Source organism: Phyllobates terribilis, unplaced genomic scaffold (genome assembly GCF_046119375.1).
Source record: "Phyllobates terribilis strain yellow unplaced genomic scaffold, ASM4611937v1 Scaffold_25__1_contigs__length_18738178, whole genome shotgun sequence".
Taxonomy (NCBI): Eukaryota; Metazoa; Chordata; class Amphibia; order Anura; family Dendrobatidae; genus Phyllobates; species Phyllobates terribilis.
Genome location: NW_027362785.1, coordinates 12,394,793 through 12,466,259, shown reverse-complemented (window position 1 = coordinate 12,466,259; position 71,467 = coordinate 12,394,793). Strand labels below are relative to the sequence as shown.

Genomic DNA, 71,467 nt, shown 5'->3' with positions numbered 1-71,467 from the left:
TGTGACTGGTCTCTGAGGTAACATGAAAGCTGAGCGCTGACTGGTTGCTATGGTAACATGAAAGCTGAGCTCTGACTGGTCGCTGAGGTAACATGAAAGCTGAGCTGTGACTGGTCGCTGGGGTAACATGAAAGCTGAGCTCTGACTGGTCGCTGAGGTAATATGAAAGCTGAAATCTGACTGGTCGCTGAGGTAACATGAAAGCTGAGCTCTGACTGGTCGCTGAAGTAACATGAAAGCTGAGCTCTGACTGGTCGCTGAAGTAACATGAAAGCTGAGCTCTGACTGGTCGCTGAGGTAACATGAAAGCTGAGCTCTGACTGGTCGCTGAGGTAATATGAAAGCTGAGATCTGACTGGTCGCTGAGGTAACATGAAAGCTGAGCTCTGACTGGTCGCTGAGGTAATATGAAAGCTGAGCTCTGACTGGTCGCTGACGTAATATGAAAGCTGAGCTCTGACTGGTCTCTGAGGTAACATGAAAGCTGAGCTCTGACTGGTCGCTGAGGTAACATGAAAGCTGAGCTCTGACTGGTCTCTGAGGTAACATGAAAGCTGAGCTGTGACTGGTCGCTGAGGTACCATGAAAGCTGAGCTCTGACTGGTCGCTGAGGTAACTTGAAAGCTGAGCTCTGACTGGTCGCTGAGGTAACATGAAAACTGAGCTCTGACTGGTCGCTGAGGTAACATGAAAGCTGAGCTCTGACTGGTCGCTGAGGTAACATGAAAGCTGAGCTCTGACTGGTCTCTGAGGTAACATGAAAGCTGAGCTCTGACTGGTCTCTGAAGTAACATGAAAGCTGAGCTCTGAATGGTCGCTGAGGTAACATGAAAGCTGAGAACTGACTGGTCGCTGAGGTAACATGAAAGCTGAGATCTGACTGGTCGCTGAGGTAACATGAAAGCTGAGCTCTGACTGGTCGCTGACGTAATATGAAAGCTGAGATCTGACTGGTCGCTGGGGTAACATGAAAGCTCAGCTCTGACTGGTCGATGACGTAATATGAAAGCTGAGATCTGACTGGTCGCTGAGGTACCATGAAAGCTGAGCTCTGACTGGTCGCTGACGTAATATGAAAGCTGAGATCTGACTGGTCGCTGGGGTACCATGAAAGCTGAGCTCTGACTGGTTGCTGAGGTAACATGAAAGCTGAGCTCTGACTTGTCGCTGAGGTAACATAAAAGCTGAGATCTGACTGGTCGCTGTGGTAATATGAAAGCTGAGATCTGACTGGTCGCTGAGGTAACATGAAAGCTGAGCTGTGACTGGTCGCTGAGGTAATATGAAAGCTGAGATCTGACTGGTCGCTGAGGTAACATGAAGCTCTGACTGGTCGCTGAGGTAACATAAAAGCTGAACTCTGACTGGTCGCTGAGGTAATATGAAAGCTGAGATCTGACTGGTCGCTGAGGTAACATGAAAGCTGAGCTCTGGTCGCTGAGGTAATATGAAAGCTGAGCTCTGACTGGTCTCTGAGGTAACATGAAAGCTGAGCTCTGACTGGTCTCTGAGGTAACATGAAAGCTGAGCTGTGACTGGTCGCTGAGGTACCATGAAAGCTGAGCTCTGACTGGTCGCTGAGGTAACATGAAGGCTGAGCTCTGACTGGTCGCTGAGGTAACGTGAAAACTGAGCTCTGACTGGTCGCTGAGGTAACATGAAAGCTGAGCTCTGACTGGTCGCTGAGGTAACATGAAAGCTGAGCTCTGACTGGTCTCTGAGGTAACATGAAAGCTGAGCTCTGACTGGTCTCTGAAGTAACATGAAAGCTGAGCTCTGACTGGTCGCTGAGGTAACATGAAATCTGAGATCTGACTGGTCGCTGAGGTAACATGAAAGCTGAGCTGTGACTGGTCTCTGAGGTAACATAAAAGCTGAGCTCTGACTGGTCGCTGAGGTAACATGAAAGTTGAGCTGTGACTGGTCGCTGGGATAACATGAAAGCTGAGCTGTGACTGGTCGCTGAGGTAACATGAAAGCTTAGCTGTGACTGGTCTCTGAGGTAACATGAAAGCTGAGCGCTGACTGGTTGCTATGGTAACATGAAAGCTGAGCTCTGACTGGTCGCTGAGGTAACATGAAAGCTAAGCTGTGACTGGTCGCTGGGGTAACATGAAAGCTGAGCTCTGACTGGTCGCTGAGGTAATATGAAAGCTGAGCTCTGACTGGTCGCTGAGGTAACATGAAAGCTGAGCTCTGACTGGTCGCTGAGGTAGCAAGAAAGCTGAGCTCTGACTGGTCGCTGAGGTAACATGAAAGCTGAGCTCTGACTGGTCGCTGAGGTAACATGAAAGCTGAGCTCTGACTGGTCGCTGAGGTAACATGAAAGCTGAGCTCTGACTGGTCGCTGAGGTAGCGTGAAAGCTGAGCTCTGACTGGTCGCTGAGGTAACGTGAAAGCTGAACTCTGACTGGTCGCTGAGGTAACGTGAAAGCTGAACTCTGACTGGTGGCTGAGGTAACGTGAAAGCTGAGCTCTAACTGGTCGCTGAGGTAACGTGAAAGCTGAGCTCTGACTGGTCACTGAGGTAATATGAAAGCTGAGATCTGACTGGTCGCTGAGGTAACATGAAAGCTGAGCTGTGACTGGTCGCTGAGGTAATATGAAAGCTGAGATCTGACTGGTCGCTGAGGTAACATGAAAGCTGAGCTCTGACTGGTCGCTGAGGTAACATAAAAGCTGAGCTCTGACTGTTCGCTGAGGTAATATGAAAGCTGAGATCTGACTGGTCGCTGAGGTAACATGAAAGCTGAGCTCTGGTCGCTGAGGTAATATGAAAGCTGAGCTCTGACTGGTCGCTGACGTAATATGAAAGCTGAGCTCTGACTGGTCTCTGAGGTAACATGAAAGCTGAGCTCTGACTGGTCTCTGAGGTAACATGAAAGCTGAGCTGTGACTGGTCGCTGAGGTACCATGAAAGCTGAGCTCTGACTGGTCGCTGAGGTAACATGAAGGCTGAGCTCTGACTGGTCGCTGAGGTAACGTGAAAACTGAGCTCTGACTGGTCGCTGAGGTAACATGAAAGCTGAGCTCTGACTGGTCGCTGAGGTAACATGAAAGCTGAGCTCTGACTGGTCTCTGAGGTAACATGAAAGCTGAGCTCTGACTGGTCTCTGAAGTAACATGAAAGCTGAGCTCTGACTGGTCGCTGAGGTAACATGAAAGCTGAGATCTGACTGGTCGCTGAGGTAACATGAAAGCTGAGCTGTGACTGGTCTCTGAGGTAACATAAAAGCTGAGCTCTGACTGGTCGCTGAGGTAACATGAAAGTTGAGCTGTGACTGGTCGCTGGGATAACATGAAAGCTGAGCTGTGACTGGTCGCTGAGGTAACATGAAAGGTCAGCTGTGACTGGTCTCTGAGGTAACATGAAAGCTGAGCGCTGACTGGTTGCTATGGTAACATGAAAGCTGAGCTCTGACTGGTCGCTGAGGTAACATGAAAGCTGAGCTGTGACTGGTCGCTGGGGTAACATGAAAGCTGAGCTCTGACTGTTCGCTGAGGTAATATGAAAGCTGAGCTCTGACTGGTCGCTGAGGTAACATGAAAGCTGAGCTCTGACTGGTCGCTGAGGTAGCATGAAAGCTGAGCTCTGACTGGTCGCTGAGGTAACATGAAAGCTGAGCTCTGACTGGTCGCTGAGGTAACATGAAAGCTGAGCTCTGACTGGTCGCTGAGGTAACATGAAAGCTGAGCTCTGACTGGTCGCTGAGGTAGCGTGAAAGCTGAGCTCTGACTGGTCGCTGAGGTAACGTGAAAGCTGAACTCTGACTGGTCGCTGAGGTAACGTGAAAGCTGAACTCTGACTGGTGGCTGAGGTAACGTGAAAGCTGAGCTCTGACTGGTCGCTGAGGTAACGTGAAAGCTGAGCTCTGACTGGTCGCTGAGGTATCGTGAAAGCTGAGCTCTGACTGGTCGCTGAGGTAACGTGAAAGCTGAGCTCTGACTGGTCGCTGAGGTAACGTGAAAGCTGAACTCTGACTGGTCGCTGAGGTAACGTGAAAGCTGATCTCTGACTGGTCGCTGAGGTAACGTGAAAGCTGATCTCTGACTGGTCGCTGAGGTAACGTGAAAGCTGAGCTCTGACTGGTCGCTGAGGTAACGTGAAAGCTGAGCTCAGACTGGTCGCTGAGGTAACGTGAAAGCTGAGCTGTGACTGGTCGCTGAGGTAACGTGAAAGCTGAGCTGTGACTGGTCGCTGAGGTAACGTGAAAGCTGAGCTCTGACTGGTCGCTGAGGTAACGTGAAAGCTATGCTCTGACTGGTCGCTGAGGTAACGTGAAAGCTGAGTTCTGAATGGTCGCTGAGGTAACGTGAAAGCTGAGCTGTGACTCGTCGCGGAGGTAACGTGAAAGCTGAGCTCTGACTGGTCGCTGAGGTAACGTGAAAGCTGAGCTCTGACTGGTCGCTGAGGTAACGTGAAAGCTGAGCTCTGACTGGTGGCTGAGGTAACGTGAAAGCTGAGCTCTGACTGGTCGCTGAGGTAATATGAAAGCTGAGCTCTGACTGGTCGCTGAGGTAATATGAAAGCTGAGGTAACCTGAAAGCTGAGCTGTGACTGGTCACTGGGGTAACATGAAAGCTGAGCTCTGACTGGTCGCTGAGGAAACAAGAAAGCTGAGCTCTGACTGGTCGCTGAGGTAACATGAAAGCTGAGCTGTGACTGGTCGCTGAGGTAACATGAAAGCTGAGCACTGACTGGTCGCTGAGGTAACATGAAAGCTGAGCTCTGACTGGTCGCTGAGGTAAGATGAAAGCTGAGCTCTGACTGGTCGCTGTGGTAACATGAAAGCTGAGCTCTGACTGGTCACTGAGGTAACAGGAAAGCTGAGCTCTGACTGGTCGCTGAGGTAAGATGAAAGCTGAGCTCTGACTGGTCGCTGAGGTAACGTGAAAGCTGAGCTCTGACTGTTCGCTGAGGTAACAGGAAAGCTGAGCTCTGACTGGTCGCTGAGGTAACATGAAAGCTGAGCTGTGACTGGTCGCTGAGGTAACAGGAAAGCTGAGCTCTGACTGGTCGCTGAGGTAACGTGAAAGCTGAGCTGTGACTGGTCGCTGAGGTAACGTGAAAGCTGAGCTCTGACTGGTCGCTGAGGTAACAGGAAAGCTGAGCTCTGACTGGTCGCTAAGGTAACATGAAAGCTGATCTCTGACTGGTCGCTGAGGTAACATGAAAGCTGAGCTCTGACTGGTCGCTGAGGTAACATGAAAGCTGAGCTCTGACTGGTCGCTGAGGTAACATGAAAGCTGAGCTCTGACTGGTCGCTGAGGTAGCGTGAAAGCTGAGCTCTGACTGATCGCTGAGGTAACGTGAAAGCTGAACTCTGACTGGTGGCTGAGGTAACGTGAAAGCTGAGCTCTGACTGGTCGCTGAGGTAACAGGAAAGCTGAGCTCTGACTGGTCGCTGAGGTAACATGAAAGCTGATCTCTGACTGGTCGCTGAGGTAACATGAAAGCTGAGCTCTGACTGGTCGCTGAGGTAACATGAAAGCTGAGCTCTGACTGGTCGCTGAGGTAACATGAAAGCTGAGCTCTGACTGGTCGCTGAGGTAGCGTGAAAGCTGAGCTCTGACTGGTCGCTGAGGTAACGTGAAAGCTGAACTCTGACTGGTGGCTGAGGTAACGTGAAAGCTGAACTCTGACTGGTGGCTGAGGTAACGTGAAAGCTCAGCTATGACTGGTCGCTGAGGTAACGTGAAAGCTGAGCTCTGACTGGTCGCTGAGGTAACGTGAAAGCTGAGCTCTGACTGGTCGCTGAGGTAGCGTGAAAGCTGAGCTCTGACTGGTCGCTGAGGTAACGTGAAAGCTGAACTCTGACTGGTGGCTGAGGTAACGTGAAAGCTGAGCTCTGACTGGTCGCTGAGGTAACAGGAAAGCTGAGCTCTGACTGGTCGCTGAGGTAACATGAAAGCTGATCTCTGACTGGTCGCTGAGGTAACATGAAAGCTGAGCTCTGACTGGTCGCTGAGGTAACATGAAAGCTGAGCTCTGACTGGTCGCTGAGGTAACATGAAAGCTGAGCTCTGACTGGTCGCTGAGGTAGCGTGAAAGCTGAGCTCTGACTGGTCGCTGAGGTAACGTGAAAGCTGAACTCTGACTGGTGGCTGAGGTAACGTGAAAGCTGAACTCTGAGTGGTGGCTGAGGTAACGTGAAAGCTGAGCTTTGACTGGTCGCTGAGGTAACGTGAAAGCTGAGCTCTGACTGGTTGCTGAGGTAACGTGAAAGCTGAGCTCTGACTGGTCGCTGAGGTAACGTGAAAGCTGAACTCTGACTGGTCGCTGAGGTAACGTGAAAGCTGATCTCTGACTGGTCGCTGAGGTAACGTGAAAGCTGATCTCTGACTGGTCGCTGAGGTAACGTGAAAGCTGAGCTCTGACTGGTCGCTGAGGTAACGTGAAAGCTGAGCTCAGACTGGTCGCTGAGGTAACGTGAAAGCTGAGCTGTGACTGGTCGCTGAGGTAACGTGAAAGCTGAGCTCTGACTGGTCGCTGAGGTAACGTGAAAGCTGAGCTCTGACTGGTCGCTGAGGTATCGTGAAAGCTGAGCTCTGACTGGTCGCTGAGGTAACGTGAAAGCTGAGTTCTGACTGGTCGCTGAGGTAACGTGAAAGCTGAGCTGTGACTGGTCGCTGAGGTAACGTGAAAGCTGAGCTCGGACTGGTCGCTGAGGTAGCGTGAAAGCTGAGCTCGGACTGGTCGCTGAGGTAACGTGAAAGCTGAGCTCTGACTGGTGGCTGAGGTAACATGAAAGCTGAGCTCTGACTGGTCGCTGAGGTAACATGAAAGCTGAGGTCTGACTGGTCGCTGATGTAATATGAAAGCTGAGGTAACCTGAAAGCTGAGCTGTGACTGGTCACTGGGGTAACATGAAAGCTGAGCTCTGACTGGTCGCTGAGGAAACAAGAAAGCTGAGCTCTGACTGGTCGCTGAAGTAACATGAAAGCTGAGCTGTGACTAGTCGCTGAGGTAACATGAAAGCTGAGCACTGACTGGTCGCTGAGGTAACATGAAAGCTGAGCTCTGACTGGTCGCTGAGGTAAGATGAAAGCTGAGCTCTGACTGGTCGCTGTGGTAACATGAAAGCTGAGCTCTGACTGGTCGCTGAGGTAACAGGAAAGCTGAGCTCTGACTGGTCGCTGAGGTAACATGAAAGCTGAGCTGTGACTGGTCGCTGAGGTAACAGGAAAGCTAAGCTCTGACTGGTCGCTGAGGTAACGTGAAAGCTGAGCTGTGACTGGTCGCTGAGGTAACGTGAAAGCTGAGCTCTGACTGGTCGCTGACATAATATGAAAGCTGAGCTCTGACTGGTCGCTGAGGTAACATGAAAGCTGAGCTCTGACTGGTCGCTGAGGTAGCGTGAAAGCTGAGCTCTGACTGGTCGCTGAGGTAACGTGAAAGCTGAACTCTGACTGGTGGCTGAGGTAACGTGAAAGCTGAACTCTGACTGGTGGCTGAGGTAACGTGAAAGCTCAGCTATGACTGGTCGCTGAGGTAACGTGAAAGCTGAGCTCTGACTGGTCGCTGAGGTAACGTGAAAGCTGAGCTCTGACTGGTCGCTGAGGTAGCGTGAAAGCTGAGCTCTGACTGGTCGCTGAGGTAACGTGAAAGCTGAACTCTGACTGGTGGCTGAGGTAACGTGAAAGCTGAGCTCTGACTGGTCGCTGAGGTAACAGGAAAGCTGAGCTCTGACTGGTCGCTGAGGTAACATGAAAGCTGATCTCTGACTGGTCGCTGAGGTAACATGAAAGCTGAGCTCTGACTGGTCGCTGAGGTAACATGAAAGCTGAGCTCTGACTGGTCGCTGAGGTAACATGAAAGCTGAGCTCTGACTGGTCGCTGAGGTAGCGTGAAAGCTGAGCTCTGACTGGTCGCTGAGGTAACGTGAAAGCTGAACTCTGACTGGTGGCTGAGGTAACGTGAAAGCTGAACTCTGAGTGGTGGCTGAGGTAACGTGAAAGCTGAGCTTTGACTGGTCGCTGAGGTAACGTGAAAGCTGAGCTCTGACTGGTTGCTGAGGTAACGTGAAAGCTGAGCTCTGACTGGTCGCTGAGGTAACGTGAAAGCTGAACTCTGACTGGTCGCTGAGGTAACGTGAAAGCTGATCTCTGACTGGTCGCTGAGGTAACGTGAAAGCTGATCTCTGACTGGTCGCTGAGGTAACGTGAAAGCTGAGCTCTGACTGGTCGCTGAGGTAACGTGAAAGCTGAGCTCAGACTGGTCGCTGAGGTAACGTGAAAGCTGAGCTGTGACTGGTCGCTGAGGTAACGTGAAAGCTGAGCTCTGACTGGTCGCTGAGGTAACGTGAAAGCTGAGCTCTGACTGGTCGCTGAGGTATCGTGAAAGCTGAGCTCGGACTGGTCGCTGAGGTAACGTGAAAGCTGAGCTCTGACTGGTGGCTGAGGTAACATGAAAGCTGAGCTCTGACTGGTCGCTGAGGTAACATGAAAGCTGAGGTCTGACTGGTCGCTGATGTAATATGAAAGCTGAGGTAACCTGAAAGCTGAGCTGTGACTGGTCACTGGGGTAACATGAAAGCTGAGCTCTGACTGGTCGCTGAGGAAACAAGAAAGCTGAGCTCTGACTGGTCGCTGAAGTAACATGAAAGCTGAGCTGTGACTAGTCGCTGAGGTAACATGAAAGCTGAGCACTGACTGGTCGCTGAGGTAACATGAAAGCTGAGCTCTGACTGGTCGCTGAGGTAAGATGAAAGCTGAGCTCTGACTGGTCGCTGTGGTAACATGAAAGCTGAGCTCTGACTGGTCGCTGAGGTAACAGGAAAGCTGAGCTCTGACTGGTCGCTGAGGTAACATGAAAGCTGAGCTGTGACTGGTCGCTGAGGTAACAGGAAAGCTAAGCTCTGACTGGTCGCTGAGGTAACGTGAAAGCTGAGCTGTGACTGGTCGCTGAGGTAACGTGAAAGCTGAGCTCTGACTGGTCGCTGACATAATATGAAAGCTGAGCTCTGACTGGTCTCTGAGGTAACATGAAAGCTGAGCTCTGACTGGTCGCTGAGGTAACATGAAAGCTGAGCTCTGACTGGTCTCTGAGGTAACATGAAAGCTGAGCTGTGACTGGTCGCTGAGGTACCATGAAAGCTGAGCTCTGACTGGTCGCTGAGGTAACTTGAAAGCTGAGCTCTGACTGGTCGCTGAGGTAACATGAAAACTGAGCTCTGACTGGTCGCTGAGGTAACGTGAAAGCTGAGCTCTGACTGGTCGCTGAGGTAACATGAAAGCTGAGCTCTGACTGGTCTCTGAGTTAACATGAAAGCTGAGCTCTGACTGGTCTCTGAAGTAACATGAAAGCTGAGCTCTGAATGGTCGCTGAGGTAACATGAAAGCTGAGAACTGACTGGTCGCTGAGGTAACATGAAAGCTGAGATCTGACTGGTCGCTGAGGTAACATGAAAGCTGAGCTCTGACTGGTCGCTGACGTAATATGAAAGCTGAGATCTGACTGGTCGCTGGGGTAACATGAAAGCTCAGCTCTGACTGGTCGATGACGTAATATGAAAGCTGAGATCTGACTGGTCGCTGAGGTACCATGAAAGCTGAGCTCTGACTGGTCGCTGACGTAATATGAAAGCTGAGATCTGACTGGTCGCTGGGGTACCATGAAAGCTGAGCTCTGACTGGTTGCTGAGGTAACATGAAAGCTGAGCTCTGACTTGTCGCTGAGGTAACATAAAAGCTGAGATCTGACTGGTCGCTAAGGTAATATGAAAGCTGAGATCTGACTGGTCGCTGAGGTAACATGAAAGCTGAGCTGTGACTGGTCGCTGAGGTAATATGAAAGCTGAGATCTGACTGGTTGCTGAGGTAACATGAAAGCTGAGCTCTGACTGGTCGCTGAGGTAACATGAAAGCTGAGCTCTGACTGGTCGCTGAGGTAACATGAAAGCTGAGCTCTGACTGGTCGCTGAGGTAGCGTGAAAGCTGAGCTCTGACTGGTCGCTGAGGTAACGTGAAAGCTGAACTCTGACTGGTGGCTGAGGTAACGTGAAAGCTGAACTCTGACTGGTGGCTGAGGTAACGTGAAAGCTGAGCTTTGACTGGTCGCTGAGGTAACGTGAAAGCTGAGCTCTGACTGGTGTAACATACCTGGCGGCGTCCTTGCATGGTGGTCCATCTCCCACTGTGCAAGAGGGCGCACTTGATCTCCTGTCCAGAATGTCTCTCTGGCTTCCCTCCATGCTGTCTGTTTGTGTCTGTTTCTGCTGCTTAAGGGCGGCGCCCGATCACTTCCTGCCTTTTGTACCTGCTGTGGGTCACACCCCTTGTGCGTCCTCAGCCTATTGCTGTCTGTCACTTGGTATATAGCTCAGCAGCTCCCTTCTATCCCTGCCTGAGCATAGTGTTTCCTTCAGTGTGTGCTTGCACTCTGAAGGTGCCAGGTCCCGTTCTTTGTTTCCTTGTCTGCCTTTCCTGGAGGCTGTATTTCCAGGCCTGTCTGAACTGAGTCCTGTATGTCTTCTGCTTTGCGGTATCAGCTCCCGTGTCTGAACTGAGTCCTGTATGTCTCCTGCTTTGCGGTATCAGCTCCCGTGTCTGAACTGAGTCCTGTATGTCTCCTGCTTTTCGGTATTAGTTCCCGTGTCTGAACTGAGTCCTTTCTGTGTTCTCTTGTCTGTCCTGTCTGAACACGCTCCTAGCCTGTTCCTCCTGCCTTCTAGGGGCCGATTACCTAGACCCGTTCCTGTATCTTGTCTGACCTGTCTGAACACGCTCCTAGCCTGTTCCTCTCGCCTTCTAGTGGCCGATTTCCTAGACCCGCTCCTGTGTCTGGTCTGTCCTGTCTGAACACGCTCCTTGCCTGTTCGCTCCGCCTTCTAGTGGCCGATTTCCTAGACCCGCTCCTGTGTCTGGTCTGTCCTGTCTGAACACGCTCCTTGCCTGTTCGTTCCGCCTCTCTGGGGGCCGTATTCCCAGACCCGCTCCTGTATCCCTCTGCAGTGTCGGTCTCCTCCGTACACTCAGTTCCAGTCTGAACTCTCTCCTGTCCTTTACCTGTTCTGCCTGTATTGTTCCTTAGTCCCGGTGTGTACTGGGTCCTATCCCGCCTGTGTTCCTACCTGCTAGTGCCTCCCTGTCTGCACTCTAGCTGTGCTTGCCTTTACCCCCCTGCCTGCATACCCGCCTGCCTGCATACCAGTCGTGCCTGCCTATACCCACCAGTCTGTGTGCCAGCCTACCAGCCTGTTCCTGTATTCCCCTGTGTGGGTCAACAGCCGTGTCCGGGGTCTGTCCTGGAGTAGCACCTGGTCCCTCTGCTCGGTTCCTCCTTGGTGCACTGGCGTCGTATGCCGTCGTGCGACCCTGGTCGGATCGGGTGAATACCTAGTCACGCCCCTCCAGGCATTCACTCTCCGGCACGGTCCAGTGGAATCACTACCAATCACACGCACACGCCGCTTAGCCCGGGCGTGTGCATAACAGCATGCTCAGGCCATGGTTCCCGTTGAGCCCCACGGCCTTCGCTCTTTGAGAAGTTTTTCCAGCGAATACATGCATTAAAATAAATAAATAAATTTTTTTCCCCCTTTAGCTGAGTTCCAGGCGAATTACGCACCCGTCCAGATGGATCTATCAGCTCTCGTTCCTGCGGATCCGCCACGTTACTATGGGGATCCAAGACAGTGTCGTGCATTTGTGGAGCAATGCATGCTACACTTTAAGGCCTACCCTCTCTATTTTCCTTCCGATTGGGCTAAAGTGGCCTTTATGATTGACTACCTAGCGGGTGATGCCTTGAAATGGGTCACCCCCCTATGGGAAGCATGGGATCCTGTCATCCTTGACCTGCAGGCCTTCCTGGTGGCCTTTCGTATGGTCTTCGAGGACCCTAACTCTGAAGCCCCTGCTGAAGCTTCACTTCCCAATATCCCGGAGCAGCCCCGACGGGTAATGTGTGTGGGTAGCGCAATAGTCCTCCAGCCCAATGAGACTACTGCCCACCCAGAATCCTCACAGGGTGACTACGCTTTCCGGAATACTTCTCTCAACCTCAAGAGGCAGTCCAGACGTGCTAGACTTAGAGGCAAGCCGTCACGCCAGGGTCTGTCCTCCCTGAGACCTCCTGACCCCAACCTTGAAGTCCCTACTGAAGCTTCATCTCCCTGTATCCCGGAGAAACCCCAATGGGTAATGTGCGTGGGTAGTGCACCAGTTCTCCTGGCTGAAGAGACTTCTGCCCATCCAGACTCCACACAGGAGAACTTCCTGCACCCGGCATCAGATGCTTCTCTCTCTTTAACCGGTGTGCATGTCCAAGGATGCTCCAAAGCTGTGGTTACCTCAGAGTCTGTGCACCTCTACTACCTGGCGGAGGATCCCCTGTTGCCTCCTGAACCCTCCGGGATACCACTCGATGACAAATGGAGAGAGACTTCTCTACACCCGGTACACAATACTTTGTCCGCTTCGTCCTGTGAGCCTGACAATGGGTACCCCAAAGTGGTAGTTACCTCCGAGTCTCTACACCCCTCCGACCAGGCGGAGGATCTCCAGTTGTCTCCTGAACCCTTCGGGGTGCTACCTGGTAGCGAAAGGACAGAGACTCTCCTATACTCTGTACCTGATACCTCGCTCGCTTCGTCCAGTGAGTCCAACCTAGTGTACTCCGAAGCAGAGGTTACTCCTGAGTCTCTACACCCCTCCGACCAGGCGGAGGACCTCCAGTTGTGTTCAGAATCCTTCGGGGTGCCACCTGGTGGTGAATGGACAGAGACTTTCCTATACTCTGTACCTGATACCTCGCTCGCTTCGTCCAGTGAGTCCAACCTAGTGTACTCCGAAGCAGAGGTTACTCCTGAGTCTCTACACCCCTCCGACCAGGCGGAGGACCTCCAGTTGTGTTCAGAATCCTTCGGGGTGCCACCTGGTGGTGAATGGACAGAGACTTTCCTATATCCTGTACCTGATACCTCGCTCGCTTCGTCCAGTGAGTCCGACCTAGTGTACTCCGAAGCAGAGGTTACTCCCGAGTCTCTACACCCCTCCGACCAGGCGGAGGACCTCCAGTTGTGTTCAGAACCCTTCGGGGTGCCACCTGGTGGTGAATGGACAGAGACTTTCCTATACTCGGTACCCGATACCTCGCCTGCTTCCTCCAGTGAGTCTGACCTAGTGTACTCTGAAGCAGTTGTTTTCTCTGAGCCTCTGCACTCTTCTGACCCGGCGGAGGACCTCCAGTTGTTTCCTGAATCCTCCGGGATACCACCAGATAACAAAGAGACAGTGACTTTTCCTCATTATGTACCTGATAACCCGTCTATTTTTTCCTGTGAGCTTGACAAGATGTACCTCGAAGCAGAGATTACCCTCAAGTCTCTGTCCCCCTCCAACCCAGTGAACGACTGGTCCTCGAATTCCCTGCGGAAGATTCTGGCAGGCCTGAAGAAGAGGGGGCGTAAGGGGGGAGGTACTGTAACATACCTGGCGGCGTCCTTGCATGGTGGTCCATCTCCCACTGTGCAAGAGGGCGCACTTGATCTCCTGTCCAGAATGTCTCTCTGGCTTCCCTCCATGCTGTCTGTTTGTGTCTGTTTCTGCTGCTTAAGGGCGGCGCCCGATCACTTCCTGCCTTTTGTACCTGCTGTGGGTCACACCCCTTGTGCGTCCTCAGCCTATTGCTGTCTGTCACTTGGTATATAGCTCAGCAGCTCCCTTCTATCCCTGCCTGAGCATAGTGTTTCCTTCAGTGTGTGCTTGCACTCTGAAGGTGCCAGGTCCCGTTCTTTGTTTCCTTGTCTGCCTTTCCTGGAGGCTGTATTTCCAGGCCTGTCTGAACTGAGTCCTGTATGTCTTCTGCTTTGCGGTATCAGCTCCCGTGTCTGAACTGAGTCCTGTATGTCTCCTGCTTTGCGGTATCAGCTCCCGTGTCTGAACTGAGTCCTGTATGTCTCCTGCTTTTCGGTATTAGTTCCCGTGTCTGAACTGAGTCCTTTCTGTGTTCTCTTGTCTGTCCTGTCTGAACACGCTCCTAGCCTGTTCCTCCTGCCTTCTAGGGGCCGATTACCTAGACCCGTTCCTGTATCTTGTCTGACCTGTCTGAACACGCTCCTAGCCTGTTCCTCTCGCCTTCTAGTGGCCGATTTCCTAGACCCGCTCCTGTGTCTGGTCTGTCCTGTCTGAACACGCTCCTTGCCTGTTCGCTCCGCCTTCTAGTGGCCGATTTCCTAGACCCGCTCCTGTGTCTGGTCTGTCCTGTCTGAACACGCTCCTTGCCTGTTCGTTCCGCCTCTCTGGGGGCCGTATTCCCAGACCCGCTCCTGTATCCCTCTGCAGTGTCGGTCTCCTCCGTACACTCAGTTCCAGTCTGAACTCTCTCCTGTCCTTTACCTGTTCTGCCTGTATTGTTCCTTAGTCCCGGTGTGTACTGGGTCCTATCCCGCCTGTGTTCCTACCTGCTAGTGCCTCCCTGTCTGCACTCTAGCTGTGCTTGCCTTTACCCCCCTGCCTGCATACCCGCCTGCCTGCATACCAGTCGTGCCTGCCTATACCCACCAGTCTGTGTGCCAGCCTACCAGCCTGTTCCTGTATTCCCCTGTGTGGGTCAACAGCCGTGTCCGGGGTCTGTCCTGGAGTAGCACCTGGTCCCTCTGCTCGGTTCCTCCTTGGTGCACTGGCGTCGTATGCCGTCGTGCGACCCTGGTCGGATCGGGTGAATACCTAGTCACGCCCCTCCAGGCATTCACTCTCCGGCACGGTCCAGTGGAATCACTACCAATCACACGCACACGCCGCTTAGCCCGGGCGTGTGCATAACAACTGGTCGCTGAGGTAACGTGAAAGCTGCGCTCTGACTGGTCGCTGAGGTAGCGTGAAAGCTGAGCTCTGACTGGTCGCTGAGGTAACGTGACAGCTGAACTCTGACTGGTGGCTGAGGTAACGTGAAAGCTGAGCTCTGACTGGTCGCTGAGGTAACAGGAAAGCTGAGCTCTGACTGGTCGCTGAGGTAACATGAAAGCTGATCTCTGACTGGTCGCTGAGGTAACATGAAAGCTGAGCTCTGACTGGTCGCTGAGGTAACATGAAAGCTGAGCTCTGACTGGTCGCTGAGGTAACATGAAAGCTGAGCTCTGACTGGTCGCTGAGGTAGCGTGAAAGCTGAGCTCTGACAGGTCGCTGAGGTAACGTGAAAGCTGAACTCTGACTGGTGGCTGAGGTAACGTGAAAGCTGAACTCTGACTGGTGGCTGAGGTAACGTGAAAGCTGAGCTTTGACTGGTCGCTGAGGTAACGTGAAAGCTGAGCTCTGACTGGTCGCTGAGGTAACGTGAAAGCTGAGCTCTGACTGGTCGCTGAGGTAACGTGAAAGCTGAACTCTGACTGGTCGCTGAGGTAACATGAAAGCTGAGCTCTGACTGGTCTCTGAGGTAACATGAAAGCTGAGCTGTGACTGGTCGCTGAGGTACCATGAAAGCTGAGCTCTGACTGGTCGCTGAGGTAACTTGAAAGCTGAGCTCTGACTGGTCACTGAGGTAACATGAAAACTGAGCTCTGACTGGTCGCTGAGGTAACGTGAAAGCTGAGCTCTGACTGGTCGCTGAGGTAACATGAAAGCTGAGCTCTGACTGGTCTCTGAGGTAACATGAAAGCTGAGCTCTGACTGGTCTCTGAAGTAACATGAAAGCTGAGCTCTGAATGGTCGCTGAGGTAACATGAAAGCTGAGAACTGACTGGTCGCTGAGGTAACATGAAAGCTGAGATCTACCTGGTCGCTGAGGTAACATGAAAGCTGAGCTCTGACTGGTCGCTGACGTAATATGAAAGCTGAGATCTGACTGGTCGCTGGGGTAACATGAAAGCTCAGCTCTGACTGGTCGATGACGTAATATGAAAGCTGAGATCTGACTGGTCGCTGAGGTACCATGAAAGCTGAGCTCTGACTGGTCGCTGACGTAATATGAAAGCTGAGATCTGACTGGTCGCTGGGGTACCATGAAAGCTGAGCTCTGACTGGTTGCTGAGGTAACATGAAAGCTGAGCTCTGACTTGTCGCTGAGGTAACATAAAAGCTGAGATCTGACTGGTCGCTGAGGTAATATGAAAGCTGAGATCTGACTGGTCGCTGAGGTAACATGAAAGCTGAGCTGTGACTGGTCGCTGAGGTAATATGAAAGCTGAGATCTGACTGGTCGCTGAGGTAACATGAAAGCTGAGCTCTGACTGGTCGCTGAGGTAATATAAAAGCTGAGCTCTGACTGGTCGCTGAGGTAATATGAAAGCTGAGATCTGACTGGTTGCTGAGGTAACATGAAAGCTGAGCTCTGGTCGCTGAGGTAATATGAAAGCTGAGCTCTGACTGGTCGCTGACGTAATATGAAAGCTGAGCTCTGACTGGTCTCTGAGGTAACATGAAAGCTGAGCTCTGACTGGTCTCTGAGGTAACATGAAAGCTGAGCTGTGACTGGTCGCTGAGGTACCATGAAAGCTGAGCTCTGACTGGTCGCTGAGGTAACATGAAGGCTGAGCTCTGACTGGTCGCTGAGGTAACGTGAAAACTGAGCTCTGACTGGTCGCTGAGGTAACATGAAAGCTGAGCTCTGACTGGTCGCTGAGGTAACATGAAAGCTGAGCTCTGACTGGTCTCTGAGGTAACATGAAAGCTGAGCTCTGACTGGTCTCTGAAGTAACATGAAAGCTGAGCTCTGACTGGTCGCTGAGGTAACATGAAAGCTGAGATCTGACTGGTCGCTGAGGTAACATGAAAGCTGAGCTGTGACTGGTCTCTGAGGTAACATAAAAGCTGAGCTCTGAGTGGTCGCTGAGGTAACATGAAAGTTGAGCTGTGACTGGTCGCTGGGATAACATGAAAGCTGAGCTGTGACTGGTCGCTGAGGTAACATGAAAGCTCAGCTGTGACTGGTCTCTGAGGTAACATGAAAGCTGAGCGCTGACTGGTTGCTATGGTAACATGAAAGCTGAGCTCTGACTGGTCGCTGAGGTAACATGAAAGCTGAGCTGTGACTGGTCGCTGGGGTAACATGAAAGCTGAGCTCTGACTGGTCGCTGAGGTAATATGAAAGCTGAGCTCTGACTGGTCGCTGAGGTAACATGAAAGCTGAGCTCTGACTGGTCGCTGAGGTAACATGAAAGCTGAGCTCTGACTGGTCTCTGATGTAATATGAAAGCTGAGGTAACAGGAAAGCTGAGCTGACTGGTCGCTGAGGTAACAGGAAAGCTGAGCTGACTGATCGCTGAGGTAACATGAAAGCTGTGCTCTGACTGGTCGCTGAGGTAACATGAAAGCTGAGCTCTGACTGGTCGCTGAGGTAACATGAAAACTGAGCTCTGACTGGTCGCTGAGGTAACATGAAAGCTGAGCTGTGACTGTTCACTGAAGTAACATGAAAGCTGAGCTGTGACTGGTCGCTGAGGTAACATGAAAGCTGAGCTGTGACTGGTCGCTGAGGTAAAGTGAAAGTTGAGCTCTGACTGGACGCTGAGGTAACGTGAAAGCTGAGCTCTGACTGGTGGCTGAGGTAACGTGAAAGCTGAGCTCTGACTGGTCGCTGAGGTAACATGAAAGCTGAGCTGTGACTGGTCACTTAAGTAACATGAAAGCTGAGCTGTGACTGGTCGCTGAGGTAACGTGAAAGTTGAGCTCTGACTGGACGCTGAGGTAACGTGAAAGCTGAGCTCTGACTGGTGGCTGAGGTAACGTGAAAGTTGAGCTCTGACTGGACGCTGAGGTAACGTGAAAGCTGAGCTCTGACTGGTGGCTGAGGTAACAGGAAAGCTGAGGTAACAGGAAAGCTGAGCTGGCTGGTCGCTGAGGTAATATGAAAGCTGAGCTCTGACTGGTCGCTGAGGTAACATGACAGCTGAGCTCTGAATGGTCGCTGAGGTAACATGAAAGCTGAGCTCTGACTGGTCGCTGAGGTAACGTGAAAGCTGAGCTCTGACTGGTCGCTGAGGTAACGTGAAAGCTGAGCTCTGACTGGTCGCTGAGGTAACATGAAAGCTGAGCTCTGACTGGTCGCTGAGGTAACATGAAAGCTGAGCTCTGACTGGTCGCTGAGGTAACAGGAAAGCTGAGGTAATATGAAAGCTGAGCTCTGACTGGTCGCTGAGGTAACATGAAAGCTGAGCTCTAACTGGTCGCTGAGGTAACATGAAAGCTGAGCTCTGACTGGTCGCTGAGGTAACGTGAAAGCTGAGCTGTGACTGGTCGCTGAGGTAACGTGAAAGCTGAGCTCTGACTGGTCGCTGAGGTAACGTGAAAGCTGAGCTCTGACTGGTCGCTGAGGTAACAGGAAAGCTGAGCTCTGACTGGTCGCTGAGGTAACATGAAAGCTGAGCTCTGACTGGTCGCTGAGGTAACATGAAAGCTGAGCTGACTGGTCGCTGAGGTAATATGAAAGCTGAGCTGACTGGTCGCTGAGGTAACATGAAAGCTGAGCTGACTGGTCGCTGAGGTAACATGAAAGCTGAGCTCTGACTGGTCGCTGAGGTAACATGACAGCTGAGCTCTGAATGGTCGCTGAGGTAACATGAAAGCTGAGCTCTGACTGGTCGCTGAGGTAACGTGAAAGCTGAGCTCTGACTGGTCGCTGAGGTAACGTGAAAGCTGAGCTCTGACTGGTCGCTGATGTAACATGAAAGCTGAGCTCTGACTGGTCGCTGAGGTAACATGAAAGCTGAGCTCTGACTGGTCGCTGACGTAACAGGAAAGCTGAGCTCTGGCTGGTCGCTGAGGTAACGTGAAAGCTGAGCTTTGACTGGTGGCTTAGGTAACGTGAAAGCTGAGCTCTGACTGGTGGCTGAGGTAACGTGAAAGCTAAGATCTGACTGGTCGCTGAGGTAACGTGAAAGCTGAGCTCTGACTGGTCGCTGAGGTAACATGAAAGCTGAGCTCTGACTGGTCGCTGAGGTAACAGGAAATCTGAGCTCTGACTGGTCGCTGAGGTAACGTGAAAGCTGAGCTCTGACTGGTCGCTGAGGTAAAAGGAAAGCTGAGCTCTGACTGGTCGCTGAGGTAACATGAAAGCTGAGCTCTGACTGGTCGCTGAGGTAACATGAAAGCTGAGCTCTGACTAGTCGCTGACGTAACAGGGAAGCTGAGCTCTGACTGGTCGCTGAGGTAATGTGAAAGCTGAGCTCTGACTGGTCACTGCGGTAACGTCAAAGCTGAGCTCTGACTGGTAGCTGAGGTAACGTGAAAGCTGAGCTCTGACTGTTCGCTGAGGTAACATGAAAGCTGAGCTCTGACTGGTCGCTGAGGTAGCATGAAAGCTGAGCTCTTACTGATCGCTGAGGTAACATGAAAGCTGAGCTCTGACTGGTCGCTGAGGTAACATGAAAGCTGAACTCTGACTGGTCGCTGAGGTAACAGGAAAGCTGAGGTAACATGAAAGCTGAGCTGTGACTGGTCACTGAAGTAACATGAAAGCTGAGCTGTGACTGGTCGCTGAGGTAACGTGAAAGTTGAGCTCTGACTGGACGATGAGGTAACGTGAAAGCTGAGCTCTGACTGGTGGCTGAGGTAACATGAAAGCTGAGCTCTGACTGGTCGCTGAGGTAACATGAAAGCTGAGCTCTGACTGGTCTCTGATGTAATATGAAAGCTGAGGTAACAGGAAAGCTGAGCTGACTGGTCGCTGAGGTAACAGGAAAGCTGAGCTGACTGATCGCTGAGGTAACATGAAAGCTGTGCTCTGACTGGTCGCTGAGGTAACATGAAAGCTGAGCTCTGACTGGTCGCTGAGGTAACATGAAAGCTGAGCTCTGACTGGTCGCTGAGGTAACATGAAAACTGAGCTCTGACTGGTCGCTGAGGTAACATGAAAGCTGAGCTGTGACTGGTCACTGAAGTAACATGAAAGCTGAGCTGTGACTGGTCGCTGAGGTAACATGAAAGCTGAGCTGTGACTGGTCGCTGAGGTAACGTGAAAGTTGAGCTCTGACTGGACGCTGAGGTAACGTGAAAGCTGAGCTCTGACTGGTGGCTGAGGTAACGTGAAAGCTGAGCTCTGACTGGTCGCTGAGGTAACATGAAAGCTGAGCTGTGACTGGTCACTTAAGTAACATGAAAGCTGAGCTGTGACTGGTCGCTGAGGTAACGTGAAAGTTGAGCTCTGACTGGACGCTGAGGTAACGTGAAAGCTGAGCTCTGACTGGTGGCTGAGGTAACGTGAAAGTTGAGCTCTGACTGGACGCTGAGGTAACGTGAAAGCTGAGCTCTGACTGGTGGCTGAGGTAACAGGAAAGCTGAGGTAACAGGAAAGTTGAGCTGGCTGGTCGCTGAGGTAATATGAAAGCTGAGCTCTGACTGGTCGCTGAGGTAACATGACAGCTGAGCTCTGAATGGTCGCTGAGGTAACATGAAAGCTGAGCTCTGACTGGTCGCTGAGGTAACGTGAAAGCTGAGCTCTGACTGGTCGCTGAGGTAACGTGAAAGCTGAGCTCTGACTGGTCGCTGAGGTAACATGAAAGCTGAGCTCTGACTGGTCGCTGAGGTAACATGAAAGCTGAGCTCTGACTGGTCGCTGAGGTAACAGGAAAGCTGAGGTAATATGAAAGCTGAGCTCTGACTGGTCGCTGAGGTAACATGAAAGCTGAGCTCTGACTGGTCGCTGAGGTAACGTGAAAGCTGAGCTCTGACTGGTCGCTGAGGTAACGTGAAAGCTGAGCTCTGACTGGTCGCTGAGGTAACGTGAAAGCTGAGCTCTGACTGGTCGCTGAGGTAACGTGAAAGCTGAGCTCTGACTGGTCGCTGAGGTAACAGGAAAGCTGAGCTCTGACTGGTCGCTGAGGTAACATGAAAGCTGAGCTCTGACTGGTCGCTGAGGTAACATGAAAGCTGAGCTGACTGGTCGCTGAGGTAATATGAAAGCTGAGCTGACTGGTCGCTGAGGTAACATGAAAGCTGAGCTGACTGGTCGCTGAGGTAATATGAAAGCTGAGCTCTGACTGGTCGCTGAGGTAACAGGAAATCTGAGCTCTGACTGGTCGCTGAGGTAACGTGAAAGCTGAGCTCTGACTGGTCGCTGAGGTAAAAGGAAAGCTGAGCTCTGACTGGTCGCTGAGGTAACATGAAAGCTGAGCTCTGACTGGTCGCTGAGGTAACATGAAAGCTGATCTCTGACTGGTCGCTGAGGTAACATGAAAGCTGAGCTCTGACTAGTCGCTGACGTAACAGGGAAGCTGAGCTCTGACTGGTCGCTGAGGTAATGTGAAAGCTGAGCTCTGACTGGTCACTGCGGTAACGTGAAAGCTGAGCTCTGACTGGTAGCTGAGGTAACGTGAAAGCTGAGCTCTGACTGTTCGCTGAGGTAACATGAAAGCTGAGCTCTGACTGGTCGCTGAGGTAGCATGAAAGCTGAGCTCTTACTGATCGCTGAGGTAACATGAAAGCTGAGCTCTGACTGGTCGCTGAGGTAACATGAAAGCTGAGCTCTGACTGGTCGCTGAGGTAACGTGAAAGCTGAGCTCTGACTGGTCGCTGAGGTAACGTGAAAGCTGATCTCTGACTGGTCGCTGAGGTAACGTGAAAGCTGATCTCTGACTGGTCGCTGAGGTAACGTGAAAGCTGAGCTCTTACTGGTCGCTGAGGTAACGTGAAAGCTGAGCTCAGACTGGTCGCTGAGGTAACGTGAAAGCTGAGCTGTGACTGGTCGCTGAGGTAACGTGAAAGCTGAGCTCTGACTGGTCGCTGAGGGAACGTGAAAGCTGAGCTCTGACTGGTCGCTGAGGTAACGTGAAAGCTGAGCTCTGACTGATCTCTGAGGTAACGTGAAAGCTGAGGTAACCTGAAAGCTGAGCTGTGACTGGTCGCTGAGGTAAGATGAAAGCTGAGCTCTGACTGGTCGCTGTGGTAACATGAAAGCTGAGCTCTGACTGGTCGCTGTGGTAACATGAAAGCTGAGCTCTGACTGGTCGCTGAGGTAACAGGAAAGCTGAGCTCCGACTGGTCGCTGAGGTAAGATGAAAGCTGAGCTCTGACTGGTCGCTGAGGTAACGTGAAAGCTGAGCTCTGACTGGTCGCTGAGGTAACGTGAAAGCTGAGCTCTGACTGGTCGCTGAGGTAACGTGAAAGCTGAGCTCTGACTGGTCGCTGAGGTAACGTGAAAGCTGAGCTGTGACTGGTCGCTGAGGTAACGTGAAAGCTGAGCTCTGACTGGTCGCTGAGGTAACATGAAAGCTGATCTCTGACTGGTCGCTGAGGTAACGTGAAAGCTGAGCTCTGACTGGTCGCTGAGGTAACGTGAAAGCTGAGCTCTGACTGGTCGCTGAGGTTACGTGAAAGCTGAGCTCTGACTGGTCGCTGAGGTAACGTGAAAGCTGAGCTCTGACTGGTCGCTGAGGTAACAGGAAAGCTGAGCTCTGACTGGTCGCTGAGGTAACATGAAAGCTGAGCTCTGACTGGTCGCTGAGGTAACATGAAAGCTGAGCTGACTGGTCGCTGAGGTAATATGAAAGCTGAGCTGACTGGTCGCTGAGCTAACATGAAAGCTGAGCTGACTGGTCACTGAGGTAATATGAAAGCTGAGCTCTGACTGGTCGCTGAGGTAACATGACAGCTGAGCTCTGAATGGTCGCTGAGGTAACATGAAAGCTGAGTTCTGACTGGTCGCTGAGGTAACGTGAAAGCTGAGCTCTGACTGGTCGCTGAGGTAACGTGAAAGCTGAGCTCTGACTGGTCGCTGAGGTAACGTGAAAGCTGAGCTCTGACTGGTCGCTGAGGTAACGTGAAAGCTGAGCTCTGACTGGTCGCTGATGTAACATGAAAGCTGAGCTCTGACTGGTCGCTGAGGTAACATGAAAGCTGAGCTCTGACTGGTCGCTGAGGTAACAGGAAAGCTGAGCTCTGACTGGTCGCTGAGGTAACGTGAAAGCTGAGCTCTGACTGGTGGCTGAGGTAACGTGAAAGCTGAGCTCTGACTGGTGGCTGGGGTAACGTGAAAGCTAAGATCTGACTGGTCGCTGAGGTAACATGAAAGCTGAGCTCTGACTGGTCGCTGAGGTAACATGAAAGCTGAGCTCTGACTGGTCGCTGAGGTAACAGGAAATCTGAGCTCTGACTGGTCGCTGAGGTAACGTGAAAGCTGAGCTCTGACTGGTCGCTGAGGTAAAAGGAAAGCTGAGCTCTGACTGGTCGCTGAGGTAACATGAAAGCTGAGCTCTGACTGGTCGCTGAGGTAACATGAAAGCTGATCTCTGACTGGTCGCTGAGGTAACATGAAAGCTGAGCTCTGACTAGTCGCTGACGTAACAGGGAAGCTGAGCTCTGACTGGTCGCTGAGGTAATGTGAAAGCTGAGCTCTGACTGGTCACTGCGGTAACGTGAAAGCTGAGCTCTGACTGGTAGCTGAGGTAACGTGAAAGCTGAGCTCTGACTGTTCGCTGAGGTAACATGAAAGCTGAGCTCTGACTGGTCGCTGAGGTAGTATGAAAGCTGAGCTCTTACTGATCGCTGAGGTAACATGAAAGCTGAGCTCTGACTGGTCGCTGAGGTAACATGAAAGCTGAGCTCTGACTGGTCGCTGAGGTAACGTGAAAGCTGAGCTCTGACTGGTCGCTGAGGTAACGTGAAAGCTGATCTCTGACTTGTCGCTGAGGTAACGTGAAAGCTGATCTCTGACTGGTCGCTGAGGTTACGTGAAAGCTGAGCTCTGACTGGTCGCTGAGGTAACGTGAAAGCTGAGCTCAGACTGGTCGCTGAGGTAACGTGAAAGCTGAGCTGTGACTGGTCGCTGAGGTAACGTGAAAGCTGAGCTCTGACTGGTCGCTGAGGTAACGTGAAAGCTGAGCTCTGACTGGTCTCTGAGGTAACGTGAAAGCTGAGCTCTGACTGGTCGCTGAGGTAACGTGAAAGCTGAGTTCTGACTGGTCGCTGAGGTAACGTGAAAGCTGAGCTGTGACTGGTCGCTGAGGTAACGTGAAAGCTGAGCTCTGACTGGTCGCTGAGGTAACGTGAAAGCTGATCTCTGACTGGTCGCTGATGTAATATGAAAGCTGAGGTAACCTGAAAGCTGAGCTGTGACTGGTCGCTGAGGTAAGATGAAAGCTGAGCTCTGACTGGTCGCTGAGGTAAGATGAAAGCTGAGCTCTGACTGGTCGCTGTGGTAACATGAAAGCTGAGCTCTGACTGGTCGCTGTGGTAACATGAAAGCTGAGCTCTGACTGGTCGCTGAGGTAACAGGAAAGCTGAGCTCCGACTGGTCGCTGAGGTAAGATGAAAGCTGAGCTCTGACTGGTGGCTGAGGTAACATGAAAGCTGAGCTCTGACTGGTCTCTGATGTAATATGAAAGCTGAGGTAACAGGAAAGCTGAGCTGACTGGTCGCTGAGGTAACAGGAAAGCTGAGCTGACTGGTCGCTGAGGTAACATGAAAGCTGAGCTCTGACTGGTCGCTGAGGTAACATGAAAGGTGAGCTGACTGGTCGCTGAGGTAACATGAAAGGTGAGCTCTGACTGGTCGCTGAGGTAACATGAAAGCTGAGCTCTGACTGGTCGCTGAGGTAACATGAAAGCTGAGCTCTGACTGGTCGCTGAGGTAACATGAAAGCTGAGCTGTGACTGGTCGCTGAGGTAACAGGAAATCTGAGCTCTGACTGGTCGCTGAGGTAACGTGAAAGCTGAGCTCTGACTGGTCGCTGAGGTAACGTGAAAGCTGAGCTCTGACTGGTCGCTGAGGTTACGTGAAAGCTCAGCTCTGACTGGTCGCTGAGGTAACGTGAAAGCTGAGCTCTGACTGGTGGCTGAGGTAACATGAAAGCTGAGCTATGACTGGTCGCTGAAGTAATATGAAAGCTGAGGTAACCTGAAAGCTGAGCTGCGACTGGTCGCTGAGGTAACATGAAAGCTGAACTCTGACTGGTCGCTGAGGTAAGATGAAAGCTGAGCTCTGACTGGTCGCTGTGGTAACATGAAAGCTGAGCTCTGACTGGTCGCTGAGGTAACAGCAAAGCTGAGCTCTGACTGGTCGCTGAGGTAAGATGAAAGCTGAGCTCTGACTGGTCGCTGAGGTAACGTGAAAGCTGAGCTCTGACTGGTCGCTGAGGTAACGTGAAAGCTGAGCTGTGACTGGTCGCTGAGGTAACGTGAAAGCTGTGCTCTGACTGGTCGCTGAGGTAACAGGAAAGCTGAGCTCTGACTGGTCGCTGAGGTAACGTGAAAGCTGAGCTCTGACTGGTCGCTGAGGTAACGTGAAAGCTGAGCTGTGACTGGTCGCTGAGGTAACAGGAAATCTGAGCTCTGACTGGTCGCTGAGGTAACGTGAAAGCTGACCTCTGACTGGTCGCTGAGGTAACGTGAAAGCTGACCTCTGACTGGTCGCTGAGGTAACGTGAAAGCTGAGCTCTGACTGGTGGCTGAGGTAACATGAAAGCTGAGCTCTGACTGGTCGCTGAGGTAACATGAAAGCTGAGCTGTGACTGGTCACCGAGGTAACATGAAAGCTGAACTCTGACTGGTCGCTGAGGTAACATGAAAGCTGAGCTGTGACTGGTCACTGAAGTAACATGAAAGCTGAGCTGTGACTGGTCGCTGAGGTAACATGAAAGCTGAGCTGTGACTGGTCGCTGAGGTAACGTGAAAGCTGAGCTCTGACTGGTGGCTGAGGTAACATGAAAGCTGAGCTCTGACTGGTCTCTGATGTAATATGAAAGCTGAGGTAACAGGAAAGCTGAGCTGACTGGTCGCTGAGGTAACAGGAAAGCTGAGCTGACTGGTCGCTGAGGTAACATGAAAGCTGAGCTCTGACTGGTCGCTGAGGTAACATGAAAGGTGAGCTGACTGGTCGCTGAGGTAACATGAAAGGTGAGCTCTGACTGGTCGCTGAGGTAACATGAAAGCTGAGCTCTGACTGGTCGCTGAGGTAACATGAAAGCTGAGCTCTGACTGGTCGCTGAGGTAACAGGAAATCTGAGCTCTGACTGGTCGTTGAGGTAACGTGAAAGCTGAGCTCTGACTGGTCGCTGAGGTAACGTGAAAGCTGAGCTCTGACTGGTCGCTGAGGTAACATGAAAGCTGAGCTCTGACTGGTCGCTGAGGTAACATGAAAGCTGAGCTCTGACTGGTCGCTGAGGTAACATGAAAGCTGAGCTGTGACTGGTTGCTGAGGTAACAGGAAATCTGAGCTCTGACTGGTCGCTGAGGTAACATGAAAGCTGAGCTGTGACTGGTTGCTGAGGTAACAGGAAAGCTGAGGTAACATGAAAGCTGAGCTGTGACTGGTCACTGAAGTAACATGAAAGCTGAGCTGTGACTGGTCGCTGAGGTAACATGAAAGCTGAGCTCTGACTGGTCGCTGAGGTAACATGAAAGCTGATCTCTGACTGGTCGGTGAGGTAACATGAAAGCTGAGCTCTGACTGGTCGCTGAGGTAACATGAAAGCTGAGCTCTGACTGGTCACTGAGGTAACAGGAAATCTGAGCTCTGACTGGTCGCTGAGGTAACGTGAAAGCTGAGCTCTGACTGGTCGCTGAGGTAACAGGAAAGCTGAGGTAACATGAAAGCTGAGCTGTGACTGGTCACTGAGGTAACATGAAAGCTGAACTCTGACTGGTCGCTGAGGTAACAGGAAAGCTGAGGTAACATGAAAGCTGAGCTGTGACTGGTCACTGAAGTAACATGAAAGCTGAGCTGTGACTGGTCGCTGAGGTAACGTGAAAGTTGAGCTCTGACTGGACGCTGAGATAACGTGAAAGCTGAGCTCTGACTGGTGGCTGAGGTAACATGAAAGCTGAGCTCTGACTGGTCGCTGAGGTAACATGAAAGCTGAGCTCTGACTGGTCTCTGATGTAATATGAAAGCTGAGGTAACAGGAAAGCTGAGCTGACTGGTCGCAGAGGTAACAGGAAAGCTGAGCTGACTGATCGCTGAGGTAACATGAAAGCTGTGCTCTGACTGGTCGCTGAGGTAACATGAAAGCTGAGCTCTGACTGGTCGCTGAGGTAACATGAAAACTGAGCTCTGACTGGTCGCTGAGGTAACATGAAAGCTGAGCTGTGACTGTTCACTGAAGTAACATGAAAGCTGAGCTGTGACTGGTCGCTGAGGTAACATGAAAGCTGAGCTGTGACTGGTCGCTGAGGTAACGTGAAAGTTGAGCTCTGACTGGACGCTGAGGTAACGTGAAAGCTGAGCTCTGACTGGTGGCTGAGGTAACGTGAAAGCTGAGCTCTGACTGGTCGCTGAGGTAACATGAAAGCTGAGCTGTGACTGGTCACTTAAGTAACATGAAAGCTGAGCTGTGACTGGTCGCTGAGGTAACGTGAAAGTTGAGCTCTGACTGGACGCTGAGGTAACGTGAAAGCTGAGCTCTGACTGGTGGCTGAGGTAACGTGAAAGTTGAGCTCTGACTGGACGCTGAGGTAACGTGAAAGCTGAGCTCTGACTGGTGGCTGAGGTAACAGGAAAGCTGAGCTGGCTGGTCGCTGAGGTAATATGAAAGCTGAGCTCTGACTGCTCGCTGAGGTAACATGACAGCTGAGCTCTGAATGGTCGCTGAGGTAACATGAAAGCTGAGCTCTGACTGGTCGCTGAGGTAACGTGAAAGCTGAGCTCTGACTGGTCGCTGAGGTAACGTGAAAGCTGAGCTCTGACTGGTCGCTGAGGTAACATGAAAGCTGAGCTCTGAGTGGTCGCTGAGGTAACATGAAAGCTGAGCTCTGACTGGTCGCTGAGGTAACAGGAAAGCTGAGGTAATATGAAAGCTGAGCTCTGACTGGTCGCTGAGGTAACATGAAAGCTGAGCTCTAACTGGTCGCTGAGGTAACATGAAAGCTGAGCTCTGACTGGTCGCTGAGGTAACGTGAAAGCTGAGCTGTGACTGGTCGCTGAGGTAACGTGAAAGATGAGCTCTGACTGGTCGCTGAGGTAACAGGAAAGCTGAGCTCTGACTGGTCGCTGAGGTAACATGAAAGCTGAGCTCTGACTGGTCGCTGAGGTAACATGAAAGTTGAGCTGACTGGTCGCTGAGGTAATATGAAAGCTGAGCTCACTGGTCGCTGAGGTAACATGAAAGCTGAGCTGACTGGTCGCTGAGGTAACATGAAAGCTGAGCTCTGACTGGTCGCTGAGGTAACATGACAGCTGAGCTCTGAATGGTCGCTGAGGTAACATGAAAGCTGAGCTCTGACTGGTCGCTGAGGTAACGTGAAAGCTGAGCTCTGACTGGTCGCTGAGGTAACGTGAAAGCTGAGCTCTGACTGGTCGCTGATGTAACATGAAAGCTGAGCTCTGACTGGTCGCTGAGGTAACATGAAAGCTGAGCTCTGACTGGTCGCTGACGTAACAGGAAAGCTGAGCTCTGACTGGTCGCTGAGGTAACGTGAAAGCTGAGCTTTGACTGGTGGCTGAGGTAACGTGAAAGCTGAGCTCTGACTGGTGGCTGAGGTAACGTGAAAGCTAAGATCTGACTGGTCGCTGAGGTAACATGAAAGCTGAGCTCTGACTGGTCGCTGAGGTAACATGAAAGCTGAGCTCTGACTGGTCGCTGAGGTAACAGGAAATCTGAGCGCTGACTGGTCGCTGAGGTAACGTGAAAGCTGAGCTCTGACTGGTCGCTGAAGTAACATGAAAGCTGAGCTCTGACTGGTCGCTGAGGTAACATGAAAGCTGATCTCTGACTGGTCGCTGAGGTAACATGAAAGCTGAGCTCTGACTAGTCGCTGACGTAACAGGGAAGCTGAGCTCTGACTGGTCGCTGAGGTAATGTGAAAGCTGAGCTCTGACTGGTCACTGCGGTAACGTGAAAGCTGAGCTCTGACTGGTAGCTGAGGTAACGTGAAAGCTGAGCTCTGACTGTTCGCTGAGGTAACATGAAAGCTGAGCTCTGACTGGTCGCTGAGGTAGCATGAAAGCTGAGCTCTTACTGATCGCTGAGGTAACATGAAAGCTGAGCTCTGACTGGTCGCTGAGGTAACATGAAAGCTGAACTCTGACTGGTCGCTGAGGTACCAGGAAAGCTGAGGTAACATGAAAGCTGAGCTGTGACTGGTCGCTGAGGTAACGTGAAAGTTGAGCTCTGACTGGACGCTGAGGTAACGTGAAAGCTGAGCTCTGACTGGTGGCTGAGGTAACATGAAAGCTGAGCTCTGACTGGTCGCTGAGGTAACATGAAAGCTGAGCTCTGACTGGTCTCTGATGTAATATGAAAGCTGAGGTAACAGGAAAGCTGAGCTGACTGGTCGCTGAGGTAACAGGAAAGCTGAGCTGACTGATCGCTGAGGTAACATGAAAGCTGTGCTCTGACTGGTCGCTGAGGTAACATGAAAGCTGAGCTCTGACTGGTCGCTGAGGTAACATGAAAGCTGAGCTCTGACTGGTCGCTGAGGTAACATGAAAACTGAGCTCTGACTGGTCGCTGAGGTAACATGAAAGCTGAGCTGTGACTGGTCACTGAAGTAACATGAAAGCTGAGCTGTGACTGGTCGCTGAGGTAACATGAAAGCTGAGCTGTGACTGGTCGCTGAGGTAACGTGAAAGTTGAGCTCTGACTGGACGCTGAGGTAACGTGAAAGCTGAGCTCTGACTGGTGGCTGAGGTAACGTGAAAGCTGAGCTCTGACTGGTCGCTGAGGTAACATGAAAGCTGAGCTGTGACTGGTCACTTAAGTAACATGAAAGCTGAGCTGTGACTGGTCGCTGAGGTAACGTGAAAGTTGAGCTCTGACTGGACGCTGAGGTAACGTGAAAGCTGAGCTCTGACTGGTGGCTGAGGTAACGTGAAAGTTGAGCTCTGACTGGACGCTGAGGTAACGTGAAAGCTGAGCTCTGACTGGTGGCTGAGGTAACAGGAAAGTTGAGCTGGCTGGTCGCTGAGGTAATATGAAAGCTGAGCTCTGACTGGTCGCTGAGGTAACATGACAGCTGAGCTCTGAATGGTCGCTGAGGTAACATGAAAGCTGAGCTCTGACTGGTCGCTGAGGTAACGTGAAAGCTGAGGTCTGACTGGTCGCTGAGGTAACGTGAAAGCTGAGCTCTGACTGGTCGCTGAGGTAACATGAAAGCTGAGCTCTGACTGGTCGCTGAGGTAACATGAAAGCTGAGCTCTGACTGGTCGCTGAGGTAACAGGAAAGCTGAAGTAATATGAAAGCTGAGCTCTGACTGGTCGCTGAGGTAACATGAAAGCTGAGCTCTGACTGGTCGCTGAGGTAACATGAAAGCTGAGCTCTGACTGGTCGCTGAGGTAACGTGAAAGCTGAGCTCTGACTGGTCGCTGAGGTAACGTGAAAGCTGAGCTCTGACTGGTCGCTGAGGTAACGTGAAAGCTGAGCTCTGACTGGTCGCTGAGGTAACAGGAAAGCTGAGCTCTGACTGGTCGCTGAGGTAACATGAAAGCTGAGCTCTGACTGGTCGCTGAGGTAACATGAAAGCTGAGCTGACTGGTCGCTGAGGTAATATGAAAGCTGAGCTGACTGGTCGCTGAGGTAACATGAAAGCTGAGCTGACTGGTCGCTGAGGTAATATGAAAGCTGAGCTCTGACTGGTCGCTGAGGTAACATGACAGCTGAGCTCTGAATGGTCGCTGAGGTAACATGAAAGCTGAGCTCTGACTGGTCGCTGAGGTAACGTGAAAGCTGAGCTCTGACTGGTCGCTGAGGTAACGTGAAAGCTGAGCTCTGACTGGTCGCTGAGGTAACGTGAAAGCTGAGCTCTGACTGGTCGCTGAGGTAACGTGAAAGCTGAGCTCTGACTGGTCGCTGATGTAACATGAAAGCTGAGCTCTGACTGGTCGCTGAGGTAACATGAAAGCTGAGCTCTGACTGGTCGCTGAGGTAACAGGAAAGCTGAGCTCTGACTGGTCGCTGAGGTAACGTGAAAGCTGAGCTCTGACTGGTGGCTGAGGTAACGTGAAAGCTGAGCTCTGACTGGTGGCTGAGGTAACGTGAAAGCTAAGATCTGACTGGTCGCTGAGGTAACATGAAAGCTGAGCTCTGACTGGTCGCTGAGGTAACATGAAAGCTGAGCTCTGACTGGTCGCTGAGGTAACAGGAAATCTGAGCTCTGACTGGTCGCTGAGGTAACGTGAAAGCTGAGCTCTGACTGGTCGCTGAGGTAAAAGGAAAGCTGAGCTCTGACTGGTCGCTGAGGTAACATGAAAGCTGAGCTCTGACTGGTCGCTGAGGTAACATGAAAGCTGATCTCTGACTGGTCGCTGAGGTAACATGAAAGCTGAGCTCTGACTAGTCGCTGACGTAACAGGGAAGCTGAGCTCTGACTGGTCGCTGAGGTAATGTAAAAGCTGAGCTCTGACTGGTCACTGCGGTAACGTGAAAGCTGAGCTCTGACTGGTAGCTGAGGTAACGTGAAAGCTGAGCTCTGACTGTTCGCTGAGGTAACATGAAAGCTGAGCTCTGACTGGTCGCTGAGGTAGCATGAAAGCTGAGCTCTTACTGATCGCTGAGGTAACATGAAAGCTGAGCTCTGACTGGTCGCTGAGGTAACATGAAAGCTGAGCTCTGACTGGTCGCTGAGGTAACGTGAAAGCTGAGCTCTGACTGGTCGCTGAGGTAACGTGAAAGCTGATCTCTGACTGGTCGCTGAGGTAACGTGAAAGCTGATCTCTGACTGGTCGCTGAGGTAACGTGAAAGCTGAGCTCTGACTGGTCGCTGAGGTAACGTGAAAGCTGAGCTCAGACTGGTCGCTGAGGTAACGTGAAAGCTGAGCTGTGACTGGTCGCTGAGGTAACGTGAAAGCTGAGCTCTGACTGGTCGCTGAGGTAACGTGAAAGCTGAGCTCTGACTGGTCTCTGAGGTAACGTGAAAGCTGAGCTCTGACTGGTCTCTGAGGTAACGTGAAAGCTGAGCTCTGACTGTTCGCTGAGGTAACGTGAAAGCTGAGTTCTGACTGGTCGCTGAGGTAACGTGAAAGCTGAGCTGTGACTGGTCGCTGAGGTAACGTGAAAGCTGAGCTCTGACTGGTCGCTGAGGGAACGTGAAAGCTGAGCTCTGACTGGTCGCTGAGGTAACGTGAAAGCTGATCTCTGACTGGTCGCTGATGTAATATGAAAGCTGAGGTAACCTGAAAGCTGAGCTGTGACTGGTCGCTGAGGTAAGATGAAAGCTGAGCTCTGACTGGTCGCTGAGGTAAGATGAAAGCTGAGCTCTGACTGGTCGCTGTGGTAACATGAAAGCTGAGCTCTGACTGGTCGCTGTGGTAACATGAAAGCTGAGCTCTGACTGGTCGCTGAGGTAACAGGAAAGCTGAGCTCCGACTGGTCGCTGAGGTAAGATGAAAGCTGAGCTCTGACTGGTCGCTGAGGTAACGTGAAAGCTGAGCTCTGACTGGTCGCTGAGGTAACGTGAAAGCTGATCTCTGACTGGTCGCTGAGGTAACGTGAAAGCTGATCTCTGACTGGTCGCTGAGGTAACGTGAAAGCTGAGCTGTGACTGGTCGCTGAGGTAACGTGAAAGCTGATCTCTGACTGGTCGCTGAGGTAACGTGAAAGCTGAGCTGTGACTGGTCGCTGAGGTAACGTGAAAGCTGAGCTCTGACTGGTCGCTGAGGTAACAGGAAAGCTGAGCTCTAAATGGTCGCTGAGGTAACGTGAAAGCTGAGCTGTGACTGGTCGCTGAGGTAACGTGAAAGCTGAGCTCTGACTGGTCGCTGAGGTAACAGGAAAGCTGAGCTCTGACTGGTCGCTGAGGTAACAGGAAAGCTGAGCTCTGACTAGTCGCTGAGGTAACGTGAAAGCTGAGCTCTGACTGGTCGCTGAGGTAATGTGAAAGCTGAGCTCTGACTGGTCGCTGAGGTAACGTGAAAGCTGAGCTCTGACTGGTCGCTGAGGTAACGTGAAAGCTGAGCTCTGACTGGTCGCTGAGGTAACATGAAAGCTGAGCTGTGACTGGTCGCTGAGGTAACAGGAAATCTGAGCTCTGACTGGTCGCTGAGGTAACGTGAAAGCTGAGCTCTGACTGGTCGCTGAGGTAACGTGAAAGCTGAGCTCTGACTGGTCGCTGAGGTAACGTGAAAGCTGAGCTCTGACTGGTGGTTGAGGTAACATGAAAGCTGAGCTCTGACTAGTCGCTGAGGTAACAGGAAAGCTGAGGTAACATGAAAGCTGAGCTGTGACTGGTCACTGAGGTAACATGAAAGCTGAACTCTGACTGGTCGCTGAGGTAACATGAAAGCTGAGCTGTGACTGGTCACTGAAGTAACATGAAAGCTGAGCTGTGACTGGTCGCTGAGGTAACATGAAAGCTGAGCTGTGACTGGTCGCTGAGGTAACGTGAAAGCTGAGCTCTGACTGGTCGCTGAGGTAACATGAAAGCTGAGCTCTGACTGGTGGCTGAGGTAACAGGAAAGCTAAGCTGACGGGTCGCTGAGGTAACAGGAAAGCTGAGCTGGCTGGTCACTGAGGTAATATGAAAGCTGAGCTCTGACTGGTCGCTGAGGTAACATGACAGCTGAGCTCTGAATGGTCGCTGAGGTAACATGAAAGCTGAGCTCTGACTGGTCGCTGAGGTAACATGAAAGCTGAGCTCTGACTGGTCGCTGAGGTAACATGAAAGCTGAGCTCTGACTGGTCGCTGAGGTAACGTGAAAACTGAGCTCTGACTGGTCGCTGAGGTAACATGAAAGGTGAGCTCTGACTGGTCGCTGAGGTAACATGAAAGCTGAGCTCTGACTGGTCGCTGAGGTAACGTGAAAGCTGAGCCCTGACTGGTCGCTGAGGTAACATGAAAGCTGAGCTCTGACTGGTCGCTGAGGTAACATGAAAGCTGAGCTCTGACTGGTCGCTGAGGTAACATGAAAGCTGAGCTCTGACTGGTCGCTGAGGTAACAGGAAATCTGAGCTCTGACTGGTCGCTGAGGTAACGTGAAAGCTGAGCTCTGACTGGTCGCTGAGGTAACGTGAAAGCTGAGCTCTGACTGGTCGCTGAGGTAACTTGAAAGCTGAGCTCTGACTGGTGGCTGAGATAACATGAAAGCTGAGCTATGACTGGTCGCTGATGTAATATGAAAGCTGAGGTAACATGAAAGCTGAGCTCTGACTGGTCGCTGAGGTAACAAGAAAGCTGAGCTCTGACTGGTCGCTGAGGTAACAGGAAAGCTGAGCTCTGACTGGTCGCTGAGGTAGCAAGAAAGCTGAGCTCTGACTGGTCGCTGAGGTAACAGGAAAGCTGAGCTCTAAATGGTCGCTGAGGTAACGTGAAAGCTGAGCTGTGACTGGTCGCTGAGGTAACGTGAAAGCTGAGCTCTGACTGGTCGCTGAGGTAACAGGAAAGCTGAGCTCTGACTGGTCGCTGAGGTAACAGGAAAGCTGAGCTCTGACTGGTCGCTGAGGTAACGTGAAAGCTGAGCTCTGACTAGTCGCTGAGGTAACGTGAAAGCTGAGCTCTGACTGGTCGCTGAGGTAACGTGAAAGCTGAGCTCTGACTGGTCGCTGAGGTAACGTGAAAGCTGAGCTCTGACTGGTCGCTGAGGTAACGTGAAAGCTGAGCTCTGACTGGTCGCTGAGGTAACGTGAAAGCTGAGCTGTGACTGGTCGCTGAGGTAACAGGAAATCTGAGCTCTGACTGGTCGCTGAGGTAACGTGAAAGCTGAGCTCTGACTGGTCGCTGAGGTAACGTGAAAGCTGAGCTCTGACTGGTGGTTGAGGTAACATGAAAGCTGAGCTCTGACTAGTCGCTGAGGTAACAGGAAAGCTGAGGTAACATGAAAGCTGAGCTGTGACTGGTCACTGAGGTAACATGAAAGCTGAACTCTGACTGGTCGCTGAGGTAACATGAAAGCTGAGCTGTGACTGGTCACTGAAGTAACATGAAAGCTGAGCTGTGACTGGTCGCTGAGGTAACATGAAAGCTGAGCTGTGACTGGTCGCTGAGGTAACGTGAAAGTTGAGCTCTGACTGGACGCTGAGGTAACGTGAAAGCTGAGCTCTGACTGGTCGCTGAGGTAACATGAAAGCTGAGCTCTGACTGGTCGCTGAGGTAACGTGAAAGCTGAGCTCTGACTGGTCGCTGAGGTAACATGAAAGCTGAGCTCTGACTGGTCGCTGAGGTAACGTGAAAACTGAGCTCTGACTGGTCGCTGAGGTAACATGAAAGGTGAGCTCTGACTGGTCGCTGAGGTAACATGAAAGCTGAGCTCTGACTGGTCGCTGAGGTAACGTGAAAGCTGAGCCCTGACTGGTCGCTGAGGTAACATGAAAGCTGAGCTCTGACTGGTCGCTGAGGTAACATGAAAGCTGAGCTCTGACTGGTCGCTGAGGTAACATGAAAGCTGAGCTCTGACTGGTCGCTGAGGTAACAGGAAAGCTGAGGTAATATGAAAGCTGAGCTCTGACTGGTCGCTGAGGTAACGTGAAAGCTGAGCTCTGACTGGTCGCTGAGGTAACATGAAAGCTGAGGTAACATGAAAGCTGAGCTCTGACTGGTCGCTGAGGTAACATGAAAGCTGAGCTCTGACTGGTCGCTGAGGTAACATGAAAGCTGAGCTCTGACTGGTCGCTGAGGTAACGTGAAAGCTGAGCTGTGACTGGTCGCTGAGGTAACATGAAAGCTGAGGTAACATGAAAGCTGAGCTCTGACTGGTGGCTGAGGTAACATGAAAGCTGAGCTCTGACTGGTCGCTGAGGTAACATGAAAGCTGAGCTCTGACTGGTCGCTGAGGTAACATGAAAGCTGAGCTCTGACTGGTCGCTGAGGTAACGTGAAAGCTGAGCTCTGACTGGTCGCTGAGGTAACAGGAAAGCTGAGCTCTGACTGGTCGCTGAGGTAACAGGAAAGCTGAGCTCTGACTGGTCGCTGAGGTAACATGAAAGCTGAGCTCTGACTGGTCGCTGAGGTAACATGAAAGCTGAGCTCTGACTGGTCGCTGAGGTAACGTGAAAGCTGAGCTCTGACTGGTCGCTGAGGTAACAGGAAATCTGAGCTCTGACTGGTCGCTGAGGTAACGTGAAAGCTGAGCTCTGACTGGTCGCTGAAGTAACGTGAAAGCTGAGCTCTGACTGGTGGCTGAGGTAACGTGAAAGCTGAGCTCTGACTGGTCGCTGAGGTAACGTGAAAGCTGAGATCTGATTGGTCACTGAGGTAACATGAAAGCTGAGCTGTGATTTGTTGCTGAGGTAACATGGAAGCTGAGCTCTGACTGGTCGCTGAGGTAACATGAAAGCTGAGCTCTGACTGGTCGCTGAGGTAACATGAAAGCTGAGCTCTGACTGGTCGCTGAGGTAACGTGAAAGCTGAGCTCTGACTGGTCGCTGAGATAACAGGAAATCTGAGCTCTGACTGGTCGCTGAGGTAACGTGAAAGCTGAGCTCTGACTGGTCGCTGAGGTAACGTGAAAGCTGAGCTCTGACTGGTGGCTGAGGTAACGTGAAAGCTGAGCTCTGACTGGTCGCTGAGGTAACGTGAAAGCTGAGATCTGATTGGTCACTGAGGTAACATGAAAGCTGAGCTGTGATTTGTTGCTGAGGTAACATGAATCTGAGCTCTGGTTGCTGAGGTAACTTTACTGTAAGTTGTTATCCTGTACAAATCCCACAGGTGGATGTGTGCGAGGAAGCGGGTGGTCATCATGTCAGTCCCTCTAGAAGGTTGGACCTGATTGGTTATTTAGAATAACCTTGTCCACAAAGTTCGATCTATCAAAATATAACGTTATTTAACTGGTGCGGAAAACGCCAAAAAGAAATGAAAGATCAGGTGTCAGAATGGTGTCCTTCACTCTCCTCCCTGTAACGTGCGATAGAAGGTGATGGAGGCGACGGGCGATCGCCATGTAATACAACGAGTCCTCACATCACTGATAAACCAAAAAATGGATTTTTTGAGATTGTTTTTTTAACATTTTTTTTTTTCACTGAGTAAATAGGAAAAGAAGTTTGTCGTCACCATAATCGCAGTGACCAGAAGAATCGCATCTCGGGGTCATTGTCACCGCACGACGAGCGCCATATATACAAAACACAAAAAACTAGGTCAGAATTACTTTCTTCATGCAGTCGCCATTCCCCCGTTATTTATTACTTTCTATGGTAAAATAATGGTGTCATTAAAATCTACAAGTCGTCCCACAAAAGACAAACCCCAATACGGCGATGTGGGCCGGAAAGTAAAAAAATAACGGCGAAGGGGGAAAAACAAAAGGGAAAATTGGTTGTGGGAAGGGTTAATGTCCTGCATCATTTCTGTACCAAAAGGTCCTGTCCTGTGCCTGACCCCAGTAGGTCCTGCCCAGGGGTGTAACTATTGCGGTCGCAGAGGTCGCCACTGGGCCCGGTGGGTGAGTGGCCCATCGATGCCAGCAAATACTTCAACTGGATGTGTGACCCATCAAGTCCGTGTGCAGCAATGCACGCTACTGGCCAATCTTCGGTCACTTCACCTGTGAGAGACAGAATCTAAGAATAATCCAGAAAATCACATTGTATGATCTTTACATACTTAAATACATACTCTTTTTCTTTAAGAAGCTCTCCTACTCTGCACTCATTACCTGTATTAATTGCACCTGTTTGAACTCGTTACCTGTATAAAAGACACCTGTCCGCACACTCCATCACACTCCAACCTCTCCACCATGTCCAAGACCAAAGAGCTGTCTAAGGACACCAGGGACAAAATTGTAGACCTGCACAAGGCTGGATGGGCTACAGGACAATAGGCAAGCAGCTTGGTGAGAAGGCTACAACTGTTGGCACAATTATTAGAAAATGGAACAAACACAAGATGGCTGTCAATCTTCCTCGGTCTGGGGCTCCATGCAGGATCTCGCGCCGTGGGGTAAGGATGATTCTGAGAAAGGTCAGGAATCTGCCCAGAACTACACGGGAGGACCTGGTCAATGACATGAAGAGATCTGGGACCACAGTCTCAAACATTACCGTTAGTAACACACTACGCCATCATGGATTAAAATCCTTCAGGGCACGCAAGTTCCCCATGCTCACGCCAGCACATGTCTAGGTCCATCTGAAGTTCGCCAATGACCATCTGGACGATCCAGAGGAGGCATGGCAGAAGGTCATGAGGTCAGATGAGACCAAAATAGAACTTTTTGGTATCAACTCCACTCGCTGTGTTTGGAAGAAGAGGAAAGATCAGTACAACCCCAAGGATACCATCCCAACCGTGAAGCATGGTGGGGGAAACATAATACTTTTGGGGTGCTTTTCTGCAAAGGGAACGGGACGACTGCACCATATTGAAGGAAGGAAGGAGGGGGTCATGTATCGCAAGATTTTGGCCAACAATCTCCTTCTCTCTGTAATAGCACTGAAGATGGGTCGTGACTGGGTCTTCCAGCATGATAGTGACCCAAAACACACAGGAGTGGCTCCATAAGAAGCATTTCAAGGTCTTGAACCCAATAGAAAATCTTTGGAGGGAGCTGAAACTCAATGTTGCCCAGCGTCAGCCCCGAAACCTGAAAGATCTGGAGAAGATCTGTATGGAGGAGGGGGCCAAAATCCCTGCTGCAGTGTGTGCAAACCTGGTGAAAATCTGTATGGAGGAGGGGGCCAAAATCCCTGCTGCAGTGTGTGCAAACCTGGTCAAGAGCTACAGGAAACGTCTGACCTTTGGAATTGTAACAAAGGTTTCGGGACCAAATATTAAGTTCTGTTTTTCAATTGTATCAAATACTTATTTCATGCAATAAAATGCAAATTAATTATCTAAAAATCCTACAATGTGATTTTCTGGATTTATTTTTAGATTCTGTCTATACGATGTGACCCACAATACAAATTACCGACCTCTCCATTCTGTGTAGGTGGAAAACTTGGAAAATCGTCAGTGTATCAAATACTTATTTAGCCCACTGTAGGAGCCCATCTCTCTGCCTAACCGCTTGGATGTTGCCATTGTTCACTGTGGCATCTAAGAGGTTATCAACACGAGGCAAGAAAATCCGGCATCTGCAGCAATATAAGCATTTAGGGAGCAAGCACTAAAGTCCCTCTGCTCTTGGATCGGAGACCCCGCGCCGTCAGCACGGGGGTGACCCAATGTCGTCACCAGGTACCAGCAAGTTAATTTGATCATGTGCAGTGCATGATCAAAGTAACTGTGTCTGCAGCACTGACAGGTTATAATGTATAGTGGTGATCCTGCACTGCTAGGCATTATAACTGCGATCAGACAGCAGAAAGTGGAAGTCCCATAGTGGAACTAAGTAAAAAAAGTTAAAAAAAAAAGTTAAAAAAAGTAGTAAAAATATAAAAAAAAAATAATAATAATAATAAAAAATATATATATTGTGCCCATAAATAAATATTATTACACATATTTGGTATCGCCGCGTCTGGAACAACCTGACCTATAAAACTGTCCTATTAGTTAACCCCTTTAGTGAACCCCGTAATAAAGCACCGTTTTTTGCCTTTTTTTTTATCATCCTACCGCTGAACAAAAAGTGGAATAAAACGCAATCAAAAAGACGAATGCAAATAAAAATGGTACCGCTGAAAACGTCATCTTGTTCTGCAAAAAACAAGCCGCCATACAGCTCCAACGGCCGAAAAATAAAAAAGTTACAGCTCTCAGAATAAAGCGATGCCAAAAAATTATTTTTTCTATAAAATAGCTTTTATTGTGTAAAAGCGGCAAAGTATAAAAAAAATATATAAATATTGTACCGCTGTAAATGTACTGATCCGAAGAATAAAGCTGCCTTATCAATTTTACCACACGCGGAATGACATTAAAAAAAAAAAAAAAAAAAACAATTCCTGAATTGTTGGTTTTTGTTCATTCTGCCTCGCAAAAATCAGAATAGAAAGCGTTCAAAAAATGTTACGTGCCCGACAATGGTACCAAGAAAAACGTCAACTCGTCCCAGAAAAAAACAAGTCGTGACATGACTCTGTTGGCCGAAATATGGAAAAATTATAGCTCTCAAAATATGGCAATGCAGAAACTAGCCTTTAAAAAAAAGTTTTTTTTTTAGTGTGTGACAGCTGTCAATCATAAAAACCCGATATGAATCTGGTATCGGTGTAATCGCACCGACCCAAAGAATAAAGTCGTCTAATCACTTATACCGCGCGAGGAACGGCGTAAAAAATAAATAAAACCAATTCTTCACCTGCTGCTGATTTGTTCATTTTGCCTCCCAAAGATCGCAGTAGGGCTCAGCGCACATTTATCCTGCGCTCTGCGCTGAGCGCTTACACCGGGGTTTCCGTGTAAATCTCTGAAATACGTGATTCAGGCAGAACCCCCGGCGGAAGATTCCCTATAATGAGGCTGGAGGAGACACGGTGAACGCCATCTTGCCTGTGATCCCACGGCCAGGGTAACTCTGCTGCCTCTTTATATTGAATGGATCCCTCGGGATAGGGATTGGGTTGTGTTGGGGTTACGGTTAGGATTAGGGTTAGGGTTGGGATTAGGGTTGTGTTAGGTTTGTGTTAGAATTAGGGTTACGGTTAGGATTAGGGTTGTGTTAGGGTTAGGGTTGTGTTAGAATTAGGGTTACGGTTAGGATTAGGGTTGTGTTAGGGTTAGGGTTGTGTTAGAATTAGGGTTACGGTTAGGATTAGGGTTGTGTTGGGGTTGTATTATGGTTAGGGTTGGGATTTTTTCAAAAGTAAAGGAAAAAAAATTAAGACAATATGGTGACTAGTGTTGAGCGCTACTTGAGTTTGCATCAGGTGCTCAGGTATGCACCGAGTATCACAGATGTTCAAGTGACATGCTCGAGTCCCCGCCCCATGTTTTGCAGTTGTTATACAGCCAAAAACACGCAGGTATTTCCTGCCATACACGAGTAATCGCCGTATGGTTTTTTTTTTTGGGTGTCTAACAACCGTGAAGCATGCAGGGTGGGGACTCGAGCATGTCACTAGAGCACCCGCGATACATGGAGCATATCCGAGCACCCGATGCAAACTCAAGTAGCGAGCACTTGCGCTCAAGACTAATGACAACTTATTCAATATGATGACCTAATGTTATCAAATTCTGTCATACCTCTGGGTTCAAAATGTTCACTATACCCCATGATAAAATCATTGAGGGGTCTAGTTTCCAAAATGGGGTTACTTGTGGGGGGTTTCCACTGTTTAGGCACATCAGGGGCTTTACAAACGCAACATGGCGTCCAGTAATTATTCAAGCAAATTTTACATTCAAAAAGTCAAGTGGCTCCTTTCCTTCCGAGCCCTGCCGCGCGCCCAAACAGTGGTTTTTCCCGACGTATGGGGTATCTGCGTGGTCCATTTTTTCCTGTTACCCCTGCGAAAATAAAAAAAAAATTGTGTCTAAAGTAACATTTTTGAGAAAAAAAAGTAAAATGTTCATTGTTTTCTTCCACATTCCAAAAATTCCTGTGAAGAACCTGAAGGGTTAATAAAGTTCTTGAATGTGGTTTTGAGCACCTTGAGGGGTGCAGTTTTTAGAATGGTGTCATTTTTGGGTATTTTCTGTCATAAAAACTCCTCAAAGTGACTTCAAATGTGATTTGGACCCTAGAAAAAATAGTTCAGTAAATTTTGTTGGAAAAATGAGAAATCGCTGGTCAACTTTTAACCCTTATAGCTCCCTAATAAACGAAAAAATGTGTTAGTAAAACTTAGCTTTTATTTAGCCTTTAAAACATAATACTCCACCATATAGTATGTTGGCATTAGTGCACAATAAGAGTTATGACCTACACGTTATGACATTAGTCTTAATCATGGTCTGGCTATCCAGGATAACCCCTCGTAGACAGTCCGTCACATACTTTTGATGATTCTCGAGTATATGCATCAATGTCAGTACAGTTACGTCTTGTCCTAATCAATTCGCCATAAGGGATATTGTTAATTATGTGGGGTGGATGGCAGGATTTAGCCTGCAGTATAGAATTGCTGGCTGTTGGTTTCCTATATGGAAATACATTAACCATGGTATCCTTTGTGCTAGCCACCAATTGTATGTCAAGAAAATTGATGTGTCGATCATGAAAGCTATATGTGAATTTCAGATTAAAGAACCATGGTATCTTTTGTGCGATCCACCCCACACCAGGAGTAATCGTCTACGAATCTACCGTAATTACTATACTGGAGCTGAATCTATTATTATCTCCATAAAGAAATAATTCCTCCCACCTGGACATCACAATCTTAGCTAATAATGGTGAAAACTTACTCCCCAAACTGACTCCACTTTGCTGTAAAAAAAAAAATGATTATCAAAACTAAAATAGTTGTGTTTCAAAAGGAATCTGCCATAATCAGAAACTCCTTGATCTCCATAGTATACGTACTGAACTTATCCAAATAGGACTTAGACAATCCATCTCCAACAATTTCAGCTGCGATAGTCCTTGTTGTTCCCGAAAGGATCTCGTAGAATCCATGAATTGAACTGGGATTAGTGGTAGCGGTTATTATTTGATCTCTGTCCACATCTCCAAAATGACACTTGATGGTGAGGTTACGTGCTGACCTATTTATGTCCAATATGGTTTTTAAAAACATCAAATTCATTTGTAGGTGAACAACTGAGCCTCTTGGCCAGTAATGACCATTCGGCCTCCGACAATGTATAGCTGGATAGATTCCATATTGGTAGTCCTAGTAGTGGCGATTCTTGCTCCTGGTTCCATACCTGTTTCCACCTGGGCCTGTGTTTTCTTCCTGCCCTCTTCCAGCATTTTTTTGAATAGTTTTGGGCATTGCATCCCTGTTGTATGGTACTTGAAGTACTTCACCTACTGAACTGACCGAGGAATCTGAAAGATCATCAGAGGTTGTAAAAAAGGAAACATCTGTAGTATTGTCCACATTTTTGAAGCTGACTTTGCCATATTTAGATGACCGACGATGAAAAAGTTTTTTTCAGGATGGAAGCTGGTATCCTACTCCAATTGTATACTTTGTCCTGGGAGTAATCATCGCAGTCCCGCATCAACACGTTCATAAACTGCAACACTACATACGTGGCAGAATGTAAATCATGTGCTAAACAATATGTCGGCTGCATCACCCGCATGTTAAAAGTCAGGTTAGCGGACCTTGTTTATGATGTCAGGTCTTGTGAGGAGCTGCCCACTTACTAAAGACTATGAGACTTTACCATCACGGAGCACCGTTTCCGTTGATATTATTATTGTGTTTTATTAGTGATTTACTTGTTATATTTTATATAGTTCTGCTTGCTCGTCAATATGTGCACTAGATTCACTTATAAAGTGTCCAGCATTCCACTAATCTCATCTGTATCTCAGGAGTCTCTAACCAGTGTTCCAACAGGGAATAATCTCATTGTGTAAGTGTTGATTGTAGACACAGTGGAGCCGTCACCACAGGGGGTCTTACATGCAGTCTCAGATGAAGGCTCCTGGAAGATTCTTCATTGTTTCAGTTAAAGTAAATGCTTAAGGGGGAGGGTGTCATCACATCTGACCTTGGAGGCGGCTGAGCCCAGAGAGGGAGAAGGGACATGTTGAGTGAGAGTTGATGAAAGGACACCGGAGGGATAGGATCTATGGCTGTGGACGTGGAGCTGATTGATGGATTACGGAGCATTGGAGAAGAGTTATTAACTAAGCTGGATAAACATGCTACAGTTGTGGATCTGTCGTTTGGGTTTAAACTTTCTTAAGGACGGTTGCTGCTGGATACCTGTGCTTCCATCGTTTTATCTGTCGTCTGGAGGAGCGTGGACTGTGACTGGAGATACGAAATCTGTGGGCCAACCAAAAGGTGGGAGACAGTGAGTATCGCCTGGTACGAGGACAGTGGAGCTACCTCCCAAGGTTGGGACCTTGAGGACTGAGAGAACTGTATTTTGTCCATTTACCTGGAATAGCTGTATTACCATGGATGTGAGGAATAAAATATTGTTGCATCGTTAACCTGCCGAGGTGATTACTTACAACCCACAATCTCAGATTCTTACAGGTATCTCCAGACATTTTCCGAATATACATCAGGGCAATACAGCTTCTCTTACAGTTACCGGTATTGAGAGAGTTAATCGGCCCCTAGGCACATTGGACTTTAAAACTAGACACGAGACATCCTAGAGGCCTTAAATATAAAACTGAGTTATTGTACCTATATTAGCCTTTCGTCTATGACGTTTTATTTGTTTATAGGCAATTGTCCAGCATGCCTGTTTTTCTTGGGTCTCATATTGGGTTTTTTTTTCTTTTGCTATGTGGCATCTGACTTTGTGGGACAGACATCTAAGTACTCATTAATTGTATTATTCATGGCCTGTGTCTAATTATGTCTGAAGTCTCATTTGGACACACACACTGTCAGGACTAAGGGAGTCTGAGCCCAAAACGCGTAGACCTGTGTCCCCCCCTCGTTTTCCTTTCCTTCCTCCCCCTCTTGCCGGTCTGGAGTCCGTGCACCACTCTGCTGATCGAGGTTACATCTTTTACGCACTTGGTGAGCCGATTTTCCTCTCCCTTCCCCTCCTCCCAATATTTTTGATCTAAGAGATTATACTGTGAGCGATCGGAGGTCTCACACAGGTCTGGCAGGAGCCCGGGTATACACCACATTCAAAATTATTCTGCAGGTTGAATGTCATAAAGATGTGATTTTTTTGTTTTTCCCATAACCTCATGGATGGCCTGTGTCTTGGGGTCTATGGATCACTGACATCAATCTCAGACCCTGTGATAATTAGTTCCCAGGTGCCCAATTACAGGAAAACTACTTAAGTATGTTCCACATTATTAAGCAGCCACAGGTTTTACGCAATATGGGAAAGACAAAGGATCTCTGCTGCCGAAAAGCATCACATAGTTCAATGCATTGGACTAGGTATGAAAACATTAGATATTTCACAGAAAAGTAAGTTCGATCATCGTACTGTGAAGAGATTTGTGGCTGATACAGAGCACAGACGGGTTCCTGCAGATAAAGGCAGAATGAGGAAGGTTTCTGCAGATAAAGGCATAAAGAGGAAGCTTCCTGCAGATAAAGGCAGAATGAGGAAGGTTCCTGCAGATAAAGGCATAAAGAGAAAGGTTTCTGCCAGACACATTCATTGAATTAAGCTGCTAAAATCCCATTACAAAGCAGCAAACTGGTATGTGAAGCTGCTGGAGCCTCAGGAGTCTGCGAACCTCGAGGTATAGGATCCTCCAGGGGCTGCAGTTGTGCATAAACCTACCATTCAGCCTCCTCTAAACAGCACTCAGAAGCAGAGATGGCTACACAGTGGCCCCGACATACATGAAGACTCATTGTAAACCAGCCATGTTTACTGACGATGCCGTGCAACCCTGGATGGTTCAGGTGGATGGCTACCATGTTCCCAGATAGCTGCGACATCAGCATGGAAGAGACAGACTCGCAATGTCTGCAGCAAAATCATCTTCGTGCTGACAATGCCCCATCTCATGCCACAAAGAAACTCCCGAGTCATCGGCTGCTATGGGCGTAAAAGGAGAGAAACTCATGGGGTGGACATCACCCTCCCCTGGCCTCAGCCCTACTGAGAACCTTTGGAGTGTTCTCCGCAGAAGATCTATGAGGGTGGGAGGCTGATCACATCAGATCAGCATCTCTGGGGGCGATTCTGACACCCGGCAAAGAAATTCAAGCAGAAACTCTCCAAAATCTCCCAAGATCAATGGAGGAGAATTGTGGAGGAGACATCCCAGAAGCTCCGATGTTACGTGGACCTCGGCCTGTTCGGAGGTTTCTGATGTCAGTGAATGTGACGTCTTAATGCCGCCGATCCCACAAATCACCGTTCTCAGATCTTTACAACCTGGAAAATGTCTGGACTCTTGTTCTGCAGAAGAATTTGCTGATTCTGAGGTCTTTTTAGTTTTGGATAAAATCCTGATCTCATTAGATTTGTCCAAAAATTGTGATTTATCCTCTAACGGCCGATGATTGGACATTGTACGACTCGTCTGCATCCAGGAGAATAACAGCGTTCGTGTGATAATTTGGAAAGCGGTGCATGTATCAGCACACAGGTCCAGTGGCCATACATGACTTGTACGTACTCATCATGGAGCACCATCTTCACCATGTTGGACATATACGTTGTGTAGTGTCTTCTGTCTGCTCTTTTGGAACCGTGCTATGACGGCCCGTCCTGCCCCTTGTAAACTTGTCTGCTACTTATTTGCATCTTTTACTGGGACTTTACAACCATCACTTCTCGGCAGCACGTCACTAGGTGCCAGGATGGGATAAGAGAGCTGGACAGGATAGATAACGGTCTGGGCCGGGTGGAGGATGTGGGAATGTTTCAACTTCACAAAATCTTATACCAGATGATTAATCCAGAAGGTATCCTACACTGGAGGGGGCTAGAGGTAGAACTAGCAGGCCGGATATAGCAACCTACTGTACAAGAAGGAAGGAAGTCAGGGCGTGGATGGCAACCATATAAACATGAGTAGAAGGGGTAGAGTCCAGGACCAGCCCTCTCTCCTCTTATATTACAGGAGCGAAACGAAACTAGAGGGGAGAGAAGCCTTCAGAGGAGAAGAGCAGTGTCCCGAGAGCTGATTATCCTCGCTGACTGCAGGAGTGAGCGGTGAGTGCCACAGACTGACCACATACAGAGACCTCTGCACTGTCCACATCCTCTGTGCGCACATTGACGCTGTGCACTGACCCTGCAGTACACGTTGCCGCTCCCATTCACCAGTCATCTTTGGCCGGTGTCTGTACAGTTTACCTCAATAGGGAGGAGCAGTAGACTGCACTGTCCTATACAGGGAGCCACTTCAGTTCTTACAATGGGTCCCTGTGGTGGACGAGTGCCGAGACAACCAGCCGGACTGTGGCCATAAGCACGGTGTGTCACCTCGAGACGTATAAGGGTTCCTGACCATCTTCAGTCTCATTACCCAGGACTGTCCAAGACACGGCTAAGGAAACACAGGGCTTCAGGAGACCACATAGGGCAGGACAATCTCAAGATGGCAGAGAACTGAGCCTAGTATGACGGCATAGGAGCTGCATACACAAAACGGCAGGAGATTACAGCAAAAGCATTTGCAAAGAATAAATAAAATGTCCTTGAAAATGTTCCGTATTCTTCCCCGTAAGAGAAGGACTCGAGCATGTAGGATATAGGTGAAATCATGGAGACTGTCCTAGAAAACACAAGAACACAAGCAGCAAACTGCACCCGATTCACCAGTATTTCTAGTAGATGAGGGTGGGATCCCCCGGGATGAATTCATCGTCACAGTCACTGCAAACCCTACTGCAGACTGGGGGGGTTGGAGAATTCTCTGCAGTATAATGCCTATGTAGTGACTTTTATAGAATCGCTGCTTCCAACAGGTGGCACTACAGCGTTCAAGTCCTCTTCCTCTCTGAAGAGGCAATTTGCATATGTACATACAAGTGCATCTCAATAAATTAGAATATCATCAAAAAGTGAATCTATTTCAGTTCTTCAATACATAAAGTGAACCTCCTATATTATATAGAGTCATTACACACAGAGTGACATCTTCCAGCATAGGGGCAGAGATTGAAGGAAAGAGGAAATAGTTTGTTTAGGCTTCAACAATCACCAGCCACAAACTGCAGGATCTTCGGAGCCGAAACAAAATATGGAATAACTAAAGTTCCAAGTTCCATACGTCCGATAATAACGGGACCTATATCTTTAGTGGCAGGGTCAGCCAGGGAACAATATGCTTATTTTTCCATAGCTGTGAGCACCTCCGGGGAGCGGTAATGCCAAAATACCAGAATAACGGATCGCAGCTATGCCATGCATGGTCTCTGAAGAAAGGTAAATTCATAACGGAAAATATGGCATCGCTTGCAAGCTTCTGCGATCAACCAGGGATAAGTTATCGCAGAAGTTAGATATTTTAATAAAAACACGAAGGATGGAGCCCGAGCCCACATGATGTCATCACAGGGTGTGTGTGGGCCGGTCTCCCCTCTCGGCATAAAAGAGCCAACTGAAGAATGATCCACATTATTTTCCAGGGGGGTATAGATACTATAAGCAACGGATCGCGTTCGATAACGCTCAAATCAAATCGGGGAGCCCCTCCTCCAGCTATACTGATTCATCTCTGCGAAGTCTATAGTAAGTTTCTTCTGTAATCCTGTTTATTTTATGTAACTGTCTATTCTGTATTGTAAATGTCCATTCGTAAAATCTTTGTAGATTATTCATAAACCCTTCCTCCCTTTTGGATTAAACATAAAATTGAATAGTTCTGTTTCTTTTGTCCTGTAATTGTTCCCTCCCCTGGAGCCTTATATCAGAACGCAGGCGTCCGACAAGGCCTGTATTATATTTCAAATCTGGACAGTGGTGGCAGCGAATAATAATAATTGGGCTATCGTGAAGCTGACTGACCGTACGGGGCGTATACACATATTCCAAGCGTTGGAATCCGGAGGTGTGACGCCATACGCTCACTGGTCGCTTGCCGATACCTAAGTAGTGAGTAATCTCGATCGTGTGCTCGCCAATCCCTGACGAAATCCTGACCACGTGACGGCAACGGCGAGATACGTGATCTCCCCACTGTCATCCTTGTGAAACCCTGACACTTTTGTTTTTAAACCAGGTATTGGTACTTTTGGCAGTGTGGACAGGTGCCAAGTCTTGCTGGAGAATGAAATTTCCATCTCCAAAAAGCTTGTCGGCAGAGGGAAGCATGAAGTGCTCTAAACTGTCCTGGTACACGGCTGCGCTAACTTTGGTCTTGATAAAACACAATGGACCTCCACCAGCAGATGACATGGCTCCCCAAACCATCACTGATTGTGGAAACTTCACACTAGACCTCCAGCAGCTTGGATTGTGGCCTCTCTTCTAATTTAGTGAGATGCACCTGTATATACATATATAAGTTTCAGCAGTATATTGCTGTACACTGTAATATGGATGATATATACGTACCCCGCAGACTGTGTAGGCAGCAGTGGACCTGTTAGTAATATCGTCCTATAATCTTTTTCTTCCTAGGTTGTATCCAGCAGGAGAGGGCATTTTGAGGGGAGATAATGGGTAAGTAAATCTCGTCTACTCTCAGGATAACACTATTAACCATTAAGTTTTGGCCAATAGTAAACGACAAAAAAGTATCTCCAAAAACCCCTCCAAAATTACCATGAGTGACAGGTCGCCCACCTGGTCCAATCCCACAGAAGAGCGTCAGTTCCCATAAGTATTGAGAGATGTACATCTGGCTATGCTATAAAGGTGACAACAGGCAGAACATCGCAGCTATGACAGAAAGAGTCCTGCCACTTGGCCAGGAATTTGATCTCCATCGTAGGTACCAGTACCCGATCCCCAGGGTTGAAGTGTCTCACCCTCGCCGATCTATTGTACACCCTCGACTGTGCCTCTTGTTCTTTGAGGAGGTGTTCTTTCACAATGGGCATCACCTCTGCAATCCTCTCTTACATCTGGGCCAGGTGTTCAATTACACTCCTGTAGGGTGTAGCCTCCGCCTCCCAGGTCTCCTTTGCTACGTCCAGGAGTCCGCGGGGGTGTTGGCCATATAATAGCTCAAACGGGGAGAATCCAGTAGAGGCCTGTGGAACTTCTCTAATGGAGAACAGAAGGTACGGCAGTAGACAGTCTCAGTCCCGGCCATCTTTCTCTACGACCTTCTTCAACATGGCCTTCAAGGTTTAATTAAACCTCTCCACCAAGCCATCTGTCTGTGGGTGGTAGACTGAGGTCCTGAGTTCTGTGATTTGCAGGGTTTTGCAGAACTCCCTAATCACCCTTGACATAAATGGAGTCCCTTGGTCTGTTAGGATTTCCTTAGGCAACCCCATTCTCGAAAAGATGTGGACCAGCTTCCGGTCTATGCACTTGGGAGAGGCGTTTCGTAGTGGCACAGCCTCCAGGTATTGACCAGGGGCCCCACTAGATCCATGGCGATGAGATCGAATGGGACCTCAATCATGGGTAGTGCCACTAAGGGGCTACGGAAGTGAGCCACAGGGGAGGTCAGCTGACAAGTGGGACAGGACCTACAATAATTCATGATTTCTTGGTGACAAAGGGGCCAGTAGAACCTCTGGAGCATCCTTTCCTGGGTTTTTTCTACCCCCAGATGCCCACCTAAGACGAGTATGGGCGATATCTAACACCCTGCGTCTGTATGGCCCTGGCACTAGTACACACGTGGTCAAAATTGTTGGTACCCCCTGTTTAACCCCTTCATAGCCTAGGGCGTATTAGTACGCCATAGGCCACCACGCTTGGTTCAGCATGACAGCTCTTACAGCTGACATGTGCCCGCAACAGCCGCAGGTGGAATCGCAATCCACCCGCGGCTGTTAACCAGTTAAGCACCACTGTCAATCTCTGACAGCGGCATTTAACAGCGCCGCGCCGGGGGCGCGGCCTTAGCCCCGCCCATCAGTGACCCCGTCACGTGATCGCGGGTCACTGATGGGTAGGCATGGCAACCCGGGGTCTGCAGCTATGAGCGCCACCTAGTGGTCGGCACTCATAGCACAGGAGCATTTCTCCTGCATACAGGCGATCTGCTTGTCGCCTGTATGCAGTAGAAGCGATCAGGAAACTGCAGCTTCTAGTCTCCTATGTAGACTATTGAAGCAAACAGAAAGTGTAAAAAAATGGTTTTAAAAATATAAAAAATATATAAAAGTTTAAATCACCCCCCTTTCGCCCCATTCAAAATAAAATAATAAAAAAAATTCCCACATACACATATTTGGTGTCGCCGCGTTCAGAATCGCCCGATCTATCAATACAAAAAATCCGATCGGTAAACGGCATAACGAGAAAAAAATTCTAAACTCCACAATTACATTTTTTTGGTCGTCGCAACATTGCAATAAATTGGATTTATCCCAAAATGGTGTCAATAAAAACATCAGCTCGGCGTGCAAAAAATAAGCCCTCATCCAACCCCAGATCACAAAAAATGGAGACGCTACGGGTCTCGGAAAATGCCTTTTTTTTTTTTTTTTTTTTTAGCAAACTTGGGATTTTTTTTTCACTACTTAAATAAAAAATAACCTATACATGTTTGGAGTCTACGAAATCGAAATGACCTGGAGAATAATAATGGCAGCTCAGTTTTAGCATTCAGTGAACGTGGTAAAAAAAACAAAACAAAAAAACAACTATGGAATTGTATTTTTTTTTTTGCAATTTCACCTCACTTGGATTTTTTTTCCCGTTTTCCAGTACACGATATGGTAAAACCAGTGATGGCGTTTAAAAGTACAACTCATCCCGCAAAAAATAAGCCCTGACATGGTGGCCATATTGACCAAAAAATAAAAAGGCTATGGCTCTGGGAAGAAGGGGAGCAAAAAACGAAAACGCAAAAACACAAGGTCCTTAAAGGGTTAATGAAAGAAAAACCCACAATGGTCACAGAAATAACTTGAATCTGACAAAAGTAATAATAAATTAAAAAAAGGGATATGTTTAATCAAGTTGTGTCCACTAATTAGCACCACAGGTGTCTACAATCTTGTAATCAGTCAGGGGGCCTGTATATAAGGCTACAGATACTCACTGTGCTGTTGGGTGACATGGTGTGTACCACACTCTACATGGACCAGAGGAAGCAAAGGAAAGAGTTGTCTCAGGAGATTAGAAAGGAAATTATAGACAAGCATGTTAAAGGTGAAGGTTATAAGACAATCTCCAAGTATCTTGATGTTCCTGTGGCTACAGTTGCACATATTATTCAGAAATGTAAGATCCCTGGGACTGTAGCCAACCTCCCTGGACGTGGCCGCAGGAGGAAAATTGATGACAAATCAAAAAGACGGATAATACGAATCGTAACAAAAGAGCCCAGGATAACTTCTAAAGAGATTAAAGGTGAACTTCAAGCTCAAGGAACATCAGTGTCAGATCGCACCATCCGTCGTTGTTTGATCCAAAGTGGACTTCATGGGAGACAACCAAGGAGAACACCATTGTTGAAAAAAAAAAAACATAAAAAGGCCAGACTGGAATTTGCCAAACTACATGTTGACAAGCCACAAAGCTTCTGGGAGAATGTCCTATGGACAGATGAGACAAAAATGGAAGTTTTTGGCAAGGCACATCAGTTCTATGTTCACAGATGGAAAAATGAAGCATATCAAGAGAAGAACACTGTCCCTACTGTGAAACATGGTGGAGGCTCTGTTATGTTCTGGGGCTGCTGTGCTGCATCTGGCACAGGGTATCTGGAATCTGTGCAGGCTACAATGAAATCTCAAGACTGTCAAGGGATTCTAGAGATAAATGTGCTGCCCAGTGTCTTGAGCAACACCATTCAGAACAGTGACATTATCAAATGCCCCTTTTAGAGTTAAGTCCCTGAGTTGGGCGGTTTTAAAGTTTCCCCCGGACACCTCCAGCTCAGGGATATAGGCCTCCGGGGATGCTGCCTCATCCTCAACAAGCCCACAAAAAGGAAACCCGTCGGCGGTGGCCTGCGATGAGGTTTCTTCAGGAGTGACCTGGTTGTTGTCCGGACAACCCGGCTTCCTCCCTTTCTCCCATAAGTCCCAAAACAAGGCAAAGTCCTGCCCTATTATCACCGGGTGCAACAGGTCCTTGACTACGCCCACCTTGTGGGGTTCGGCACCATAGTTTGAGTCCATCACCACTCGGGCCACAGGGTAGTCCTTAGCGTCCCCATGGATACAACGGACGCCGACCTAGTTCCCCAAAATCAGCCGATGAGGAATTGTGGCCCTCACTAGGGTTACCAAACTCCCTGAGTCTAACAGAGCACTCCATTCACCGACACGAGGCATGGCTATGGTCCCTCGCCTAAGGAAGAGCACTACAGGCAGGATAAGCAAAGTTCGAACAGCGCCGTCCTGTGCTGCAGTCCACTGGCTCGTTTGTCATGGGGCCTGGGGTATGATACCTCGACCATACTACGTTATGGGGCGGGACCTTGGGCAGCAACTCAGACCCCTCTTGGACTCTAGAACAGCCCTCAGACGTGGCTCTAGTTCCCCTCTTTTGGGTGTTCACCCCCTTTCGGATCCCCAGTATGGAAACTACGATCCCTGGCTTCCCCAAGGAACTCTCTACAGCCTGGTACCTTTCCACCAATCCCACCAGGTCATCAGCATTACCGAAATCTCCCTGGGCAACCCAGGATTGCACCGACCTCGGAAGGGAGTGGATGAACCTGTCCATGACGACCCTCTCCACCATCTGTGCTGGGAAGTAAGACTCAGGTTGCAACCACTACCAAGGTGTAGGAGGTCGAACATTTGGGACCGGTGAGGTCTGTCACTGCAATAGACCCAGTGGTCCACACGTTGCGCCTTGACAGTCAGAGTCACTCCCAAGCGTGCCAAAATCTCAGTTTTCAACTTGCCACACTCCTTTGCGTCCTGCAAGGCCAGGACATAATAGGCCTTCTGCAACTCCCCTGTTAAATATGGCGTCAGTACCCCCACCCACTGCTCCGGAAGGCAATTTATCCCGCTCTGCCACCCTCTCAAAGACCCTCAGGAACGCCTCAACGTCATCACCCGGGGTCATCTTTTGCAATGCTCTTATTGTCTTCCTCACGTGAGAGTCATCACCTGGAGTAGGGGGTGGGGCGGTTGCCCTGTCACGGATCACCTCGGCCTAGAGCTCCATCTGCTGCTTGTGCTGTAGTGGTGCATCTGCTGCTGCTGTTGCCACTGCTACTGTTGATGCTGCTGGAGGTTAGCCTGCACCAGTTGCTTAATCAACTCCTCCATGCTGCCGAATGTCCCTTGCTGGCTGGCGGCCTTCACCCAGGACATAAACGGTTTTCTGTAGCAGTCACACTGCCCCTTGGGATTTGTGCCTGTGCTTCTAGCACCAATTTTAGGGGTTTGGTACTCAGCCACGGTTCAGGTAGGAACAGGAAACAGCCTTTTCCATCACAAAGGGAAAACACAAAGCAAAATGTCCATGTAATGATGCGGGTTCACCTGCTAGAGGTCAGGTCCAGGTCTCAAGGCCTTAGCACAGACCAACACACTGGAGATCCACACGTCTCCAGACACAGACACCAAATGAGACACTTGGCCTCCATTTTATTTACAACAAACCACGCCCTAGGGTGGGGATATGTGAGCAGACACTCCCACCCATCTCTTATGACTGTTCGTATAAACTGGCCTATACACCCTACTAACCCTCTCACCACTATACGTGCTGGAGCATAGTTTTCCGGTTTTACATCACCAAAGCTACCAACCTTGATGATACATATCTCCCGTTAAGGACCTGTCCGGCGGCCATCTAACAGTACCCTCTATGCTATTTATAACAGACACCTCCTGTCTCCATGGGTTCAGAGAGGCACGGGGAGTGAGAAAATGAGGCCCATGCAGCCGCTGACGTGGTACAACACTCGCTCAAAACCCTGATAGGCCCCTTTCATTAGCATCAGTGAAACAGAGTCTTGCCAGCCTGGTAGGACTGCCACCAGTTCCTCGTTAGATACAAGCATGGTCCGTTAACGGGATTATATTGGGCCAGAAACCAGCCCAAGGTTAAATGAGATATTTAACTCTGCTGTTCTGTTTGGGTCTACTATACCGGACCTATTAAAGTCCTGATTTTTAGCTAATTTAAGTGTTTTATTTGAATACCTGTTGCATTATTATACTGTATGTGAACATGGCTGTTCATAAACAAATGAAATCAAAAACTTGATTTTTATTTTGTATCAAAAAATGTTACATGGCCGTGGGTATGGTAGCAGTGCCGGTGGAGGCCGTGGTAGCAGTGCCGGTGGAGGCCGTGGGTATGGTAGCAGTGCCGGTGGAGGCCGTGGTAGCAGTGCCGGTGGAGGCCGTGGGTATGGTAGCAGTGCCGGTGGAGGCCGTGGTAGCAGTGCCGGTGGAGGCCGTGGTAGCAGTGCCGGTGGAGGACGTGGGTATGGTAGCAGTGCCGGTGGAGGCCGTTAGTTCACTTTCTTTAGCACGCTGTTGGATCCTGTGGACAATGGCTGCTGCTCCATCATCTTTGGGTGTTACTTTTCTTTCTTCGATATATGGGCTAACCAGTGATTTGCCCAACTCCTCTATAAAAATTCTTCTTTTATATAGTTTATTTTTGTTTCAATTTGGGTGTATTTCACGCCATAACACGAATGCATTGTATGCCGACACATCAAGAATGTTGTAAAAAACAACCATTGGCCACCGATTTGTTTTGCGTTTACAGATGTAAGTGCCTATGAGTTGATCTAGAGTATCCACCGCCCCTTTTGTGGCATTGTAATGTAAAATCATGCCCGGCTTTCTGTCGTCTCGATTACCGATTGCACTATCATGGTGCATTGTGCTCTACAGAATGACCTGTTTGTGTTTTTTGGGAACGTAACAAACTACTGTTGTATCGTTAGTAAAATAAAACATAGAACTATGAGCGTCTCTGTTACTGAGGAGCCCTTGCGGCAGTTCTGGTTTATTTTTTCTAACAGTACCCAGCATGGTCATTTTTCTTTTCAGCAACATCAGCCCCAGTTGGTATATGAAAAAATTGTCAACTGAATTGAACTATTTCTATATGAACAGTAGGGTAAATAAGATACGGCAAAATTTTTTTGCACATAACTATGCTGGAAGCGAATCCATCTGCTGTATCATAATTTGAAAATGTATGTATGTGTAAATCTGCATGGACCAAAAGGACGTAGATAAATTGATAAATAGTAGTAGATGCAATATATAGTCCAAAATGAGATTATAACTGCTTTATTTTACAAAGTATTTTTAAAAGTCAAACAACCACAAGTTTCAGAACCGTATAATGAATATTTTAAAAAATATCAAATTCGGTCATTTTTGACTTAACAGAACAGCAGGGTTAATCACCTTAAGGGCACACTAGACAAAACACTATATATATACAGTTATATGAAAAAGTTTGGGCACCCCTATTAATCTTAAGGTTAATGTTTTATAAAAATTGGTGTTTTTGCAACAGCTATTTCAGTTTGATATATGTAATAACTGTTGGACACAGTAATGTTTCTGCCTTAAAATGAGGTTTATTGTACTAACAGAAAATGTGCAATCTACATTCAAACAAAATTTGACAGGTGCATAAGTATGGGCACCTCACCAGAAAAGTGACATTAATATTTAGTAGATCCTCCTTTTGCAAAAATAACAGCCTCTAGTCGCTTCCTGTAGCTTTTAATGATTTCCTGGATCCTGGATGAAGGTATTTTTGACCATTCCTCTTTACAAAACAATTCCAGTTCAGTTAAGTTTGATGGTCGCCGAGCATGGACAGCCCTCTTCAAATGATCCCACAGATGTTCAATGATATTCAGGTCTGGGGACTGGGATGGCCATTCCAGAACATTGTAATTGTTCCTCTGCATGAATGCCTGAGTAGATTTGGAGCGGTGTTTTGGATCATTGTCTTGCTGAAAGATCCATCCCCTGCGTAACTTCAACTTTGTCACTGATTCTTGAACATTATTGTCAAGAATCTGCTGATACTGAGTGGAATCCATGCGTCCCTCAACTTTAACAAGATTCCCGGTGCCGGCATTGGCCACACAGCCCCAAAGCATGATGGAACCTCCACCAAATTTTACTGTGGGTAGCAAGTGTTTTTCTTGGAATGCTATGTTTTTTTGCCGCCATGCATAACGCCTTTTTGCATGACCAAACAACTCAATCTTGGTTTCATCAGTCCACAGGACCTTCTTCCAAAGAGAAATTGGCTTCTCCAAATGTGCTTTTGCATACCTCAGCCGACTCTGTTTGTGGCGTGCTTGCAGAAACGACTTCTTTCGCATCACTCTCCCATACAGCTTCTCCTTGTGCAAAGTGCGTTGTATAGTTGACCGATGCACAGTGACACCATCTGCAGCAAGTTGATGCTGCAGCTCTCTGGAGGTGGTCTGAGGATTGTCCTTGACTGATCTCACCATTCTTCTTCTCTGCCTTTCTGATGTTTTTCTTGGCCTGCCACTTCTGGCCTTAACAAGAACTGTCCCTGTGTTCTTCCATTTCCTTACTATGTTCCTCACAGTGGAAACTGACAGGTTAAATCTCTGAGACAGCTTTTTGAATCCTTCCCCTGAACAACTATGCTGAATAATCTTTGTTTTCAGATCATTTGACAGTTGTTTTGAGGAGCCCATGATGCCACTCTTCAGAGGAGATTCAAACAGGAGAACAACTTGCAAGTGGCCACTTTAAGTAGCTTTTCTCATGATTGCATACACCTGGCTATGAAGTTCAAAGCTCAATGAGGTTACAAAACCAAAAAAAGGGCTTTAGTAAGTCAGTAAAAAGTAGGTAGGAGTATTTAAAACTAGAAAATGATAAGGGTGCCCATACTTATGCACCTGTCAAATTTTGTTTGAATGCAGATTGCACATTTTCTGTTAGTACAATAAACCTCATTTCAAGGCAGAAACATTACTGTGTCCAACAGTTATTACATAGATCAAACTGAAATAGCTGTTGCAAAAACACCAATTTTTAAAAAACATTAAGCTTAAGATTAATAGGGGTGCCCAAACTTTTTCATATAACTGTATATACATGGTTATACATATGCAATAGTCAGATATGCAAATAGAGGAGATAGTACAAAAAGTATAAGCAGCTAAAACATGTCAGTTACCAGTTTGACCATGTGAACTGGACTGCATGGGGTGCCAGCTGTTTCCAGTTCCTTCCAACACGTTACATGACGTGACCCCCCCCCCCCCACCTTTAGAAGTGATCAAGCATAAGAAGAGCAAATGGCCTTGCTCAAGCATTTTACCACTTGGTCGGTCACTCCCTGTTCCGCCCCCGGGATGGTCCTAATCCCCCCTCTCCTGGGTGTTTGTAGCTAAAACTCCCAAAACCTATGATGGATCATAACTTCCCAACGGACGGTCATAGGGCGGCGGTTTTGGCGCTGTTGGATCCGGCCGGGTCCTCATTACACTTGGAAACCAAATACGGCTTAACTACCTGGCTTCTACTAGCCATTCTGCGCATCTCCCCATCTTGGGGTACTAGAATGGATCGAGACCCTGGCAGGCCTTCGGGCGGTTCCAGAGATCTGAAAATGTAACTGATGTACAGCTAGGATGTACGATAATTCCATAATCTCCTTATGAAATTCCTTGTTCTTTTCACAGATTACAAAACAAGACCTCTGGACGACTGGACAGAAGATCATGTTCGAGAGTGGCTACGCTCCATACATATTAAGACATCACACATAGATAAACTGTTTGATGAAGAGGTAACGGGACCAGTTCTAAGAAAAATAAACAATGAATTTTTGAAAAGTCTTGGTATGAAACAAGGACAAATACAACTGCTTATTGAAGAAAGAAATGAGTTAGTAAGAAAACAAAAAGTCAGTCAACCTCAACCAAGTAACAGCACAAATCCAAACAAGCTTCCACTTCAAAGCATGCCAGCAGGTGAACAAGCAGGACATGAATCAACACATGAGAAAGGAGCTAATAGTCATTCGGAGACACCAGGAACCAAAGTCCAACAAGGAGAAATTCCACATGAGCCTGATAAAGAACATATTAATTCAGAGGCAATGTCCTCGGTCAAGACTGAAAATGATGGGGATTTAGCAGGTGCACACGAATCAGACAAATGTGGACATACACATAATTCAGGGTCAACTTTCAGATCCTTTGATAAAGAAGTTGAGAACTTTACATACGTGAAGGGCCATGTCCTTCCTCCAGAATCTGGAGTGGAAGACTTGATCACACCGTGTCATGAGTACAAGTCACTCATTAATGCATCCAAGCTGGACAGCACCAGACTTCAGGCAAAATTTGCCGCAGAGGTGATTAAATTCGCTTGTGCTTGTATGAACATGAGGACTAATGGTACAATACATTTTGGGGTGATGGACAGCAAGGAAGACAAACGCTATAGACATGGGCAGATAATGGGGATAACTGTGAAGGAGCAGGACATGTATGTTGATGCATTGGACTATATCGAGAGATGTCTCAAAGGAGAACACGAAGCAGCCAGAGCCTGTATTCGCACCCCTAAATTCATTGAGGTTGTAGATAAAGGTGGTAAAGATCAGCGCTTTGTGGTTGAGGTGGATGTGGTGCCTGATTCAGATTCTGTAAAAGGACGAGCTTTTCACGCAAGTTTACCAAAGTACAGTGAAAAGAGCAACAAAGTAAGTTTGGAGAAGAAAACCTATTTCCGCAGAATTGGCGCAAAATCCGAGCCAGTCCCCGAAGATGATGTGGTGCAGTTTATTCAGAAACTTAAAAATTTGGATAAAGCGAGGAAAAAGGCAGAACAGCAGGTTACCTGTGGTAAGCCCACCATAGAAAATCTAGGAAGAAAAATCTCTGTTTTGCTAACAGACGGTAAAAAATATATCAATAATTCCCTCAGATATATACTTGTTACCAATCGGTGCACCGAAAATAATCTGAATCATGTGAATTTTTTGATGCGCATGAATATCTTGTGTGTTTTCGACTTTGACCCAAACTCAGATAGTAAAGGACTGTGCTCTAAATACAAAGAGCATCATGCCATTAACATTCATTCCTTAAAGAACTACTCAAATGAAAGCAGGGTAAGTACAGGAGACCTGAAGAAGAATCTGTCCCTGTTTAATCAAACCAGTTGGATATTCTGTAATGGTCGAAGCAATTACCTGGGTGAGGATGAACCATGTGATGAAAGCACCTGGGTCCGAACAAAGAGGAAACTTTTAAAAAAGGCCATTACTTTTCTTTGTGATGAAATCCTTCCAAAGGGGTACTTCATTGTTGTCTTTCTTTTGCTTTCTAATGTAGAGGAACCAATTATTGACACTTTCCATGAGTTTTATACAGAATTAAATGGCATGGAGTATATAATATGCATTGCAGAGAATAAAGAAGACTATGACAAGTGGGCAAACCATGCAAAGGCTTCCTGCAAAGTGATGGAGAACCTAGATCAGAGGAGCATTGTGGGGATGCAGCTCAATCATATCGACGCAACTGTCCAAAATCTCATGCCTCTATATTCTTCCATTAGACACTTATCGGTTTGCACAAGAGGAGTGTGTGTCCTCACCACCCCCGATGAAGAGCGAATGCATTCCTTTGACGTTCTGTGTGCCAACGAATGTGACAACACAAATCTGGAAGATTTCACAAAAGAGCAAATTGAAGAGATTGAAAAAACTTTCTACAGAGGTGGGAAGGTCAGCTGGAAGCACCTTTGGCTCGCGGATCAAGGGAAATGTGAAGCCTTTATTGAGCGGGAAGCTTGTAAGGCAGTTCAAAGCATTTTAAATGACATTCAATATGGAAACCGAGTGAGACTTCCTGTCGCAAGAATTAAAATTGTCCACCAACCAGGCAGTGGAGGAAGCACCGTTGCCCGACAAATTCTTTGGAAAAAACGGAAAGACTTAAGATGTGCTGTGCTGAAATCTTCATTTCCAGTCGCGACAGTGTGTGAACATGCTGTGAATTTCAGAGAATATGATGAAAGAGACATCCATCTCTGCCTCCCGGTCTTGCTGCTCATTGAAGACTGTGATGAGGAGTACATTGATGACCTAAGGGATGAGTTAACCAAAGTAATGGTCTCTAAGAAGACCGCACCTGCAAAATTATGTTTCATCCTTTTAAGCTGTAAGAGAGTGAATGCCCCTGAAAAGCAATATACGTTTTCAGCATTAGAGACGGTTGCAATTTCTCACAAACTTAGTAAGGATGAAAAAATAAAGTTTACTACAAAAGCAGAAAAACTCCAGAAGCAGTTCTCCCCAGAGTCGATCATAACATTCATTTTAATGAGTCAAGAGTTTGTAGAAGAATACGTGACAAACTTTGTCCATAACGTTATGGAGAATGTTGACGACTCGTCCAATGTTACCCGACTGATGAGATACGTGGCCTTACTTAACTGCTACGTCCAAAACTCGTACATCTCGGTTTCCCACTGTGAGGCGTTCATGGGTCTCGATGCGCATACAGAAGATAACAGTGAACTAAGGCAATACAATTTCGATAGTTGCCTCAGTGAGCAAGCTAAACTAATCTTCATTGAGAAAGAGGATCCGATAACTTGTATAACCTGCATTCATATCATACATCCGTATGTTGCAAAGGAAATCTTAAAGCAGCTCCCTGATAATCCACAAAGTCAAATTGCTATGGACCTTCTTAAGGAAGATGTTCTGTTCCGGCACCGATTTGGTAGAGATGAGTTTCTTGGCTTTGTCAGAGACTTGATTTTTCGACGACGGAAAATTAGTCGGGGGGACAGTGTTGATTCCTTCCTGTCTCCTTTAATTGAACACGTATGTGAAACTGAAAAGAGCCAAGAAAAAGCCATTGACTTGTTAAAAGTTGCCTATGAACGATTTGACAAAGATCCTTTTTTGGCCCAACAGCTTGCTAGACTGCATTATAAATATGAGAAGTTCGAGGCCGCCGTACACTGGGCAGAGACTGCAAAATCACAGCTGCCCAATGACTCCTATATTTTGGACACTGAAGGACAAGTGTATAAAAAGCAATTCAGCGTTTTACTAGACAAGACGGACAATGTTGTGCCTCTGGAGGAGGCCCCCGTGTTGATTGAACATGCACTGAAAGCCATGCAGTGTTTTCGCGCAGCACAAAAAGTTGCCAAGGCTGAAACAGAGACCATGAACAATGCTGGTTATTTTGGAGAAGTGGATGTTGGATGCCGTTTGTTAAAGTTGTTGTCAACGCTTGAAATTTTCCCTCAGAATGAAAATGACAAAAGTAATGAACTTCTGGAGTATCTCCTAACCGACTACATTCCCGAATCGATCAAGAAACCCTGGTCCAAGTTTCACAACAACTTAAAAGGACTACACCGAAATATCTATAATGCACTGGAATGGATATCGGAGGAACTGAGCTACTTCCAAACTGATAAAATAGATGACAAAGAACAGAATAAGGTGGAAGAACAAGTCTACTCTCCTCGAAAATGGTTGCTGCGCAAAATTGAGGCGTTTGCAAAGTTTTTTAGTTCACAACTTCTGCCTCCAAGTGAAAATGGTGAAGAGAACGATGTTAAAACTTCCATGAATAAACTGATTCAAAAGATGAACATTTACAGACTGGGAGGCGGTAGCACCACTACAATCCTGTCATTGCTGTCAGACTCCAATGGTTCCACAAAAAAACTTTCAAACATAGTCGATCTTTGCACAAAATATACAGCCGGTGAAAACCTGGATGATATTGACCGGATCAATTACATCATGAGCCACATAGCGTTGGCCTGCGTAGCCCCCAATTCTCCAAAGCTTCTAACTTTTCAGCAATTACGCGAACTTAGCAAAACCTTCCAAAACCCAAGAAAGTATTTTCCTCCGAGCGCTTATCTATTGCTCATACTGCTATACTGGAAGGATGATGTTGTGGACAAGGAGCCCGATGCAAGAAAAGACAGGATTCTGAGCTCCGCTCTGCAGAGCGCCCGTCGCTTGCATGAAATCAGGATAAAGAATGTCCCCTTTCGCAAAAAGCGAAGCAATGTCCTTTTCTTTTTGGGGCATAGTTTTGGCCTTCATAAGTTTGTCCACAGAAGTAAAGTGGAAAAACACATGGAAGGTCCAGTGAATGAGTGGAGATTAAAGCTGGATGATGGAGATATGGGAAAACTAGAAAGCAGGCAAAGGCTCCTTCGAACCATGCCAGGATTTACTGAGAATGGGAAGATTTACACAACAGGACACAGCAAGAAAGAAAGGATTGAAATTGTCCCCATTAATAACTCATCGGTGCCTTACGGGAATGAGAATGTGACTTTTTATCTGGGATTTACATACGGGGGACTTGTGGCATACAACATAAAAGTGCAGCAGTGAAATTCCTGGTCATTGAATAGTGCAGTAATCACGGGGGTTTAGTTAGGCCATTCACTAGAGATGAGTGAATCAATTCAATGCAAATCGAATTCATGTAAAAAAAAAAATTTTTTTAACTTTGTTGAACCCAGTGAACTCGAACAGTTTGTGATTGGAATCACACAAATTGCAAAACAAAAAATGCATGCCACCATTTTAGACAAAGCAGAACATTGCACCTGCCAGAGAAGGCTCTCATGATCTGGGGTGAGGCTGATTAACCATAATGCCTTGCCAGCTATCACATGGCATAGTACAGTGTCAGGAAAATATTAATATCAGGGAAATGTTCGTCCATATCTGCCTGACATAGATGTTCATCCCCCTCCCTTATTCCCCTTCTGCTCAGCACAAAAGCCCCAATTAGCACACGCCTGGGAAATAGCTTATGCAAACGATGCCAGCCAAGGAGTGTTATAACTTCATTAGGAAGCAAGCATCTTGTCTCTGAAAGACGCAGGAGGTAATTAAAACGCAGGCATGCAATAATTTGCGTGTACCCGTGAGGTTGCATCCCGAGCCTCAAAGGTAAATTTGTAGACGCACTGACTCCGATATGAAATATGACATCTTGTGAGTTCCATAGGTCCGACAGTAACGGGACCCATATGTGTAGTGACCAAATCAGCCCAGGAATGTATAGGTAGTTTTCCAGGGCTGTAACCAAAATCAGGGAGCTGTAGAGCAAAAACACCAGAATAGCAGACTGCAGCTATGTGATATGTGATATCTAAATAAAGATAAAATCATAAGGGAAAAAATGGCGTAGTCTGCAAGCTTCTGCGATCAACGGGCGATGAGTTATCGCAGAAGTTAGCGTTTTTAATAAAAACGTACAGGCTGGAGACCGGCCCACATGAGGTCACCACAAGGGGCGTGTGGCCAGATCTCCCCTTAGGTATAAGAGAATCCAAAGAGAAGACAGGAGCACTCATTGCCAGGGGGGAATAAGAATTATAAGCAACGGGTCCTGTTCAATAACAGCATATTCCATCAGGGGAGCCCCTCCTCCACCTATACTGAATCGTCTCCACGATCGTATAGAGTAAGTTGTCTTCATTTTACCCTGTTTATTTTATGTACCTGCCTATGTATTTTAAGGTCTCCTTTGTAACATCCTTGTATATATTTTTCCTAAACACTGCCTCCCTTTTGGATTAAATATAAAATTTAATAGTCCTGTTTCTTTTGTTCTGTAATCGTTCCCTTCCCCGAATCCATATACGCTACCAAAACGCAGGCGTCCGGCCAGGCCTGTATGATATTTCAAACTCGCCCGGTGGTGGCAGAGAGTATTAATAATTGGGCTATCGTGAAGCTGACAGTGACCGTACGGAGGGCGTTAAACACGGATTCAAGGCTGTGGAACCCAGGGTGTGACGCCATACGCTCACTGGTCGCTTACAGATACCTACGTAGAGAGTAGTCTGGATCGCGTGCTCACGATTCTGGACAAAATACGGACAGCGTGACGGCACGGTGAGATATTGCGCGATCTCCCCGGTGTCATCCCTCTGTGTAGGAATTCCTGACACACAGGCAGTCAAGAAGAACTATCACTCAGTATAAAAGCTCAGGTAGGAAATGCCGCACACATTTTGTGTGGAATCTAGATAATCAGAGGATGTCAGAGCTCCAGAATAGTGATAGCGAAAGAAAGCCATAAAACACTGACAAAACTGTACAGCTAGTGTGTGACAACACAGCAATGAAGGAGCATCTGTATTCCCATAGCCATATGCAGTGGGGAAAAGAAGTATTTGATACACTTCCGATTTTGCAAGTTTTCCCACCGACAAAGAAAGGAGAGGTCTGTAATTTTTATTGTAGGTCACTTCAACTGTGAGAATCTAAAAATAAGATCCAGAAAATCACATTGTGTTATTTTTACATAAGTAATTTGCAATTTATTGCATGAAATAAGTATTTGATACAATAGAAAAAAACAGAACTTTACCCCTTTACAACCCAGGGTGGTTTGCACGTTAATGACCGGGCCAATTTTTACAATTCAGACCACTGTCACTTTATGAGGTAATTACTCTGGAGCTTCACCGGATCCCCCTGATTCTGAGATTGTTTTTTCGTGACATATTGTACTTCATGATTGTGGTAAAATTTACTCGATATCACTTACGTTTATTTGTGAAAAAAAACGGAAATTTGTCGAAAATGTAGAAAATTTTCAAAGTTCAAAGAGTTAATAAATAACATTTCCCGCATGTCTACTTTACATCAGCACAATTTTGGAACCAAAATTTTTTTTTTTAGGGAGCTATAAGGGTTAAAAGTTGACCAGCGATTTCTCATTTTTCCAACAAAATTTACAAAACCATTTTTTTAGGGACCACATCACATTTGAAGTCACTTTGAGGGGTCTTTATGACAGAAAATACCCCAAAGTGACACCATTCTAAAAACTGCACCCCTCAAGGTGCTCAAAACCACATTCAAGAACTTTATTAACCCTTCAGGTGCTTCACAGAAATTTTTGGAATGTGGAAGAAAAAAAAATTAACATTTAACTTTTTTTCACAAAAATGTTACTTTAGACCCAAGTTTTTTTTATTTTCGCAGGGGTAACAGGAAAAAAATGGACCCCAAAATTTGTTGTGCAATTTCCCCTGGGCACGCAGATACCCCATATGTGGGGAAAAAACACTGTTTGGGCGCATGGCAGGGTTCGGAAGGGAAGGAGCGGCATTTGACTTTTTGAATGTAAAATTTGCTTGAATAATTAGCGGACGCCATGTTGCGTCTGGGGAGCCCCTGATGTGCCTAAACAGTGGAAACCCCCCACAAGTGACACCATTTTGGAAACTAGACCCCACAGGGAACTCATCTAGATGTGTGGTGAGCATCTTGAACTCCCAAGTCCTTTGCAGAAGTTTATAACATGGAACCGTGAAAATAAAAAAATCAAACTTTTTCCACAAAAATGATGGTTTAGCCCCAATTTTTTTTATTTTCACAAGGGTAAGAGGAGAAAATGGACCCCAAAAACTTTTGTGTAATTTCTCCGGAGTACGCCAATACCCCATATGTGGGGAAAATACAGTGTTTGGGCGCACGGCAGAGTTCAGAAGGGAGGGAGCATTGTGTGACTTTTTGAACGCAAAATCGGCTGGAATTGAGAGCGGACACCATGTCGCATTTGGAGAGCCCCTGATGTGCCTAAATAGTGGAAACCCCCCACAAGTGACCCCATTTTGGAAACTACACCCCTCAAGGATTTTATCAAGGGGTATAGTGTACATTTTGAACCCAGATATACGACACAGAATTTGATAACATTAGGTTATCATATTGAATAAGTTGTCATTAGTCTTGAGTGCAAGTGCTCGCTACTTGAGTTTGCATCGGGTACTCTGGTATGCACCATGTATCGCGGGTGCTGGAGTGACATGCTCGAGTCCCCGCCCGGATGTTTCACGGTTATTAGACATCCAAAAAAAACATGCGGGGATCGCTCGTGCATAGCATGCAATCCCCACAAGGTTTTTTTGGCCGCAAAGCATATGGGGCGGAGACTCGAGCACCCGCGATACTCAATGCATACCCGAGCACCAGATGCAAACTCAAGTAGCTAGCACTTGCGCTCAACACTAGTCGCCATATCGTCATCTTTTTTTTTTTTTTTTTACTTTTTTTTAAAAAAAACAACCTTAACCCCAACCCCAGCCCAACCCCAACCCCAACCCTAACTAGCCCAACCCTAACCCTAGCGTTTACTTTTTACGCCGTTCCTCGTGCGGTATAAGTGATTAGACAACTTTATTCTTCGGGTTGGTGTGATTACAGCGATACCAGATTCATATTGGGTTTTTATGATTGACAGCTGTCACACACTAAAAGAAGCATTTTTTTTTGTAAAATCTAGTTTTTGCATCGCCATATTTTGAGAGCTATAATTTTTCCAGATTTCGAGTCATGTGACGGCTTGTTTTTTGCAGGATGAGTTGACGTTGTTATTGGTGCCATTTTCAGGCACGTGACATTTTTTGATCGCTTTCTATTTCGTTTTTTGGGAGGCAGAATAAACAAAAACCAACAATTCAGGAATTGTTTTTTAAAAAAAAAAAAAAAAAAAATTATGCTGTTCCGCGTGTGGTAAAATTGATCAGGCCGCTTTATTCTTCGTGTCAGTACGTTTACAGTGGTTCCACATTTATATCGTTTTTCTATGTTTTGGTGCTTTTACACAATAAAAGCTATTTTATAGAAAAAAATATTTTTTTTGCATCGCTTTATTCAGAGAGCTATAACTTTTTGATTTTTCGGCTGATGGAGCTGTATGGCGGCTTGTTTTTTGCGGGACGAGATGACGTTTTCAGCGGTACTATTTTTATTTATATTCGTCTTTTTGATCGCGTGTTATTCCATTTTTTGTTTGGCGGTATGATGATAAAGCATTGTTTTTTGCTTTGTTTTTTATTTTTTTTACCGTGTTCACTGAAGGGGCTAACTAGTGGAACAGTTTTCTAGGTCAGGTCGTTCCGGACGCGGCGATACCAAATATGAGTACTTTTATTGTTTGTTTGGGTTTTTTTTCATAATATTTATTGATGGGTACATATTTTTAGTGGATTATTTTTTATTTTTTTTCACTTTCTGACAGTTTTTTTATTTGTATACTTTGTCCCCCTCTGGGACTTTCATTTTTTTATTCTGATAGCCTGTATAGCATAGGGATGGAGCACCATCCCTGTGTCATGCAGGCTGTCAGCGTTGCACAGTGAGAAGATACTTTGGTCATGCACTGTGCATGACCAAAAAATCTTCCTGCTGTCTGGTGACCCGGATGTTGTCATGACGACATCGGGTCGTCATGACAACATCCGGGAAGCCGCGGCAGACAGCTCTGGAGGCCGGAAGAGGAGGTGAGTATACCGATCACCTCCCCTTGGCCACCGCAATGCTGCGATCGACTTTGATCGCAGCATTGCGGGGGTTAAAGTGCCGGGAGCAGTGCGGGACTACTTCCTGCACATAGCACCGGGTGTCTGCTGTGATAATCAGCTGACACCCGGCGGCGATTGAGCCCGCACAGCCTGTGTGGGGGCGCAATCGCTATGACGTACTACTACGGGTCAGGCTCTTAAAGCCCAGGGCACAGACGTGTATTAGTACGTCTTGGGCTTTAAAGGGGTTAATATTTCGTCCAGAAACCTTTGTTACAATTACAGAGGTCAGACATTTCCTGTAGCTCTTGACCAGGTTTGCACGCACTGCAGCAGGGATTTTGGCCCCCTCCTCCATACAGATCTTCTCCAGATCCTTCAGGTTCCGGGGTTGTCGCTGGGCAACATTGAGTTTCAGCGCCCTCCAAAGATTTTCTATTGGGTTCAGGTCTGGAGACTGGCTAGGCCACTCCAGAACCTGGAAATGTTTCTTACGGAGCTACTCAGTTGCCCTGGCTCTGTGTTTCAGGTCACTGTCATGCTGGAAGACCCAGCCACGACCCAACTTCAATGCTCTTACTGAGGGAAAGAGGTTGTTGGCCAAAATCCCACGATACATGAACCCATTCACCTTCCCTTCAGTACGGTGCAGTCATCCTGATCCCTTTGCAGAAAAGCACCCCCAAAATGTTTCCTCCACCATGCTTCATGGTTGGGATGGTGTTCTTGGGGTTGTAATAATTATCTTTTTATTTTATATAGCGCAAACATATTCCGCAGTGCTTTACAATTCAGACAGACAATTTACAGACATTATCGACATGGTCCCCATTGGGACTCACAATCTAGATTCCCTATTCGTATGTCTTTGGCGTGTGGTAGAAAACCGGAGGAAACCCACGAAAACACAGGGAGAACATACAAACTCCTTGCAGATGTTCTCCTTGGTGGGATATGAACACTGGACCCAGTGCTTCAAAGCAGCAGAGCTAACCACTGAGCCACCGTGCTGCCCACTCCTTCCTCCAAACACCGAAAGTGGAGTTGATACCAAAAAGTTCTATTTTGGCCTCATCTGACTACGTGATCTTCGCCAATTCCTCCTCTGGATCATCCAGATGGTGATGGGTGAACTTCAAACGGGCTTGGACGTGTGCTGGGCCTATTGTCCTGTAGCCCATCCCTGCCTTATGCAGGTCGACAATTTTGTCGTGTCCTTAGACAGCTCTTTGGTCTTGGCCATGTTGGAGAGGTTGGAATGCAATTGAGTGTGTGAACAGGTGTCTTCTGTGTGAACAGAAGCTGGAAACGATGGGACAGGATAAGAGACTGGACATGCGTTAGGACACAAATAACCAGCAGGATCCAAAAACTAGATTTCAAACATTTTTAATTCTTTACAAGAAATACATTTTTTTTTTTATAAAAAAAGATCAAGTTTATTTCATTATAGTTGACACAACAGAGACTAATACCCATGTCCCCGTCCAAGAAATTCTCAATGTGGAGCAGCGTCATCACAACCTGGACATCCACTCTAATCATGGGTGAACGAGCTTGATAGAACGCCCCCTATAGTCAGCTCCTCATAGTATGTAAAGTGCTTCCAATAACAGGAAGCAGGCTTGGACTGGCCTACGGGAGAACCGGAGAATCCTCCGATGGGCCACCACCCTCTGATATGAGCAGTACTGGACACTATATACTTGAATCGTTATGTACAGAGGCGGCATCTTATTCATTTAACAATCTATCCAGCTCAATTGTTATATAAATATGTGATTGAGGATAATGTCACCTCTTCTCTGTAGTAGAAAGATCGGTGGAGAATAAATCCAGGACCAAAGGTTCTGATCTGCCGTCGATTGCAAGAACAGCTCCCAACCTGTAGATGGAAGGGGTTAACTATCCTACGTGTGTGTGCCACAGAAACAGTGTGAATACTAAAGAACAGAGCAACATGTAAAGCCCCCCCCCACCATGACGCACGCCCAACTATCAGGTATGGTCTTACTCTAATGAGCAGGACACGTGGACGATGCCCAAACACCATGCATCGATGACACCAATCACTTCCAATGCAGAACTGAGCAGCTTTGACTTGAGCTGGACAATCCCTTTAATTACTATGACTCCTCCCCATCCACTCCTCAGCCACAGGGGTGCATACACCAGGAAGTGGCGCATACACCGGGGAAGTGGCGCAGATCAGTAGTAGACACGGCAGCCAAGGCAATCAATTGGTGAGAGATTAAGAACCACCTCCCATAGTGATCTGTGATGGCCGGCGCCTTGTAGAGCGCCGCTCATCTCCGTAAGGAGATAATATATGAATCTGTGACTCATCAGCTTCCGCTCCTCCGAGACTCATCAGCTTCCGCTCCAGCTGTGGAGTCCTCCCGCTGCCATCTTCATGTAGATGTGAGGCTGTGCGGCCCTAACCTCCGAGCCATAGTCTACAGCCATGCGTGGCCCGGACGCCTCTATGGAGCCAATCCCTCGCTACACCCCAGCAGGGAAGCAAGCTACTTACCGGGCCAGGAGGGGGCAGCACTCACCCGGCAGGGTACGGGACGCTCAACCTTAGGAATAAAAGCCTCAAAACACACAAACACAGGAAGAGAATTGAGAAAAGGCCCGAGGCAGACCCACGGGACAGGGAATGACACAGGGTGACAGACATTGGATGAGATGGGTACATTCATCTGAAACACTACCTCATGGCTCATAGGACCCAAGAGGAGCGCAGCAGCTGGGGCACCACAGGGGAGTAAGTTATCTGCTGCCTCAGGACAGCAGAGACATGTCTGCTCTTTATGGAGGTCGGGCACACAGCACAGGTTGGCGGAGGAGACGACAGAAGCACAGGGAACATGCACACAGGTTAGCAAAGCGGTGGCAGCAAAAAACGTCACACGTCTATGGCCTACAGGGCTGTATACAGAGGTAGAATAAGAGGCTGCACCCTCACCCAAGATACAGAGTGCATGTTAGAAGAAAGAAATGTAGAAACACAGAGTACTTACAGGAGGCCACTAACCTGTACTGGCAGTGCTGCACGTACTCACTCTTCTCTACCAGTAAGTGGCTGAATTAACAGAAACAGAGACGTTAACGGCAGATCTGTGCCCTGGACACGACCCACCCCGCCGCTTAAGGGTTGTGCATCTATCTCCAGGGCCAGACGTCTGCTGCACCCCATAGTGATGTATGAGGAAAGCCTGTAGTCACCACTAGGGGGAGCTCCCTGCATACAGATGTACTCAGCGCCACGATATCATGCAGGTCTGTAATTGTAACAAACGTGGAGCTCAGACTCCCACAAAGTGTTAAGTCAGAGGATACAGGGCCTAAAGCTGGAGGGTGGAACCAAATATGTGCAGCCATAGAGGACGGCTGACTGTGTACAAGTAAGCAGTAAGGACTCGGTGGTCGATCCCTCTAATCATAGCCATCCATGACACATGGAGGCGGTGCGCACACGTTGCAGTCATACCACCACCAGAAGCGGTGCCTACATGTATATCAACAAGGTGGTAATTACTGCAACTTAAAGTCACAACACTTGGCCCCCGTACGTGGCCGTCACTTAGAAGCCAAACCGATCAGCAGGTCGGCGAGGTTTTCTATCACAGCTCGGGTTCACCTCGAAAGAAGAAGTGTAGAGGTAGTTCTTCTTCTTCTGCCTCATTCAACAGAAAGGATAAACCAGAGGTGTAAAGTAGGAATCTTTGGCTTCAGTTTCAGATTTTGGTTCATTTTCCGCGTTCAACATAAATGTTACATAGGGGGAAACGTCTGCGAATCTGGTTCTTGGCAAATTGGACAGGAGCTATCAACGGGCGCTGAAT

General features: G+C 48.0%; 1 protein-coding gene across 2 annotated transcripts; it reads left to right on the top strand.

Annotated features, from left to right (window-relative positions):
* Positions 1–46,065: 46,065 nt before the first annotated feature.
* LOC141176377 (sterile alpha motif domain-containing protein 9-like) lies at positions 46,066–63,891 on the top strand. 2 transcript variants are annotated; one of them, XM_073660339.1, is made up of 3 exons: positions 46,066–46,416; positions 48,832–48,873; positions 57,965–63,891. In XM_073660339.1, exons 2-3 carry the CDS (start codon positions 48,870–48,872, stop codon positions 62,674–62,676), a joined length of 4,716 nt encoding a protein of 1,571 aa, XP_073516440.1. In that variant the 5' UTR covers positions 46,066–46,416; positions 48,832–48,869; the 3' UTR covers positions 62,677–63,891. The 2 variants fall into 2 exon arrangements, with proteins under 2 accessions (XP_073516440.1, XP_073516441.1); XM_073660340.1 differs by lacking the exon at positions 48,832–48,873.
* The last annotated feature ends 7,576 nt before the right edge of the window (positions 63,892–71,467 follow it).